Source organism: Triticum aestivum, chromosome 1B (assembly GCF_018294505.1).
Source record: "Triticum aestivum cultivar Chinese Spring chromosome 1B, IWGSC CS RefSeq v2.1, whole genome shotgun sequence".
Taxonomy (NCBI): Eukaryota; Viridiplantae; Streptophyta; class Magnoliopsida; order Poales; family Poaceae; genus Triticum; species Triticum aestivum.
Window position 1 is genome coordinate 148,439,440 of NC_057795.1, and position 72,089 is coordinate 148,511,528.

At 45.9% G+C, this 72,089-nt stretch overlaps 1 protein-coding gene and 1 pseudogene across 2 annotated transcripts; both read right to left on the minus strand.

Moving 5' to 3' along the window:
- Positions 1-17,490: 17,490 nt before the first annotated feature.
- Positions 17,491-18,737, minus strand: LOC123088520 (pathogenesis-related thaumatin-like protein 3.5). Of its 2 annotated transcripts, none has more exons than XM_044510733.1 (2): positions 18,604-18,737; positions 17,491-18,481 (listed from the first exon to the last, which is right to left on the minus strand). In XM_044510733.1, exons 1-2 carry the CDS (start codon positions 18,656-18,658, stop codon positions 17,733-17,735), a joined length of 804 nt encoding a protein of 267 aa, XP_044366668.1. In that variant the 5' UTR covers positions 18,659-18,737; the 3' UTR covers positions 17,491-17,732. The 2 variants fall into 2 exon arrangements, with proteins under 2 accessions (XP_044366668.1, XP_044366664.1); XM_044510729.1 differs by having other exon boundaries at positions 17,491-18,499; positions 18,604-18,689.
- Positions 18,738-19,267: 530 nt separating this feature from the next.
- On the minus strand, positions 19,268-20,494 carry LOC123088534 (putative cyclin-dependent kinase F-2; annotated as a pseudogene).
- Between the last annotated feature and the right edge of the window lie 51,595 nt (positions 20,495-72,089).

Below are 72,089 nucleotides of genomic sequence, written 5' to 3' on the forward strand. Positions count from 1 at the left end.
TTGATGAATCCCCCCCTTGTCTCTTCCAGCCCAGTTAGCCCCCCCGGTCTGGTTCCTGCTCCCCAACCCTCTTCGGCCCATCTTACGCGTCCGGCCCAGGTGGGCACGGCTCGGTCGGGCTATATATGGATACCCCGCGGTCCGTTTCCCCCTTTGCTAGGGTTTCCGGCTTCCTCTTCCGATCTGCGCCGTCACCGTCTCCCCATTCGTCGCCTCGTCAGATCTAGCCCTCATCCTCCACTTCTCCTCCCTTTCGTTGCGGTGCTCGCCATGGACAAGTCTTGGGGATCTTCCTGCGAGGCGGTCTCGGGCAGTAAGCGCCGCCGCGAGGACTCCCCTGCTTCTACGGCGGATCTGGAGCTCGAGGCTTCGCTCCGCGCCAAGTTGGAGGCGGAGCAGGCGGTGCGCGAGCAGGTGGCTCGTGACCGTGCGGCCTGGGCTGCGGGTCCGGATTGGCTGCAGCGCTCGGAGCGGGAGCGCGCGCCTGGGTCTTGTCCGCAGGGATCTAGATCTGGCCCCTCCCTCTCTCCGGCGCTGGATCCGTGGGAGGCGGCGACGACCTCCGGCGGTGGGGTTTCTTCTTCGTCTGGCTCCCTGCCTGCCCTCGGCGTGGGGCGTGGCTCGTCTGCTCCGACGCGTTTCCCCCCTCCTCCTCGCCCGGCTTGTGCCGGTGTTGGATCTCGTCGGCCGCCCCGGTCCTTCGCAGGGTCGTTGCGTCGCCCCCCCGGCCCGCCCTCCGGGGCGCCTCCCTCTTCGGGGGTGGGAGACGGGCTGCTTCCTCCTCCCTTGTCGCTTCCGCAACCCCGCCCCTCCTCTGCTCCCCAAAGCAGCCCCTCTGCGCTCACCTGCTTTGCTTGCCACAAGCCTGGCCATTTCCAATCTCGATGCACCAACCCCCCGTTCTGCTTGATCTGTCGCTCCAATGGTCACCTCACGGTCAACTGCATGAATAGGCAGAAACCTCCCTCGGTTCTTCAGTTTGGCTCGGGCCTCCCCGGTTGCGCCTTTTTCGCTTTTGACAGTGATCTGCCTGTCCTGGAGGTGGCGCCCTCTCTCTCCAACGCTGCGATTGTTACTGTGAAGGACCAAAAGATCTCGCCCCAAACTCTTCTTGAAGGGTTTCACATTTGGGATGAGGCGGGGTGGGATTGGCAAGTGGTGCAGATCTCGGACTATGAGTTTTCGGTGGTGTTTCCCTCCAAGGAGTGCTTGCGGATGACTGCTTCGTGTACGAGTTTCACTTTGCCCCTCAACCAACTGGTGGTCTCTGTCAAATCGGCGTGCAATGGTACGGCAGTTGGGCCTCTCTCCCCGATCTGGGTCCTGATTGATGACTTGCCTGCTGGTCTTCGTTCATCTGGCTTTCTCATGGCGTTTGGGGTTTTGATTGGGAAGCCCGTGGAGGTGGATGAGGAATCCCTGAACAAGGTTGGCCCTGCTAGGATGAAGGTTTGGTGTGTGGATCCAGAGCGTGTGCATGGCATGATTGATATCTTCCCCTCCCCCAATGGTATCTGACTTCGGGTGCGGGTGGAGGGGGCGGCTGCTTTTCAGCCTCCACCTCCCCTCCTCCCCCTTCTAACCCTTCGGACAAGCGTGATAAGGAGGGGGATGGATCTATGGGTGGTACCAATCAGAGCAATGGATCTAACCTCCGCTTCACCCAATCTGAGTGGGATGGTTTGGCTGAGTCTGAACGTGAGTTGTTTCATTCCCAAGCTCCATCTGGTACTGCGTCCCGCGAGGATGTGGCGAATCCTACTGCTGCCCCTATGGTTTCTGCTGCTGGTGATGATATGCCGAAGCACCCTCCTCTGTCGGCTACCCCCTTGTCTGGTGCCTGCTCCAACCTTCCGGTCCGGCCGCTCTCCCCCACTCGCTCGGGAATTGAGGATCTTCCTGCCTCTCCTGTCCACGACATGGTGGGAGTCCAGTCTCTGCGGAAGAAGAAATCTTCAGTGCGCAAATTCTCGGCTAAGAGCAGAAATTCATCGGGCTCGAAGCAATCCATGGCTGGGGTATGCCGCCGTCTCGACAAGGACATGGGGTCTATGTCTCTCTCGGGCCCTTCTCCGGCTTCTCCCGCTGCTTGGTCGCCTGCAATTCGGTCTCCTGCGTCCACGACTCGCAAAGGCAGGAGGGTGGCTAACTCGGGCGGCTCTATCATGGAGTGGGCGGAGAAGCGGGCTGCGGCGAAGGATCTCCCCCCCAGGTACTCCTCCCATCCCCTCTTCTGTTTCTTCTCCAGTTCGGCTGGTTTTACCTTCTCTTTCGGATGATCTTCTTTTAAATATTATGTCCGATGTGGGAGTGGTGGTAGATACTTCTGTTGGCTCTCCTAGTTCTCTTCTTGCAATCATTCGGGCTAACGAGGTGGCTCAGGCGGCCATTTCTAAAGCCAAAGAGGTCGTTGCCTCTTTGGCTGTTGAATCTAGTAGTACTCAGGGTGCGGACGCGGGTGTGGAAGCTGGTAGTGGCCAGCCCCCACCCAACTTATCCAGGAGGGGAACGATTAAACGAGCTAAATCATGCGCGGCTCCTAGCAGGTTGAGTCTCCACATTAAAAACCTATCTTACAAATGAGGGCTTTATTTTGGAATATTAGAGGGTTCGGTGCTAGGGGGCGCCGCGACCAACTTAAAGATCTGGTCCGCTCTACTCTATTGATTTCGTGGGGTTGGTTGAAACCTCTAAGGAAGCTTTTTCCCCTAATGATCTTTCTGCTATCGTGGGCATGGACAGATTCGACTGGCACATGTTACCTGCCTCGGGTCACTCGGGTGGGATCTTGATAGGCTCTAATAAAGATATTTTTAATTTTGTTGCATTTGATCATGGGATCTTTTGGGCTAGTTCTGTAGTTTGTCATAAAGCTATGAATACCCTCTATGAGTTTATTGTGGTATATGGGCCTGCTGATCATTCTTTGTCCCCTTTATTTCTCAATGAGCTTTCTGTGAAGATCGAGTCCTGCAATCTCCCGATGGTTATCGGGGGTGACTTTAATCTCCTTCGTCGTCCTTCTGATAAAAGCAACGATATCTTCTCCTGGCCTCCAGCGAATGCCTTTAATGATTTTATCAGTGTCGATGCTATTCGTGAGCTTCCCCGGGGCGGAGCTTGCTTTACTTGGTACAACCACCAGGCTAATCCTATTAGATCAGTGCTTGATAGAGTCTTCATATGTCCCAGATGGGATTCCATGTTTCCTAGGGTCTCCCTCGGCGCCAAATGCATAGTTGGTTCTGATCATACCCCCTTAATCCTTGAAGACGGTTCTATAAATCTTAGACCTCCGGCTAGATTCCAATTTGACGCCTATTGGCTAATTGTTGATGGTTTTATCGAGATGGTGGCCTCGAAGATATCCCTCCTTCTCTCCTCCAATGCTCGCTCCTTTGGGCCTCTGGATGACTGGCACTCGTGCTCTTACAACCTGCGTAAATTTCTTAGAGGTTGGTCTCGCAATCGTGCGGCGGAGGATCGGCGATGCAAAATCTTCCTTGAGGCACAGATCGCGTCTCTTGATCTCGCGACCGACTCCACTGGGCTCTCTGATGATGGCTGGGCGGTTCGATATAACCTTGAGGCCGCATTAATGCAGTTGCACTACCAGGCTGAGGTTTATTGGCACCAGCGGGGCACTCTCAATTGGACTCTAAAAGGTGACTCCCCTATGGCTTATTTCTTTGCGATCGCGAACGGTAGGAGAAGGCGCTGTGGTATCAATAGCCTGATTATTAATGGTGCGCGATCTTCGGATCAGTCTGCTATTATGGCTCACGTGGTGGACTTCTTTTCTATGATGCTGGGGGCTAAGCCTTCTTCGGGCTTCTCTATTTCCCCATCCCTCTGGAACATAGGCCTAAAAATTTCACCTGAGGAAAATGCCTCATTGATGATTCCCCTTTTTGATCGGGAAATATGGGATGTAGTTAATTCTGCTAATCCTAATGCTGCCTCTGGGCCAGACGGCTTCTCTATCCCTTTCTTTCGGAAATTCTGGCCTCAGTTGAAACAGCTGGTCTGCAATGTCATCCAGGGCTTTTGTCTTGGTACTATCGATATCTCCCACCTGAACTACGCAGTTATTTCCCTGATCCCCAAGGTTAAGGGTGTTGAATTAATCTCTCAATTCCGACCTATTGCTTTGATCAATAACTTTGCCAAATTTCCTGCTAAGGGCTTTGCGAATCGACTGTCCCCGGTTGCTCATAGAGTTATCAGCCCCTTCCAATCTACTTCCATCAAAGGTCGTTTCATTCTAGATGGTATCTTATCTTTGCACGAGATTGTGCACGACCTTCACTCTCGGAGAGCTAAAGTGATTATCCTTAAGTTAGATTTTGAGAAAGCTTATGACTCGGTTAGTTGGTCTTTCCTCAAGCACGTCTTGCTTGCGAAAGGCTTCAATGGAGCTTATGTGCATCGTATCATGCAGTTAGTCTCGGGTGGCCATACTGCCGTTTCAGTGAATGGGTTCATTAGTAATTTCTTCGCCAATGGCAGAGGCCTCCGTCAAGGGGATCCTGCCTCCCCTATTCTTTTTAATTTTGTGGCCGATGCCTTTTCTTGCATGCTCACTAGGGCGGCCCAATATGGTCACATCATTCCAGTGGTCTCCCATCTACTCCCGGATGGGGTATCTCATTTACAATATGCTGATGACACAATTATCATGGTGGAACTGGACGACTCATGTATTGCCAACCTTAAATTCATCTTGCTATGTTTTGAAGCTGTATCAGGCCTTAAGATTAATTTCTCGAAAAGTGAGGTCTTAGTGACGGGTGTTGATGATGCGGAAGCCTTGCGGGTGGTCAGGCTTCTTAATTGTTCCTTGGGCTCCTTCCCTTTTAAGTATTTAGGCCTTCCAATCTCTCCTGTCTTGCTTCACGCTAAGGACTTTGCTCCGACATTCGCTAAGGTGGGAAACAGGGTGCTCCCTTGGAGGGGGAGATATAATACCAACGCTGGCAAAGTTGCTCTAATTAATTCCTGCTTATCTTCTCTTCCTATGTTCCTTATGGGCTTCTATCTTCTTTCGGCTGGCGTTCATGCTGGCTTTGACAAACATAGGGGAGCCTTTTACTGGAACTCCGCGGACAACAAACGGAAATATAGGCTGGTCAAGTGGCAATATATGTGTAAGCCTAAAAACCTCAGGGGGTTAGGCATTATTAATACGCAGGTGATGAACAAATGTTTGCTTATTAAGTGGTGGTGGAAAATTATGACTAGCGGGACCGATTCCCTTTGGTTTTCGATTCTCAAGGCTAAATACTTCCCACTCTCTAGCTCGCTTTTTGCCACCGCTCGTCGCGGATCTCAATTCTGGAAGAACCTTGTCAAAGTCAGGCCTATTTTCCTGGAGCATGTTAAATTTATCGTGGGTAACGGGACTGCGGTCCGCTTCTGGCTGGACTGGTGGTCTGGGGATGCCCCTCTAGCTGTTAGTTTTCCGGTTTTGTTTTCGTACTGTCCTAAACCGGACATCTCCATCGCGGAGGTGGCGGTAAATAATTGGGATCTGGCTTTTCGTCGTTCCCTGTCTCCTGAAGAGTTGGAAGACTGGCAAAGTCTCTCTGCCCTCTTCCCTGTGCTCTCGGAGTCGTCTGATACTGTGGTTTGGCCTCATTTGGCCTCTGGCAGGTTTTCGGTTAAGTCGTTGTACTCTAGGCTTATCGGTGGTACCCCTTCGAGTAGGTTTTCTTGTGTCTGGAAATCCAAAGTGCCACCTAAGATTAAAATTTTCCTTTGGCAAGCTTTTCGGGGCCGCCTCCCGGCGGTTGACCAGATTCACAAGCGCAATGGGCGAGGCTCGGAGTTCTGTCATCTGTGCAGTGCCTTGGAAAACTCGGAACACATCTTTTTCCATTGCATGTTGGCCAAGTTGGTTTGGAGTTGTGTCAGATCTTGGCTTCAGGTTTCTTGGAACCCTTCCTCATTCTCTGAGCTTAGAAACCTAGCCAAAGTTTTGGTTGGGGTTACCAAGAGGGTGTTCTGGGTCGGCCTGGGTGCCTTATGCTGGTCTTTATGGACTATTAGGAACAAATTTACTATTGAGAATATATTCCCATCTAAGCATGCTGACGTTCTTTTCAAATCATGTATACTATTGCAGCAGTGGAGATCATTGACTAAGGATGAAGATCGGGATGCCCTGGACTTGCTCATCGCCAAATTTCGAGCTTCGGCATCCCACATCTCCGGGCTGGACCCCGCCGTCTAATCATGGTGTCGCTGTTCTCGTCATTTGGTTCTAGTCTTCTCCCTTCCGGCCTGCGCGCCGAGTATGGCAGGGTGCCTGTACCCCTTACTTTCGTTCGCCGGTCCCAAACTTTCTGTTCGGTGAATTCGCGATATTTTGCTTGTTGGTTATGTTTATGTTCAGGTCTGTGACGCTGTCGTGTGGCTTTATTTATAAAGTCAGGCTATGGCCTTTTCTCTAAGAAAATAGGCCATACGACCTTCTCCAACGGCCCACAACAAGCTGCTAGGCTGGCTTCTTGGCAACGACAAACAATGTTTAATCAGACAGCTACAAACTTAGATGTTCTTCAAAAAAGAAACTTAGATGTGAGATATTATCACATGTAGATGTGAAATAGCAAACCCGTTTCACTAATTATGGAGAGGGGTTCGGAACAAGGAACCCAATGAAGGGTTCAATTGAATCGGTTCAAAAAAAGGTTTAATTGAAAGGTCATCACTCCTACATCATTATATTACTCATTGCTTAGCACCTGAAGCACCCAAAAGCTCACTTCCTTCTTGGTAATATGCACAATGACCGTTGTGGGAGTTGGGGTGTTGCAAAAGACTCTACCATTACACTCCTTCAATAATTTCCAAGAGACAAGCATAAACATGGAGGTCATGGCTTTCTTCAAGTGAGAACAAGATTGGGCGATCCCAATCCTCCAAACTTTAACGCTTGTTGCCGTCCTCTAGTCACGAGGCTTGACATCATGGAGGCCAAGACAATCAACAATGTTACACCACACCCTAACAGAGAAGCGGCAGTGGCATAGGAGATGTGCTAACAGTTCTTGATTTTGCTTACATAGAGGGCCAAACCACAGTTGGTCCAACCACGATGCTCAAGCCTATCGGGAATCAAAAATTTATTTTGCATCACTAGCCATATAAAAAGCTTAAACTTCTTGGGCGACCAAAGATATCCAAATAACCGTGTGCATGGTCGAGTATCCAAATAACCATGTGCATGGTCGAGCTGTTGTGATCCTTGACTGGGCCTTCTCGGCCAAGGACGTGAGTGAGTCGTATGGAACTAAGCTTCTCCCATATGAAGTTGTTGTACTGATTTGTTAATATGAACTATTATAATTAAGGCGGTGAATTTTTTTGGGCCGATCGATCGGCAGTATAGTAGTAATTGGGACGCCGATTTGACCTCTCAAACATAGGAAGGTTACACACAGCATCCGTAATCAACCGTCCAGTAGTAGACCTTTTGCCCCCGCTCCTAGCGCCGCTGGTGGCCACTCCGTCCGCGGCGTCCACCTCTCATCACCTATGTTCTCATTTCCCAGGTGATCTTCTCCTTGCTCGCCATGTCTCTTGCGGATTTGAACTTCGACAGAGGGCAGGACTTCGCGGCTGAAGTATGGAGAAATGGGGTGTCACGATCAACTACGAGGAAGGCAAGGATATGGAGGAATTCATCCTTGTTGCCGAGTTCACTAGATCTCGTATCAGCCTCACCGAGGAATCTGTAAGCACTATCCTCCTCTCTTGTTTCGGTGGGCGTAAGTCTCTCTATAAGGTATCTCGCCTTCAGAACTGGTCATTCAAGTTTTCCGTCTCATCTAAAGAAGTTGGTTTCTCCATTATCAAAGAGGGTAATGTATCTCTCCTGCTGATCAATATCAGTTTCCTTCTTTGGGGCAATGGGGATCCTAATTCTAGCTGGGAACTAGATCAATATCTGCAAGAGAAAGAAGACGAGTGGACTCATATTTTCAAAAACCATCCTAGAAAATCATATCTTCAAGCCCTTCGATCTCCCGCTACCTTCAGGGATCCTGGCTATGCGGATCGTCCGGTTGATCGTCAGAATCCTGCGCGTTCAGTGCCTTCCTCGCATGCAGCTCATCAACAAGGAGTAAATTCTCATAATGTGTCAGTTGCTACGCAGGAGGCGGGATCATCTCATTTTCAAAAAAGCCCACACTGGGATTACTGCGTCCGGTGCCTTCTTCCGGGCCATAGCAGGCCCAGCTACACGAATCGTATCAAGTGCCACAAGTGCAAGGGATGGGGCCACATTGGACGGGATTGCTACTCCCAAGCCCACCAAGACCCAGTCAACAAGCTCAATCCACAGAGTCGCCCGACGGTCGAGTTTCCGAGGCAACTGGTCACTGTTCCCGCGACGATGACTAATCAGGCAGTCACACCGCCGACCACCCTGTCTAATCGCATTAATGCCCTTCCTCTCCGACGGGTTGGTAGCCCTCTGAACATCTCCTTCCAAACTTCAATTGCTCAGCGTCTCCTCGCAGCCACAATCGCACCCAATCCAAACTCCATAGCCTCCTCATCCGCATTTCAGCAAACGAACAGAGCAGGTTCGATGGCCACCTTCCTATTCGATCCCACGCCATTTCTTTCGCCAAATCACCAGAGCATCGAGGTGGAGGGGAGGCCTGCGCGCATCAAGATCATCAATGGAGCGGCACCGACAACCCATGAGGAGTGGGCCATTGCGACGATTGTTCCTATGCCTAATTTACCGGGGGCGTTCAATACGATCAGAGAGGTACTCACTGACTTTCTGAATGATAAGCGCATAGAATTTTCTGAGATTGAGCCGTGTCCGTTTGGCCAAGCATACATTAAGATGGCGAGTGTTTTTGATAGGGATTCATTGGTTTCTGATAGCCCCCATCCTTTCACTAATGTTCATGTGGTTTTTCAACCACATAACAAGGGCCTGAATTGGAGGCGGCTGGTTATGAACAGAGACGTTTGGATCCTTCTCTGTAGTTACCCGTTTGACAGAAGAGATTTTCAAGAACTTAATAATGCAGTTAGCAAGTTTGGTAAGTTTCTAAGCCGGGACAAGAATAGAAGCACTCGTGCAAATCTGCTGGTTAAAGTGAGAGTTGAGCAGTTGAGTGACATCCCCTCTAGCTTGGTTTCCGGAGAAGGATATGATTTTTAAACAGATTCCCTCACTGTCCCAATAGTCATCTTGTAGCATCAGATTCTGGGAGTTGAGGCACCTGATGAAGATCCAATTGAACCATTTGGAAATCCACACCCGGCTCCAGCTCAACTCAACTTCCATCCTAATCAGCATAACCATTTTGTTGGGCCACTCCAGCAGCATGAACATGATGATGTTCATATTCCAGTTCAGCAGAATGAGCCACAACTTGATCTTCAGCTTGCTCTTGAACCAGTAGAGGGGCAAGTTGCTGAACAATTACATGAGGATGAAGAGGATGAAGGAGAGGATTTACCAGGCTGGGGACATTGGGCTTTGCCACAAAATGCAGATATTGAACTCCATGCAGGTGAATTTCTGGCTCTCAATGATCTGATTGCACCAATGGAAGAGGAAGTTAATGTTGCTCAAGAAGCCAACAGTATTCTTACTGTTTCTTAGATTCCACCTGACAATAGTGCTAGCTCAGATGCTTCTGCTAATGGCCCTTTGGCGCCAATGCTAGTGTTGCTTCCAGATTTGAATGAATTGCAGCCCAATGACCTGAACATGAGACGATGCTAGCCCAGCAAGAGCTACTTTTGCCTGCTTTAGCCCTATAGGACATACCTACAGCCCAACCAATTGAGCCCATGCTTGTGAACCCACATGTTCCTCCTGTCTTTCCCTTGATGCAACTGATGGATCCCATGATTGAAGCATTCAACACAGGTTCTGATTTGGACAATAGAGATTCACATGATGACCCTATGCTCTCTGAAGTGTTGGCCAATGTTAGAAGACTGAACTCAACTTCTCAGACTAATAATATGCAGACACTTAAGGTCTCAATGGATAATGTTGTGGTTGAGGAAACAATGAATGGAGACAATAACTCTCTGCCCCTGGCTGCTCAGGTTACTGATAAAGAGATGGAGATAGCTCATGATAACACAGGTACAGGAAACTTCTCAGACTTATCTGCTCCCCCTGGCTTCCCTGTCCCAGCCTATGCTAATTAGACTCACACCCTTTGCCCAGAATCTTCCACTGTTAGAAAAGATCATGAGGTTCTGCAAGTGGTCAATGAAGAAGCCCTTCTTGGTAAAGAGGGAGCCAAGATATGGAAACAACATTTTGCCCCAAAACCTGACAGTGTCAACATCATTCAGGTACCATCAGATTGGGTTAACTTTCTATCAGTTAATTTCCTCAATCTAGATAAATTTCCTTGGGAAAAAAAATCATTTCATCCTCAGTTTGGGAAATCATCAAGCAAGCATCTTCTTGTAATTCTACTCTACCTTTCTCTGTCCCTGAGATTTGTCATAGTAGTGATGTTTTGGCCTGCCTTGTTTCCACTCCATCACAGGAATCACAGGAACAAGGTGTGGAGGCCTCAGAGGACAAGTGTCTCTCTGAATCTATGTCAGCCTCTTCCACATCTGCTCTACATAAAAGCAAAAAGAGGAAGGATACCATCCCCATGGTGAAAACTGAGGTAAGAAGAAGCTGCAGATTACAAAAACTGTCTAAAGGATTCAAGCAAGCAGTATGTAGAGATAAGAATTGTTTGGCTTGTCATGCTGCACCACCTGCTCTATCTGCTAAAATAGTTAAATCTCCGAATACCTCTTTCTGTAAGGTGCCTGACAAGGAGACATCCGCAGAATTGCTTACTAAGAGATCCAAGAAATGCAAAGGAGAAGGCCTGGTGATGGAAGGTAACAAGGGCACCAAGGAGAAGAGCAAGAAATGGCTCTAAAGCCATTCTTGAGATCATGTGATAGCCAGTTTCTTTATCAGAACCACTATGTATGCAATGTGTCTGATGTATCTGCGGTCCATGTTAAGTATGACTAGTACTTGGAACACTTTTTCATATAAGCATCCTGGGGCAGACTTTGTGGTACTTCCACTGCAAGATCTATCTTTCCTTCTCGTTGTGGGTTTTGGCTGCCCTTCTTCTTTTCTTTCATGTGTTCTGGTTGCTTGCACTGCTCAATATTCTCCTTATGAACAGAAATTGGAATATTCTGAATTGGAACATTCGTGGACTTAATGATCCAAAAAAGTGGACTGCCATATCTAACAAAGTGCAGGAATCCAAATGTGCTATCCTCTGTCTTCAGGAAACCAAGAGAGAGCAGATTGATTCGGCTTATCTAAAAAACTTCTGCCCTAGAACAATCTCCAAATTCTCCTATCTTCCTTCTATGGGTGCCTCTGGAGGTTTTTTGATTGCTTGGAATGAGAACATCTTCTTTGGCCAACTTCATCACATCAATAAGTTCTCCTTGACTATGCAATTCTCTTCAAAGTTGGATGGTGATTCCTGGTTTCTCACAAATGTTTATGGACCATGTCAACTCAATGAAAGGGCATACTTCATCAACTGGTTTCAGAACTTTCACATGGATGATGATGCAAACTGGATCATTATGGGGGATTTCAATTATATCAGGTACCCACACAACAGATGCAGAGAAGGGGGGTGCATTAATGATATGATCTCTTTCAATGAAGCCATTAACAGACAAGCATTGATTGAAATCCCACTAAAAGGTAGAAACTTTACTTGGAGTAATATGCAAGATGCCCCTCTTTTGGAAAACAGGATTGGTGCTTTACCTCTGAAGTATGGACACTTAAATACCCTAACACCATGGCTCATCCACTTGCAAAAACAACATCTGATCATATACCAATTATGATTTCAATTGGTACTAACATTCCAAAATCCAAGGTCTTCAGATTTGAGAACTACGGGTTAGAGCACACACAGTTCAGAGAGGTTGTGCAAGGTATTTGGGCACAGCCAGTGGATGTACAAGATAGTGCTAAAGTGATTGCTACCAAGTTTAAAAGATTGAGGAAAGAATTAAAGAACTGGGCGAGGGATCTATCTAATTTGAAGAAGATCATTGATAACTCCAATTTCCTTATTCTTTGTTATGATTACTTTGAGGAATGCAGAAGTTTGACCAATGATGTAAAAGAGGGCAGAACTGCTATAAAGGAACACTTGCAAGTCATTTTAGAGCATCAAAGAGTCTATTGGAAACAAAGAGCTACTATTAGACAGATCAAAGTGGGTGAAGCCAACACTAAATACTCCCAAGCAAAGGCTACTATCAAAATGAGAAATAATTGTATTGCTGTGTTAAAGGATGAAAATGGATTTGAACATCATGAGCACCATGCCAATGCTGCCATCCTTCTCAGGGCTTTTAAAGCAAGAATGGGCACTAAAGCATCCACTAGTAACCCACTCCAAATCTAGCAGCTGTTAAACCCATTGGAGGATCTTTCTGCACTGGAAACTCCTTTTTCTAAAGAAGAGATTGACAAGGTGGTTCATAATATGCCTGCAGACAAATCTCCAGGGCCTGATGGATTTAATGTTGCCTTTTTGAAACACTGCTGGGACTTTATTGCTGCTGATTTCTACAAGTTGATTGAAGACTTACACTTTGGAATAGTTAATCTTCAAAGCATTAACTATTCTTTCATCACTCTCATCCCTAAAAAGGATTCTGCTGTTTGCCCATCTGATTTCAGGCCAATCTCACTACTGAACTGTACTCTTTATCACAAAGCTTCTGGCAAATAGGTTGCAAGGATACATTTTGAATATGGTGCATAAGAATCAATATGGCTTCCTTAATAAGAGGTGTATACATGACTGTCTAGCATGGGCATATGAATTTATTCATCAGTGTTATCAGAGCAAGCAAGAGCTCATTATGTTGAAATTGGATTTTGAAAAAGCCTTTGACATGCTTAGTCATGACACAATTATTCAGACTCTTCAAGCCAAAGGATTTGGGTAAAAGTGGATTAATTGGATCAAGATGATTTATGGCACTGGTTATTCCTCAATCCTACTTAATGGTGTCCTTGGCAAACAATTTCTATGCTTGAAAGGGGTCGGACAAGGAGATCCCCTATCCCCACTCATCTTTGTGCTTGCAACTGATATTCTGCAATGCATGATTAATGAAGCAATGAGAAACAACTTGGTGCAACCACCACTGCAACATAACTCTTCTGTTGATTTCCCAATTGTACAGTATGCTGATGACACTGTACTTGTGGCTTAGGCTGATCACAGACAAGTACAACATATCAAGAATCTACTTTTGCACTATGCTGAATTTTCTGGCCTGCACATTAATTATTCCAAGTCCACTCTCATCTCAATTAATACTCCTCATGAGAAAATTTGGGAACTGTCAGCACTGCTTGGCTGTAATATTGGCTCTTGGCCTCACACTTACCTGGGCCTCCCTTTGAGCTCTGCAAACCTAAAGTTCAAGATTTCATGCCTATGTTGAAAAGAATTGAGAACAGATTGCTTAGTTGCTCAACTATGTTATCTACTGGAGATAAGCTTACACTACTCAAATCTGTCCTCACAAGCATGCCAACTTTCTTCATGTGTACTATCATGATCCCAAAGACTGTTCTTAAGCAAATTAACTCCTACCTGATGAATTGCTTCTGGAGGAAATATGGGTCACAGGACAGAGGCATGGTTTTGATTGCTTGGGAAAAAGTCTGTCTTCCTAAATCCCAAGGTGGTTTGGGTGTATTAGATCTGCAGTCACATAATCAAGCCCTTCTCATGAAATTTCTGCATAAATTCCTCAACAGAGAGGACATCCCATGGGTCAATATTGTATGGGAAACATATTATCAAGACAGTCTACTAGGAGATAGATTGATTGGATCCTTTTGGTAGAGATCAATACTGAAACTTCTACCTACCTTCAAAGCCCATACAAAGTGCAACGCTGGCAGAGGAGACACCACTCTATTCTGGTCAGACAAGTGGATGAACATGCCTCTGAACTTCACTCATTTGCTATCAATGCAGACATTACCCTGGCTCAGGTGCAGCAGAATGAAGACTTAAGCTCTATTTTCCATAGACCTCTATAACTCCAGGCCTACAACCAGTTCAATACATTACAGAACTTTATGACTACCAGGGAAGAAACATCAAACAGAGACTTTTGGATCATGGCAGACAACACTCACAAATTTTCATCTATGACCATGTATAAAGCCATCACTGGCCCTAGCAGTGCACATGAGATCTTTTAGAAGGTTTGGAGTACGGCATGTAGGCTTAGGCACAAGATTTTCTTTTGGCCATTGCTTCATGATAGGCTGAGCACAAGGAATATGATTCATCGAAGAAGCATGCACTTAGAGGATTATAACTGTGCCCTCTGTGCAGATTCTATAGAGGAAACCAGCACACATCTTTTCTGGGACTGCCGATTTGTTGGCTACTGCTGGAGTAGAGTTGCACCTGATAAGCATAGAGGTACTTCTACCTATGATGAAGTTATCTTCACTCTCAGTGTGCTCCCCAAGGATATTGCAATGGAAGTGGTGATTATGTGCTGTTGGAGCACCTGGATGATCAGAAATGATTAAATCTTCAGAAAGGCGCCGGTGAGTTATGGATCCTGGAAGCATTATCTCCGAGAAGGCATGGAAATGACTAGGCTTAGAGCAAAGCAAAAGAAAGCAGATTTGATTACCAGTTGGATTGAGCATAACCTCTAATTTCCACATGTTAGATATGTTTCCAAAAACTGGCGTGGGTTGATTTTCTGTATGTTGGCTTTCTAGCCTTTTGTATTTGTACTTTTACTTTTTATTAATATAGAAATATCGTAGAACGATTGTTCTACGGTTTCGGCTCAAAAAAAAGTATAGTAGTAATTCAAAGCAAGATGATGTTTGACTTGATGGCTCAACTCAGGCAAGCAAGTGGCCTTTATTTCCAGAGTCTTGTGCTGGATGGATTATCAACATTTCTGTCTTTCTTTCTTGTGTAGAACAGAATATTCAACATTCACCAAATTGTGTCAAATAAATGAATAAAGTAGTTGTAATGGCAGCTTCCCTCCTCGTTTCCATGTGAAATACAAAATACATGAAGATATGTGATTCTTCCCAACATGTTACGCTGCCCAAATTTCTCGCAAAAAATTCTGACTTTGTCAAAATTTTGGCCTTGTTTGTAGGAAAATAAAAACCTCAGGGTATTAGCTGCAAAATGTTTGGCCTTGTTTGTAAGAAATTGAAAACTTTAGGGCGTCTGCTAAAAAACGTTAGAGTCTTGGTGCTACTACTGGTGTTCCGGCTCGCGCTGTCAGCGCTCGTCCTCTTCCCGGCGTTGATTCCGCTCGAGCGACCATTGGGATTGAGCCATGCTCGAGGTCGCAAGTGTAGATGATGTCGATGAAGTGGATTTCGAGCCTTAGCCCCCTACCTGGATAGTACATGCATGTATTGTTAACCAACGAACAGGTTTAGTAAAAAGAACTGAAACTGCAATTGAACTACCTTTCACTTGAAATTCAACCAAAAATTTCCAAGGAATAAAATACCCAAAAAAGTTCAATCTCAGCCAACTAAACAAGTTCTTCACAAAACTAGCCAAGGCTGGGGGGCAATGGCACCTGCAGCGTTGTACATAGCTCTGCCAGTGATTTCAACAAGAAAAATGGCTATTATACTACAATAATCTGTAAATCTTTAACATTTGCACTATAAGAAAAGCTTAGATTTCACTATAAAAACTACTACTACAATCTGCAAGTCTTTAGTGGTTCATCTAGATTGAATTGAACGTCACCCCAAAGAAAGTGAAACGTTCAAAGAACTCATAGAGGAAATATTGTAAAATTGTCTATCATAGGTTACCACATAACTTGTTAAAGCTCGTTTGATTTTTAATGGTTTTATAGTTATCAAAAATAGGAAATAAATAGTGGAATATCACTCCAATGTTATAACATGATCCAACCGGGTGATTGTGAAAATATGCATTTACACGCCCTCGGCAAAAAAATCAATCATTTCAGCTCAGTGCTACATAAATATATACTCAACTATTTGTTTTTTTCATCCCAGGCATATACACTCATATTTTTCCTATCAGTCCGTTAGACCATCTTATATTATGTGTATGTGTTGTTCCAATATTATTTTCACGATTTTTGGAAACTTTTACACCATTGAAACATTAACTAGTTATGTGAAACCCGTTGGGTATGGGGCTTTTTGCTTATGTTCTAGCCTTTTTAGGCAACCTTGGTTCTTGTCCGTGCTTAGACACGTGTTTCTTCCGCTGCAAGAATGTTGTAATGTTGGGTCGTGTGACCTCTGATTGGTGTACAACTATGCTATCATATTGACACATGTTTGCCCAATTGTTCACTCATATTAAGCTCTTCTATCTTATTTAGTAGTACTTGTTGTGATATTACATCTTTGTTCATCGGCATATGAAAGTGCATGTATGTTATGAAGTCATATGATGGGGCGATCAATATGCGCTTCTAGCCTTGACAAGGATTCCAAAGTCTTTGTTGAGGCTAGGACCGCAGGTTTGGCGTTATAAGTTGGTATCAGAGTAGTACCGATCCTAGGATCCCTTTGTTGGTCGATGTCAATTCTAGAAATAAAAATCTATTTTGATAGTTACTTATTAGGTAGTTTTTGAAGAGTAGGAATTCTTTTTTACTTCTTTCCCCACCCGTGCTCAAGGAAGTTTGATGTAAGTGTTTTATCTATCATCTTACCTCTTTCAAAAATTATTTAAGTTCTCACAGGTTTCAGAGTTACGATATCGATTGGAATGCCGGTATTTCTTTTAGTGCCCCTATCCGTTGTGGTAATAGTCTCAGGTAATTGCCGCACGAAGAGATTCTTATGATTTAGGTGCATGTGCAACATTTGCTATCGTTTCAGTTTCATCGATTGAGGACATGGGTTTTCAAAATTGTTTCAATACTATTTGCTAGCAGTAGCCTGGAGCTATACACATTATGGCAATTAACATTGAGCATAACTTGACTAGGGACACTAAAATGAACGGAACTTGTTTAACTGAATCCTCCATTGATTTGGTCAAGTCAAGATTTAGATTAGTTAGAACTCCACTCTGCTCTCGGAACAAATATCATCTCCAACAACATCATAACACATATATGAATGAAAAACATCATCGAAACTTCTTAGATTCATCTTGAATATGTGAGGAACATGCTATGTACTTAGGCATGGTTGCTGGCGCCATGCCACCTTTTATTTTACTGATCGCGTATGTGTTTGTTTGATTTCTACCTTTTACAACAATGAAAATAAGCGCCTAGCTGTTTTTTTGTCAAAGAAGACAACTCAAGGCAAAGCAGATAAAATCAAACCCGAAATCATCAACTGCAATGACAACCTGTCAAAGAAAACAAGAGTTAATCCTACAAATAGAGAACAGCGCGGCCAAGCGCACCTTAGCCTCTAAATAGTACATGCATTTTTCCCGCCAAATAGTACATGTATTATTTTTTTGCGGGAAAATAGTACATGTATTATTTACTTTTTTGCAGGATAAATAGTACATGTATTTTTTTGCATGGAAATAGTACATGTGTTATGTCAACACAAAATATTACACACCTCATGTATAAAATACATACGGTGTCTAAAAGTACATATAAATACATACGTAGCACAGTCCTGGGCTGCCCACTGCTCAACCCTGGGCCACACGATCTCCCCATCTGGACGGGCAGAAGGTGACCACGTACTCCTGCGCGTAGCAGCGCGCCGTGGCGGCGGCCACGTCGTAGGCGTAGCTGTAGTAGGCCGGGCAGGCGTCCCTGAAGAGCCGCGAGTAGACGCTGCCCCGGCACGTCTCCGCGGTGCCGTACGCGCCGCGGCAGCAGAAGGCGTCCAGGCCGAAGGCCAGGCACGCGCTCCTGCACGCCACCACCGTCGCCTTCTTGCCCGCGCCGCCGCTCGTCGTGACCTGCAGCTCCGGCGGGCACACCGCGTTCACGTTCTTGGCGCACCCGGCGATGAAGCAGTCGCCGCTGCGGTTCGCCGGCCTGGTCCACACGGCCACCGGGAGGTTGTACCCGTCCACCACGCTCACGTCGTAGGAGCTCCCCTTGCTCTGGTCCGCGTGCAGGTTCACCTCGACGAGGGTGGCGGGAGGGGCGCCGACGGACCCGTTGCAGGTGAGGCGTCCGTCGCAGTCGCCGGTGAGGCAGCTGGCGGCGTTGGCGTCGGTGCCCGCGAAGGTGCAGCCGGTGCGGCCCCAGAGGCGGCCGTTCCAGGTGGCCGGTGCCCCGACGCGCTTCGACTGTCCCGGAGGGAGGAAGAAGCCGCCCGCGGCGAGCACGGGGTGGCCGGCGTTTGGCGCGACCGCCGGCCACACCGGGAACGGGCACTTGTTAGTTACGTGGAACGTGACGCCCCCTACCGTCACCACCGCCGGCCCTGCAGCAAAATGAAACGCTGCACATGTTCAGTCCAAAGTCCAAACGCAGCAGTCGAGTAGCTAGCTAGGCCTTCATCACATTTCACAAGCACACACACTGATGAGTGATGAGTGGAGTCACCTGGGAGAGCCAGCACCAAGATGCAGGACAGAAGCAGAGGAGGAAGAAGAGCCATCTCTCAGCTCAGATCTCTTGAGTTGAGGAGGAGACCTGAAATGAAGATGAACTGATATGAAACGAGCTTTATATAGACCTGCAACTGCAGAGAAGAGGTGAGGATTGATCGAGCCTAATCTAGGACTAGGAAGACGAACTTTCGGTTTGTGTGACTTGCATTGCAATGGAAGTAAAGCTGAGGCATGATGAGAGCCGAGACACCTGTGCAGAGACCTGCTGGGCCAAGAAAGCGTAGGATTTTTATGCGGATGTTCCCTTTCTCACTGTATTATCTGTTAGTGCCATCTTTTTTTCAGTGGAATCTATTACCGCACATCAAAGAATTTCAGTCTTTGTTGTTTCTAGAAAAACTTGATTGCCTGTTTACTTTTGTGCAGATTTCATGTGCGTTGCTCTGAACCGATGAAATCCAAGTTGCTAGTGAGACAATCAGCATTTGTTTTTCGTTGTTGGACTTCACATCTGTATTTAGCCCGACAGATTCAGAAGCTTAGCAGATTCACACCGATCATAGAAAGCTCAACCAGATTCAGAAATTTGGCCTTTAGCAGATTCAGACATTGTTCGTTCAAACTTGGCCTTTAGTTCCATCATGTAATTTCCATGCTACAGTAACTGAATCATTGATTGCTGAGAGGATTACATGGCGAGGAACCCATAAACTAAGTTTGGGCCCTGCAACTAATTACAGACATACTACTACTAACACAGTAATTAAGCTAACTCAGTGTCAGCGGCACTGCAATGAAATAATTAACCAGTGGCACTGCATCTATCAGATGCTACATCAAGCTAATTAACTCATCAGCGACACAAAGCCAGGGTGCTCCGCTCCTTTGGGCTTGTTGAACCACCGGTGCTGGAGCGCTTCCGTGGCCGTGATCCTCTCGTCGGGGTTGAAGGCAAGCAGGCCGGTCAGGACCTCACGCCCGGCTTCCGAAAGCTCCTCCAAGAACTCCAAATCCAGCTTCCCCGTAGAAGCGATCTGGTCTCGGCGAGCAGCTCCTCCTCTGTCTCCGCCACGAACAGGGTCCCGCCGGTCAACATCTCCGCCATGATGCACCCAAGCGCCCACATGTCCACGGCCTGGCCGTAGTACCGGTTGCCTTCCAGCTGCTCCGGCGAGGTGTAGATCAGGGTGCCGACGCAGCACTCCTCATAGGGCACTCCGGCCGGCTTCGCCCGCATCGCCGACCCAAAGTCACCAACTTTGAGCCCGCCGAAGAAGCCGACCATGACGTTCTCCGGCTTAAAGTCCCGATGGATGACGCCAGCTCCATGTATCTTCCTGGCCGCGTCCAGGAGCTGCTCCATCATCACGCGGGTCCCCTTCTCGGATACAGGCCTCCAGAGTGACTCGCGCAGGGTGCGGCCGTCGGCGACGAGCTCCATGACGAGGAACACATCCCCTGTCTTGGCGTCCGTCGCCACATCCAAGATCTCGATAATCGACTCGTGACCCCGGCACGCGGCGAGGCAGCCAGCCTCGCGGGTGATCACGCGGATGTCGGGCGGGCCGTGCCCGCCGGCCCCGTTGCCGCGGACCCACTTCACGGCGACTTTCTTGCCTGTGCGGCGGTCGCGCGCCTTGAACACCTCGCCGTAGGTGCCTTCTCCAAGAACCTCAAGCTTCTTGTAGTCGGAGATGCTTCCAAACGCGTATCGGGGCTTCTTGCCGCCATGGACGCGCGGTTCTTGTCCCTCCGCCGGGCGCTTGCGGATGGCCGTCGACATGACCCGGGCTTAGAACGCGCGCCGAGAGCAGATCAGAGCAAGAGGGGCGGGGATTCGTGTGCGTCGGGAGCAGAGGAGATCGAGGTGGATGAGAGGAAGGATCGAGGATGAGGATTGAGGAGGATGAGGATCGAGGCTGTTTTATGGGCTGGCACTGACAGCGCGCGTCTCCGAATTAGCGCGGGATTCAGACAGATTGCGTACGCGTCGCGTTTACGCGGGTGACGCTCGCAGTCGCAGGGACAGCTCACTTTGAAATCGCTTCGTCACCCGCAAGCCATCTCGCACGGATTTTTCTTTCCGATCCATCCGGCCGTTCATCATGTAATTAGCCTCCTCTTTTTCTCATTTTTATTCCTTCTTCTATTGCAAAAATACAAGTTTTTTTTTAATGTTCAAACACTTCTTAAAAATTTAAGAATTCTTTTAACTGTGTGAACAATTCTTGAAATTACAGGAATATATCTATAATATAGATGAACACGTATTTCCCACCAAATCGAGGTTTTGTAAATATGTGAACACTTCTTTTTCCCTTTTCTATATGAAAATGTATGAATATTTTTAAAATGTATAACACTTTTTATAATACATGAAAAATTATTAGGCATGAACACTTTTTAAAATTACATAAAGATTTTTAAAATATGTGTACATTTCTTTTAGTTATACAAACATTTTTTAAATACATAAACATTTTTAAATTATACTATGAACATTTTTTAAATGTGATGAATATTTTTGGAATGCACGCGTGAATGTTCTTAACACACTATAAAACATTTTCTTGAAATACACGGCAAACATTTTCATAGTACTAGTTGAACAATTTTTCATATATTTTTTAAAAATAAAAACATTTAACAAATATATACAGTCTGTAGAACATTTTCGAATATCTCTACTATTAAAGGAGAGTTCATAGTCTTTTCGTTTGTTTCGCACGCATCCACTAAATTTAGAAATTGTCCGAGTTATTGTCTGCCCAGTCTCTGCCTCGCCCACTGATGGTGTCCCAGCTAGGGGGTCTCTCACCATGTCGTATCTCGGCCAGGCGGACTGGCCGTTGACCCCTTTGTTGGTTTCGGCATGGGGCACATCGGGTGGCCAATGACGTGTAAATGAAAGGATGCAGAAAATTTAACGTATACTCCAAGAAGCTTCATTCGTGGAGGACTCAGTTTCCTTGTAAGTAGCCGACTAAGATGCTGTGACGCTAGGACCACCGGTATCTATATAAATCAAAGGGCTAGGCTCGTAGAAGACACACAACAACCTCTTGATAGACATCTATACTCTGTATTTACTCCAACACAATAAACACAAACAAGACCTAGGGTACTATCTCAGAGAGCCCGAACCTGGGTAAAACCTTGTGCCCCTGTTACCATTGTACCTAGTAGCTTAGCTTGAGATCCCCTACCTCGAGATCTGGCGGATTTACCTTCGTCAGTGGTGGCTGATGTCGCTTGAAGCTACGTCGATATTTCTCCAAAGAGGAAGGGATGATGCAGCACAGTGGCGGTAGGTATTTCCCTCAGATATGAAACCAAGGTTATCGAACTAGTAGGAGAACCAAGCAACATAACGGAAACAGCCCCTGCACACAAATAACAACCACTCGCAACGTGACGTGTTAAAGGGGTTATCAATCCCTTTCGGGTAACGGCGCCAGAAATTGGCTAACGGACGGGAGAAAGTTGTAAATATTGATAGATCGAAAGCCAAATAAAATAAATTGCAGCAAGGTATTTTTGTATTTTTAGTTTAATAGATCTAAAAATAAAAGGTAAATAAAATAGATCGCAAAGGCAAATAATATGAGAAAGAGACCTGGGGGCCGTAGGTTTCACTAGTGGCTTCTCTCGAGAAAAATAGCAAACGGTGGGTAAACAAATTACTGTTGGGCAATTGATAGAACTTCAAATACTCATGATGATATCCAGGCAATGATCATTATGTAGGCATCACGTCCAAGATTAGTAGACCGACTCCTGCCTGCATCTACTACTATTACTCCACACATCGGCCGCTATCCAGCATGCATCTAGTGTATTAAGTTCATGGAGAAACAGAGTAATGCAATAAGAACGATGACATGATGTAGACAAGATCTATCTACACTAGATAAATAGCAACGATACATACGTGTCGGTTTCCCTTCTGTCACTGGGATCAAGCACCGTAAGATCGAACCCACTACAAAGCACCTCTTCCCATTGCAAGATAAATAGATCAAGTTGGCCAAACAAAACCCAAATATCGGAGAAGAAATACGAGCCTATAACAAATCATGCATATAAGAGATCAAAGAAACTCAAATAACTTTCATGGATATAAAAAGATAGATCTGATCATAAACTCAAAGTTCATCCGATCCCAACAAACACATCACAAAAAGAATTACATCATATGGATCTCCAAGAGACCATTGTATTGAGAATTCAGCGAGAGAGAGGAAGCCATCTAGCTACTAATTACGGACCCCGAAGGTCTACAAAGAACTACTCACGCATCATCAGAGAGACACCAATGGAAGTGGTGAACCCCTCCGTGATGGTGTCTAGATTGGATCTAGTGGTTCTGGACTCTGCGGCAGCTGGAATTGATTTTCTTCGACTCCCCTAGGGTTTCTGGAATATTGGGGTATTTATAGAGCAAAGAGGCGGTCCGGGGGGCACCCAAGGTGGGCGCGCCTGGGCCTCCTGGCGCGCCCTGGTGGGTTGTGCTCCCCTCAGAGCACCCCCAGGTGCAGCCTTGGCCCATTGGGTGTCTTCTGGTCCATAAAAAATCTCCATAAAGTTTCGTTGCATTTGGACTCCATTTGGTATTGATTTCCTGCGATGTAAAAAACATGCAAAAAACAGCAACTGGCACTTGGCACTATGTCAGTAGGTTAGTACCAAAAAATGATATAAAATAACTATAAAATGATTATAAAATATCCAATATTGATAATATACCAGCATGGAACAATCAAAAATTATAGATACGTTGGAGACGTATCAGTGGCCCATGCAGGTCTTACAAAGTGATTGCTAAGGTACGACGGGAGTCAAGATAAACGAGCGGATCGGCACCAACGTGACCTTAGTGCCGAGGCAAATCTTCACCTTCGGCGGCATCACACTCGTCGCCGACTCGACTGGACACCTCGACTAGGTCGAATCCTTTGCTCCAAGACGGATCGTTAGATTCGCCAGCATGGAGTAAACCACGGATTCCCATAAGGAGATGGACTTCACGAGCTGGGCATCGCGCCAAGCCGAGGACCAGCACGAGCCACTGGCCCATAACCCGATGTTAAAATCGACTTCCTGTGAGAATATTTTGTTGGATTCGATCTCGGATCGGAACCCGATGTCGCCACCTATGGCCCAGATGTCAGATCAAGCCGTGGTGGAAGGCGAAACCCGAGATCCATACCAGAACAGATCTTGATGGAGTTTCCTTCGTTCCTAGTATCAGATCGGGCTCAAGAGGAGCACAAGAAACTTCTTCTGAGCAAGATGTTAATTCGGAAACTCACAACTTCGGACAACCCAATCTCACTGTATGATCGGATTTGGAGGTCCCTGGGAAAAGTCAATTTCTTTAACCCACCCACCACCCACCTCGTAGCTAACGTTGAAGATCTAACCATGGGCAATAACACCGACAAGGCCAAGAGCACATAATATGAGGCCTGCGAGCCATTAGCAGCGGGCCTTGTACCAAGCTTAGAAAAGTGGGTCTAGACCATAACCTAGGTGTGGCACACCCCTTCATGATTAAGGATGGCAATTTTACCCATGGGTACGGGTACCCCCGGATACCGTACCCGTATGGGCAGGGTATGGGCATAATTTTATACCCACAGGTAGTACCTATACCCTACCCGTTAAGCCATTTGTAGGGCACGGGTATAGTATTTTACCCATGGATATACCCATACCCTACCCGTTTATACTCACATATGAACCTTACCCGTGATTAAAAAGTGTTCCTATGTAAAAGTTGTGTCGTGAGCTTGTGAACCCATGTTAAAGTTGTCACCAATCTTCAATTTGAATTGAGATAATTGACATGTACTCACATATATGTTATTGAGTTGAGATCAATGTTCTTTTTGTCAAATGTTTTATACATGAATGTAAAATTCCGAATAACTTGTGTACTATTTGATCTACCCGTTAGGTACCCAATGGGTATGGGTAACCGTCGGGTATGGGTACGGGTAAGGTTTCATACCCGTGGGTATGGGTATGGCTAGAATTATGTACTCATTGACTACACGGATATGGGTATGGTATTGCTCTACCCGCCCCATACCCTACCCATTGCCATCCTTATGATATGCTTAGATTCGAAAATGATGGGGAAAATGGTTCCCATAACACACATCGCCTCAGAGGCATTAGGCCCTTGTTAGACAACTGCCAGGCGAACAAGTGCACAAGTTTTGGACTTGGTTCATGGAAAGAAAGAATGAAATAATCAACTACAGTGATGCGGAAGCCCTCACAATGTTTAGAATCAACATCAATGATGAATGGCTTACACAGGATGCCTCAGCCAAAGACACCGACAAGGACTCTGTCTGGAGGGCTGGCTTTGCCTCTTTGATATAGTAACTGGCATTCGCCTGCAGGTCAAGAATGAGGCCCTACTTAGTATATGGTTGTTCAAACTTCTTGTTAAGGATGGTGTTTGGCAAACCGTGCCGTGCAACAAGTATCTAGGCCAAAAGGCGGTATCTTGGGCATATTGGAAACCTGGAGACTCGCAATTTTGGCCTGGCCTAATGGTGACAAAGAAAGGCTCTTTCGCTTTGGGCCTTTTGCAATAGAGGACGGGTCAGATATTCATTTCTGGGAAGACATCTGTCTAGGCAATGCCAGTGTCAGAGATCAATATCCAGCCTTGTACTGCATTGCTCACGATAAGAATAATACTATTGCGTAGTTGCTTAGTTCATTCCCACCAAATATTTCGTTCAGGAGAGACTTGATTGGGCCCTAGCTTATGTCATGGCAAAATCTCTTCTCCCGACTGTATTCGATCAACCTGACACAAGGCCAGAATGTGTTTCGCTGGAACCTTCCTACGTCAGGGTTTCTCACAATAGACCCTATGTATCATGCGCTCACGAATTCTGAGGTCCCAGTGAATAATAAGAAGAAAATTTGGAAGTCTAAGACTCTACTAAAAGATAAAACCTTTATGTGGTATGTTCGCACGGGAGTTGTGCTAACCAAAGACAACCTCGCACGATGCAACTAGCCTAGAAGTAAGAAGTGTTGTTTTTGTACTCATGATGAGATAATCAAACAAATCTTTTTTCAATGTAAGTTTGGCCGTTCTACGTGAACATGGTCAGACATCCAAATAAAGTCAAACTTGTATCTGCCCATGAGTGCTACCAATATTTTTTGTCATTGGTTGGACGGTATCCCAAATAGGTTCAAAACACAAACAAGGGTAGGAGCATATGCTTTAATGTGGTCACTTAGGCTAATGAAAAAAATGGTTCTGCTCTACATGTTATTATCCAATGTATGCACTCACTTCGCATGTGGTCTACGCTACAGGGAGTGGAGTGCCAACCGCTATTCAAGGCGGTCTGTACGCGGTTGCAGTAGGTGGCTATGAAGGTATTTCCCAACATGGGTGGCGGCATAACCTCCGGATTGATCCATAGGCATAGTGTCGGTCTATAGGACTCTAATATTGTCGTTATGTTGTTGTCGGTGTTAATACCGATAGATCTCGGGGTAGGGGGTCCCAAGCTGTGGATCTCACTATTGGTAACACGAGACAAAGGAGACAATATTTACCCAGGTTCGGGCCCTCTCGAAGAGGTAATACCCTATGTCCTACTTTGATTGTATTGATATGAGGGATAGTACATCGTACATGTATATACCACGAGATTGTTGTGTATGATTTTAATGATCTAGAATATATCCTCTATCGACTAGCCTGACCTCGACTCCAGAGGCCTAGGATAACAAGAATCCTAGTTTGATACGTCGGTGGAGAGGAGTCCTTGTCTTGATCACCAAGTCTTGTGGAATCTTCCTAGTATATGTCATGGGCTGCCCAAAGTGGCCCATTAGAGAACTGCCATGGGGTTCCTCGGCCCAACCCACCAGGTTGGGAGACGACATTGTGAATACCCCCTAGTCCAGGAAACCATCAGTAGCCCCCTGAACCGGTCTTCAAGTTGGGACGATCCTCGGTTCTTCCGAACCGTTCTTCATCTTCGGCCGTTAGTCTTGAAAACTGGTTCAAGAAATTTTCCCATCTCCGATCTTGAGGATCGCCAAGGTGCATCCAAAGAGTTCACATGCCAGGTATCCGACGAGTTCACACGTAGGGTATCTGAGGAGTTCACACATCATGCATTAGAGAAGCCCCTTTAGGTTCTCAACCTTTATCAATGCCTTGTTATTTTTATGCCACACCTCGGGTTCAAAGTTTTTCCCGTGCGATGGTGTACTCATGCTGCTGAGGTCCAATGTCGGACTGCATTGAGGTATCTCTTTGTAACCAAGCTCCAACGCTGGTTTGCATCTGAGGTGTCATAGATTACCTCGGTCTTGAAAGTTTTTGAATAAGTTCAGCCGAGCCTAATGTCAGAAAAGTCCTCTAGGGAGCCATCCACTCGCATCTGAGCTTTATGCCAGATTGCTTCCGAGGTGGTGCACGACCTCGGCATTAATTGCCCGCTATGGATTAGTTGCCCATAGGTGATTAATTGCCCGCTACGGATTACTCAGCAGTCAAAATCCAGAATAGCATCGCAGCTACAAGGAAACCAGAGCAATCACCCTGATTACATGGCTCCCTCTTTCCAAAATGAGAAATCACGGTCACAGCCTTCCAACACCATCAGATGTAAGGTGTGTGGATCATACAACCACGTGACAAAATCCTGCTACACTAAACGATGGCACAAGAGATGGAAGTGGGTCCCTAAGAAAATCTCTACTTCCAAAACTACCCCTCACACTCCAAATTCCACCTCGAGTTTCCAATTGTCGCTAGCCAGTACCATCCTCCCCACCCAGCCACCACATTCACTCCACCTCTCTCCTTCACCGCTGACGCCCTCCCCTCACCCCTCCACCATGGCCAATTACCCACTCAATCCGGTGTCGTTCCTCCCGCCGGGCTTCACCATGGAACCAGAGCTGGCAGATCGCGTGGTGCATAGTGGGATGGTGGTCGGATCAATCCTCCCTCTAAACCACGACTTCCTGGCGATTGCAGAGACCAGCAGCTACATCCCTCTTCATTGTCGCGCGGCCATCTGAGATGCAGTGCAAGGTTTGCTTCATGAAGCTCAAATTTTCACTAGCGAGGCTAGTGATCACCCCTTTAGCATTGGGATCTTTGGATTTGCGGATTCTTTTATCCGTGATACTGTAGTTGCCACACCTTTTGAACTTGAGGAGGAAGATTTCTCACTACCTTTGTTCTGCACAATGAATCACTTAATAGGCTCACCACAACATTTGGTCCAGCAATTTGGTTGATTTTTTTGGATTCCCATATGATTATCAAACTGATTATTACATTACTAAAGCGCTGGGAGGGTATGTGTTGTAGGGTCAAACCCTAGGTTGGATCTTTTCACACTTGGAGGGGGAAAAGGAGGAAAACACTCAGGAACACAAGAACAAAACTCTCAAACAAACCCAAATATCACATCCACTAGAGTAGCATACATGAGATCCACAAGATTACAAGATCAATCCAAGGGGAGTAGCACTAGGGTAAGGTTCTTCTCACTAGGCGAGGTCTTGCATACAAAGAGGATCTTCTCCAAGAGGAGGGCTTGATCTCCAAGAGGAGCTTCTCCAAGTGGAGGTCTAGATCTCCTAAAGGAGGAAGATGAGCAAAGCCCTCTTTTGTGTTCTAATATCTTTGCTAACCCTACAAATGAGCTAGGAAGGGGGTACTTATAGTCTACGGGCGAAATAAGAGGGGGAAAGGGTTACAAGGGCAAAAGCCCCAACTTGCACGCAGGCTCGCGGAGTGGTCCAGGCACCCGGGGCGAAGGGGCCGGGCACCCGGACCGGACAGAGGCACCGGCTCAGGCGGGACCGGGCACCCGGGGCAAAGGGGTCGGGCACCCGGCCTAGTCAGGGGGCCAACTGGGGTTGACCGGGCACCCGGGGATCCAAGTCTGGGCACCCGGGGGGGGGGGGGCTGGGAGCCGGCGCGAGGGGGGCTGGGCACCCGGGGTTGAGGGCCCGGGCACCCGGGGCTGGCAGGGGGCGCGGCCCAGCTCCTGGCCGGGCACCCGGGGCCAAAGGGCCGGGCACCCGGGGCCGGCTGAAGCGCAGCCCAGTTAGGGGCCGGGCTCCCGGGGCCGAGACGGCCGGGCACCCGGGGTGTCCAGGGGTTTTTTCCTCCCCTCCTCCTCCTTCACTCTTCTCGACCTCTCCTTCCTTCTCTCGCTCCATGGAGGCTCGCAGCTCTGTCTTCTCCTTCTCACGGTCAACTTCCTCGTACCTAAGAATGAACAATGTTTCCGTTTGAGGTAGAATCCAATCCTCACACGAATCCAAACGAGACTTGAATAGGAAAGAGTTCACCTCGTTCTCGATGTGGCGCGCACATGCTCTTGTCATTGGCCCTCTTGGTGTTTGCGGTGGTGATGGAGTGTCGGTGCGGGTAGTTGAGGGATGCTCCGCATCATCTCCCCCCCTTGGTAGAGATCCGACCTCGGATCGTGATCCTCATCACCACGAAAACGGTTGTCGTGGATGGACTTGTAGTTGGACGAAGTGGAAGTCATGGCGCAATCCAAGTACTCCAAGGTGTCACAGGAGGAGTATACGTGCAAAAAGAGCAAACACAAATGACACTCGGAAATACAATGGTTAACGCATACAAAGTGTCCATTAAGTACGAATGAGTCCATACGGCAAGATTGCTCGTGGCAAAGCGCATGAAGCTTATCAAGATGAAATAGAATGAGATGCAAAGCGTTCATGGGAGCAAAAGCATTCATTGTGCACACAAATGTGTTGTGAGTATGATCAATGCAACCACGTTGCAAAATGATGTTATAGTGAGACGGTTTATCAATAGCATGAATATGGCAATGAATGCTCAATATGAAAAAGTGATCATGTAATTGATGGTAGGCAATAAGATCATGATGTATGAATATGCCATCAAGAAAGATCACAACAAATTTGCTAAGGAAATGCACAAGCTCAAATATCATGGATGACATGGGAATACAAGATGCAACAAGACAATCATTATGTGTGTCAATCCATGCATAGGGTGCAAACTTATGGTGAGTATGAAATGTCCATCGAGCATGACATGTGGAAGCATAATCAACCAATATGAAGGTGGTGGTACAAAAGTCGAAGGAGTGTTGATGTACCAAAGGTCGATGTTGTCGCATGAGTGGAGTTACGAAGGTGCAACCAATAAGTGTGAGAGCTCCTCAACTTGAAGGTCCAAAGGGTCCATCGCCAATGTCGCTCCTCCATTTGGGAGATGTATCATGTAGACAACAAGAAGGAAACAACAATGAAAGAGTGACCCGTCCAATGTGCGAATTTGAGGATGGCTCAAAGGGAAGGAGTTCACCTTTATGAGGATGCCGCAAAATGTTGGTGTCGCACATCGTGTATGCCTTCACATGACCAAGTTGTCTTGCCATGGTACCGCCTTGTGAATCCTTCAAAACGAAAGAACATGACAAACACTCGGAAAAACAAATGAGTTTAGCAGAAATGCAAAACCTATCATTCGTGTGGTAAGATACCCAACAAGTGTATGTATCATGCTCATCATAAGAAAGAACAAGGGAATTTGGCATGGTATGTAAGCATATGATGCGATAACAACCAAATACAATAGGTTCAAACAAACAAGCATGCATCACAAGTAAATTGTCAAAGTCTCCAAGATCAAGAAGCATAGTATGGTTGCACTCAATACAAATGGATATGAGAGAGGCAACTAATGGAGGCAAGTGATAGTGAGCAATATATATCATGTGAGAGGCATGATCATATATGTCATCAACCCAAGAAAGCGAGTAAGAGTGGAACATGGGTGATGCAACGTAGCAAAAAATCATAGCGATTAAGTCAAGCAAGCTAGTAGTGAGAAGATGCAACATACTAGGAGGAATCTTGGCAAGCATGTCATGGGTGCAAATAGTGTGCATGAATAATTCACATGACATAGCACAAGCATGAAAGCAAGATATGAGCAAAATAGCATCAATGGATTGATGAGAGGCCATATGTGAATAGCAATGAGACATCATGACTCTCCCAACACAAGAATCAACAATAGCATGAAGCACATGGTAAACATGGCAATAGCAACAAGTATCTCCACCAAGCATGCAAATACTCATAGAAGTAGCATAATGGTGAATCATATGTAAGTGCAAGCAAGGGTCACAATTGCATGGCAAAGTCATGGAAGGAGGCATAACATGCAAAGTGAACATGAGAAAATATGCATAACGTAACAAGTGATATATATATATCCTGTCACACCCTGATTTTCATGGCACAACACTTAAAGTCATTAAATCATGCTAAAATGTGGTTTGACAAAAACTTTTGAGTGTTTTGGACTTTGCTTGATTTGATTTTTGTCTGCTGTTTGCAAGTGCTCTAAAAATCAAATAAATCCTCCAACTCCTATACTTAATCTCCTTGCTCCAAACTCTTGAACCAATGATCATACCATGTGTATAGGACATAAAAATAATTTCTTACAAAAATAATTTGGCCAAATAGTATTTTCAAAAAGATAGTTTTCCAAAAACCCCTGAATTGAGGTTTGCATTGCAAGTACTTAATTAAGGGCAGTAAAAATCTTTCCAAAAATATATTTGACTCCTATTAGATATAGGATACCCAGAAACCACAAAAATATAATTTTAAAAGTTATTTTCCTATTTTATTTAAAAGCTTTTTCTTAAGGCCAGAAATGGTCTTTAATAGGGAAAAATTATTTTATTGTTTAAAAAAATATTTGACAAAAATCAGGGAAACTCATTGGACATATATTGTCCATGTATAAGAGTTTCAACACATGGTCATGTTAAAAATATTGGTCAAATCCCTCAAAAACCCTTTCTGGATATTTCAAGCTTTTGAAATATTTACAAAGGAAATATTCTCCAAAAATTCCAAGAAAATTCTAGCATGTCACATATGACATGTTTGATGGTCTTGCCAAGTCTCATGCCATGGAGAATAGTATAACCCCATGAAATCCTCTCAAAACCATTTCTGTCCATTTTGAAGTTTGAGCAACTTTACATTGCCAAACATTCCCAAATGTTCTCAAACCTTGTGAACATTCTCAAACATTCTAATTATTCATCTAGACCAAATGGCACATGTTGGAGAACAAGTTAACTTGATCAAAGTGCCCCAAAACCCTTCCTGTCCAGAACCAAATTTGGACAACTCTACATTGCCAAGTGTGTCCTTTTGATCTGAATTTTTGTGGACATGTCCAAATCCTCAAATGATGACACTACACCAAGTGGTGCATCAAGGAGAATGGATTTGCATGACTAAATCTTGGTAAAGCCATTTCTGCTAATTTCTAGGGTTTACCAAAGTCACATTGGCAACTTTTCCCAAATGAGCTCAAATTTAGTGTCACACACTATTTCTAAGTGTCATTCCATCCTGTTAAGTATCATAGCAATTGGAGTTCATTTTCTTGCCCAAACCAACAACAAACACCTTCTGCCATTTTTCCAAAAGCACCATTTTGACCCCTTCCACTAAAATCTCCATGGGCTCAACTTTGTACCACAGCTAATCCTAGCCCCCTTATACCTCCAGTAACTATGGCAAGTGTTCATATCAATTATTGGGGGGGGGGTCAAACCCTCACTTTCTCTTTCTGGACAGCCCATTCCCCTCTCTCCCTCAACCTCTCTCCTCTCCTACTGGCTGTCCAGGGCATCCAAGGCCCTCTCCCCTTTCTTTACTACTCCCTAGCACTACTGGACACAAGTGGCCGCGCCCACTTCCCCCCTTTTATGCCATGGCATGCCAAAGGCGTGCTCCAGAGCGCGCTACAGTGCGCCCTAGCACTGTAGCCGCTCTCTGCCCGAGCCACCAGACCACCTAGGGCCTCCCCCTCGTGTCCCCCGAGGTCACCTCGACATCCGCAAATACGCTACGCTGTCGTCCCCCTCCTCTTTCTCCCTCTCCGGCTCTCCTCGCGTGCGGACAGAGCGCCGCCTGAGCGCGCCAGTCGCTGGCCACGGCGGGGACCCGCTTTGCCGCGTTTCCCGCTCCCTCTCTTCTCCCCCTGGGCGTAGTCCACGCCCACAAACACCCCAGACACGCCCACGTGAGCCCCCGTGGCTTGCAACGACGGCAATAGCCTCGCCGGCACACCGTCCACGGTGCACCTCGCCCCCTTCTACTTAAGGCCACCCCGAGCCCCCTCTCTACTCCTTTGGCCTTCTCTCCCTCCCGTGCATCCCCTGGACCAACCCACTCCCCTCCTCGCGCTCTCCATCCGCCACCATGGCCGGAGCCTTGCCGTCGGCCTCCGCCTAAATTCGCGCCACTTAGTGCCCCTCCTCCCGACCTCTTTGTTCCAGAGCAGCACCAGCACCACCGCCAACTCTCCCCACACCTCATTCCTTCCTCCCCGTGCCGCCTCACCGTGCCCAAATCTCACCGCCGGTCTCATCCGCCGCGGCCAGCACCCTGCTCCACCCGGTGCCCCTGGGCGACCGTGCCACCCACGGCCGGATGCGTCTCGTCTCCCCGAGCACGCCGGTGGCCGGATCACCAGAAATGGTGGCCGATAGCGCCGACAGTCGCCGTCGACGTCCCTCTACCTCGCCTCCTCTGCTTCGGGCGGGAGGTTGAGGACGACGCCGCGTCAGCTCGCAGGCCCCACCTGTCGGTGGCAGCGGCAACCGAGACGGCCCCGCAGGTCAGGTTAAGTGGAGGCAGGACCAGGGAACCCGCTTGCCCCGCAGGAAAGCGTACTACGCTAGTACGCCTCCGACGTGGCCCCTGCGCGCGTGCGGCCGAGCTGCTGGGCCGGCCCAGTGCGCTGTGGTGCTAAACTACACCCTATGCACAGTTTAGGTAAAGCCCAAATGCTTTTCTTTTTCTTTTCCAGTGAGTTTCTGAAATCCATAGTTCATTCAGTTCATACCCAAATTCGATGATTCAAATTTCTACTAGTTTATAAATTCATTCTCTATCACAGGGTGCAATTTGCACATTTTTCCAGAAACCTTTTCTTCATAAAGATTTATCAAATCCTTTTTTTCCTATTTCTATGATGAACTTTAGAAAATCACAGAGAGCCCATTTTTGATCCAAATTCCATGATTCAAAATCCTACATGTCTATAAGTTCAAAACTTAGTTTTTGAACATTTTTTCTAATACTTTCTGTATCACCTCAAATAATGGTCTATTTCTTTATATATAGCCAACTTTGCAAATTCATAGGAAAATCATCTCAACTCCAAATCCAGTGAAACCAATTCCTAGATGCTTCTAAAATCATCCTTTGTTAAATGGGTGCCTTTGCTCATTTTTCAAAAATATATTTCTGTACACTTCTTGCAAACCCATTAATCCCTTGATTCCATCATATTGAAATGTTCAGAGATGTCCATTAATCAAATCCTAATGAAACCACTTTGGTCATCCCTCATATGACCAGAGGTATCCCAGAAAAGTCCAACTCATATGTTTAGAGCACTTTTATTTCCTGCCTTGTTGTGTTGCTTATTATGGTTGCTTTTGACGATAGTGGACGAAGTAGACGAAATGCTCGGAGTTGGACCAGAGATATTTGAAGACCTCAAAGACTTTGTTAAAACAGGCAAGCATCCCTTTGACCATGTCTATGAAACCCTTTTTATGCATCTCATATAGCACCATATTGTTGTTGCAACGGAATCATGATGAGGTGATAACCACTTTGATGGTTGCCACCATACTTCCTCGTTGATACTTGCATTGTGCATGACCCTACCTTCCTATGAGGGTTATGCCGGTGGGAGTAGATAGGATGCTAAGGTAGTGCTACGCAAAAAGGGACGGGTATATGCATGGTGATGGAGACAAAGTATTTTCAAAAGACTTTTCGAAAACCCCACCGGGTGCCACTTATGCCCGGGGGAGATGATGAGATGGGTAGCCACTTGATGACGAAGTGGTGTACCGAGGCAAGTGTGTGTTGTTTTCAAAACGGATTGGTTCAAGTTGCGACCGTTATTCCAACCTTACATGCGCAACCACTCTACCCTTATATGGGAAAGGGCATTATTGATTACCTAGGTCGATACTAGCTTGGAGCCCGCATTACTAGTGACGGGGGAGAGTTGGTGCTCTCTCTCGAGACGGGGTCGTGCCAGGTAGGGCGGCCATGACTGTCTTTACAGGGCACCAGATACACCGTTGCGTCCCCTCTCGGATGTTACGATCTCGAGTGAGTCTCGTATGATGTACATCGTGAGGATACGGAACAACGAGTGGACTCCTTGTTAGTGTCGTCTAGGGAAAGGTAGTGATCAGGTGCTTACCCCGGGTACTTGAGGTATCGTGGGTCGTGGATGACACGGAAGTTCCTCGGATCTTGTGGGTACGGTGTGCAACCTCTGCAGAGTGTAAAACTATTTGAATAGCCGTGTCCACGGTCAAGGACAGTTGGGTAACCGCTCTTGGGCTACATCCACATGTTTGCAAATCAGGGTGTGTGTGTTTGGATAAGTGGGAAGATATACGTGGGTCAAGTCAAGGGACTTGACATGATTGAGTTGGGTTGGTGCCCGCTCTATTTATGTTGATATCTGTAACCTGTCCTCATGGTTACTTGAATTTTCTTGATGCATGTCTTACAAGTTGTTGAACATGTCATTGCACTCAAAACTAGCTTTCTGCAAAAACTTACCTATATCATGCATTGTTACATCTTGAACCAAAACATGGGTTGCTTGCGAGTACATTCAAAGTACTCATTGGCTTGCCACTAGTTATTTTATTGGCGAGGCATGAAAGATCATGATATGAAGAAGAATACTTCGGTGACGAACGTGCGAGCTAGGACGCTTCCCAGTCAGAATGGCTGTAGGGTTAAGGCAGATGGCATGGGCCCAAGTTATCGACGAAGATTTCCGCTACGATGATATACTCAAGACTTGACCATAAGGGTCCTACTTGTGTGAAACGGTATGTATGGATGTAAGACTCTTGTTATTCAGCTTCTGTGTGTTCAGTGAGCATTGATCTCTGGGATCACTGTACACGTGCATTCGGTGATCACGACTTATGAGTCGGGGTCCCCACAGAGCTGGTATCAGAGCCATCCTGACTGTAGGAAGCCTTAGTTAGCATGGACGTTAGTTAGCTTGAGACCCTCTAAACTTCTCTTCTTTTCTAAAGCTTACCCGACCCAAAATATATTTCCCTTATTTGACCTCTCCCATTCAACCTTTGTAGATGGCCGTCGCCCCCTTGAGACTCCTTACGACAGGATTTCCATCCCTCCTAAGAGATTGCCTCCAACAATGCCACTATCCCTTGCTGCCCATATACACCCTGCACGAACTGGAAAATGATGTGTTCGAGAAGGAGTTCTACGCCAAGGTTTTTGTGCCTGCCAAGACCTCACCCCAGGGGTGGTTCTTCGTTGGACCACCTATGCCAACAAGAGACCTAGCCATTCAGCAAGTGGCATACGAAGCACTCCTCCGTCTTTGAAATCTCCTTCCAGAAATGAAAGAAGAACATGCCACCCGCTACCTACCTGGCAAGAGCGTATTTGGAGCTCCGACTCAAGTGATGATTTCTCCAGAAGACGAGGATCCAACCCTCGAGTACCAGATCCGTTTCGTCAACGCAGGAGACTACCTTCTACGCCACCTTACCGAAGCATTTCTCAAGGCTCGCCAAGATCTCCCTTCACTTCTGCACCTCCACTGCCTCGAGAAGAAGAAGGTGGTCGAGCAAGAACAACACATCACTGCCCTAGAAGCCTGCATTTTTAACCAGGAGAAGCAAATCAAGGAACTTCACAAAGCTCGCAACCAAACCCCACACAAAAGGCATAGGAATGGATTTCCATACCCACCTCATAGAGGATCACCGTCAGGCCCCCGACGACAATACCCAAGACTGAATAGCAACCCTTTTGCCTCCATCACATGTCACGGGTGTGGTGAACTCGGGCATATTAATAGGATGTGTCCCAGCAAGCAGCCGACTGTTGCATGTCCATTGGCACCCAGGAGAACCTAGAAGCTGAAGACCGAACGCCCTTCTCCCTAAGTGATGAAGCAAGCACGACTACTGAATCCGAGGACCCCTAGGGTAGGATGAGTCGTGTACCCCCTATGCGCAGTCGATTCCATATGATGGTTCAAATGAAACCATGTTGAGTGTTGCTTGTTCTTATCTATTTGTGTTTTGATATAAGTTGCACTTTTGCCTTAGGCAGCATGTATGCAACTATATCACCTATCTTATCTTAATGAAATTGTGTGTGGTCTTTTGGCACTTGTTTGTTTGCACTTGCACTATAGAACCCCCTTTAGGCATCCCCCTCCTCTATGCTACTTTTCCCTCTCATCTCTCTCCTCAACCAAAGACAAGCAAGACAATATGCACCAAGGATTCCACCTCGGCGACCAACAAGCACTGAAGACTTTTGCTACAACCTCCTCGACCAAGTACAACCCCGTATGTTTACACCTCAAGACTAGAACCCTATCCCTAAACCTACAGGACTTCACGAGATACCCCAGCTCGAAACCTTAACCCTGAGCTTAACCTACGGAATCACAAGAGAACAAGTTAAGCTACAGTAAGCCTTGCTTATCACTGGGTTCATTATGGAACTAGTGTACGTAGCGAATGAGCACATTATCTTCCTAAGATAGCACCAGAACTGACGATGCCATAGGGAGGACAAATCTGAGGATATAGGAGCAGAGGACAAATGACTTGATGAGTTTATATCAATGACTTGAGGAATTATATGAGACTACTTGGTGGATTATGAGGCTTTGATGTTGGTAGATGAACTTGGTGGGATCATGAGTATAGATTAGCATAGCTTTCATTGCCCCTGAGTAAATTGGATTTAGTAGGATAATTGTAAGTATTTGGATTTAACTTAGCCATGGGATATTGGTAGGAGAGAGTTGATATTACGTAAATGACTTGGGGGAACATGTAGGAATTCTCGTTGGACAAGAGATTTGGATTTAAGTAGGTGATTCTAGTTGAACATAGATGCCGAGTATGTCTACATGGTTCGGAGTAAATTGTATTTGGACTAATGATCTCGATCATGATACCATGTTTCTCGGTGGACGATAAACTAGGAGATTGGACTAATTGTCGGAGTTTATTTAGGGTTCTATATAAGCTTGACCTTGGAGTTTACTAGATCACAATAATGGAAATTGGTGGACTTACTATAGTAGAGATAGCCTTTTCAAGTATTCGGGGATTATAAAGACTTTAGAAGATCATGTGGAACACCAGCATAGGCGTTGGATTTGTAGAATTAATGGATTATGCAGTGATTAATGGAAGTTAACAGGTTGTTGGAGTTGATTCATAGGAAGGAAACAAGATCTTGGAGTGGCTTACGACGTGTTTCCTTAGGATAGAGATGCACTACCTTGGACCTTGGAAGAATGGGCTGAGCACTTGGATTATCATGTTTAATTGAGGCTTAGTAGCTTGTATGTTCTACCCATGGGTTTTTAGGGGTAGACATACATATGAGTTTGGGGATTGTAGACATATATGATTCTGTTAGACCTCCTCTCAGGAGCCATGAGGATATGAATCACATGAGTGATGATTGGAGTTGACCTATACAAAGTGATGCTATCGGTGATATGATGTGATTTGTTTAAAGGATTAGATAGACTATTGGCATCTCAGAAACCATGCTTAAAGATAAGATGATAAGTGTTCACTCGCACACTAGAATCCTTGAAACCCTTAAGCCCTACCAAGCTACAACATGGTCGGATCAGGACCTTAGGGCCTTGACACTAGATCTAGAACCCCCTTGGCCCACACTCAACAAGACCACCACTAATTCCCCAGCCTACTTTATGTACCCCGTGAACAAGTCTTCATGGAGTGCTTAGACAAGATAGTTGTCATCATCATTTGGTGACCTACTTGTCCACCGGAGACGGAAGAAGAGCCGTTCAGCTAGTCCAGGAACACCTGAAGATCGCCATGTCCAGGAGGAAGGACTACACCAACCACCGTCGTCAAGAAGTAAACCTCCGCGTTGAAGACCGTGCGTATCTACAAACCACTTCTCTCTAAGAAACCAAGGATTTCCATTACAAGGAGACCCACACCAAGATTCATCGGCCCCCTTTGAGATCACTCCAAGATTTAACAACCCCCCTCCGAGATCACTTCAGACGAAGAGTAGATGGCTACCAGCTAGAGTTACCACCTGAGTTACCCATTGTGCACAACGTTTTCCATGCATCACAATCCAGAAGTGTTTCCAACTTCCCAACTTGCCGATCTCTACGAGGGCATTGACCATCGAGCCATCGACCCCTAGCCCAATCTAACCTACCGCGAGCTACCCATTAGCAACATGGATCAAGAAGAGCGTCATACACGAAGCCACACCATCAAGTACTTCAAGCTCAATGGAGCACTACACGGAAGCAAAAGCAACATGAGGACTTGAAGACTACCCCAGATACAAGTTTCTGTATCCCTTTCCACGCCTAGTTTGGGAATCTCGGGGACGAGATTCTTGTAAGGGGGGTAGGTCTATCACACCCTGATTTTCATGGCACAACACTTAAAGTCATTAAATCATGCTAAAATGTGGTTTGACAAAAACTTTTGAGTGTTTTGGACTTTGCTTGATTTGATTTTTGTCTGCTGTTTGCAAGTGCTCTAAAAATCAAATAAATCCTCCAACTCCTATACTTCATCTCCTTGCTCCAAACTCTTGAACCAATGATCATGCCATGTGTATAGGATATAAAAATAATTTCTTACAAAAATAATTTGGCCAGATAGTATTTTCAGAAAGTAGTTTTCCAAAAACCCCTGAATTGAGGTTTGCACTGCAAGTACTTAATTAAGGGCAGTAAAAATCTTTCCAAAAATATATTTGACTCCTATTAGATATAGGATACCCAGAAACCACAAAAATATAATTTTAAAAGTTATTTTCCTATTTTATTTAAAAGCTTTTTCTTAAGGGCAGAAATGGTCTTTAATAGGAAAAAATTATTTTATTGTTTTAAAAAAATATTTGACAAAAATCAGGGAAACTCAGGGGACATATATTGTCCATGTATAAGAGTTTCAACACATGGTCATGTTCAAAATATTGGTCAAATCCCTCAAAAACCCTTTCTGGATATTTCAAGCTTTTGAAATATTTACAAAGGAAATATTCTCCAAAAATTCCAAGAAAATTCTAGCATGTCACATATGACATGTTTGATGGTCTTGCCAAGTCTCATGCCATGGAGAACAGTATAACCCCATGAAATCCTCTCAAAACCATTTCTGTCCATTTTGAAGTTTGAGCAACTTTACATTGCCAAACATTCCCAAATGTTCTCAAACCTTGTGAACATTCTCAAACATTCTAATTATTCATCTAGACCAAATGGCACATGTTGGAGAACAAGTTAACTTGATCAAAGTGCCCCAAAACCCTTCCTGTCCAGAACCAAATTTGGACAACTCTACATTGCCAAGTGTGTCCTTTTGATCTGAATTTTTGTGGACATGTCCAAATCCTCAAATGATGACACTACACCAAGTGGTGCATCAAGGAGAATGGATTTGCATGACTAAATCTTGGTAAAGCCATTTCTGCTAATTTCTAGGGTTTACCAAAGTCACATTGGCAACTTTTCCCAAATGAGCTCAAATTTAGTGTGACACACTATTTCTAAGTGTCATTCCATCCTGTTAAGTATCATAGCAATTGGAGTTCATTTTCTTGCCAAAACCAACAACAAACACCTTCTGCCATTTTTCCAAAAGCACCATTTTGACCCCTTCCACTAATCTCCATGGGCTCAACTTTGTACCACAGCTAATCCTAGCCCCCTTATACCTCCAGTAACTATGGCAAGTGTTCATATCAATTATTGGGGGGGTCAAACCCTCACTTTCTCTCTCTGGACAGGCCATTCCCCTCTCTCCCTCAACCTCTATCCTCTCCTACTGGCTGTCCAGGGCATCCAAGGCCCTATCCCCTTTCTTTACTACTCCCTAGCACTACTGGACACAAGTGGCCGCGCCCACTTCCCCCCTTTTATGCCATGGCATGCCAAAGGCATGCTCCAGAGCGTGCTACAGTGCGCCCTAGCACTGTAGCCGCTCTTTGCCCGAGCCACCGGACCACCTAGGGCCTCCCCCTCGTGTCCCCCGAGGTCACCTCGACGTCCGCAACACGCTAAGCTGTCGTCCCCCTCCTCTCTCTCTCTCTCTCTCCGGCTCTCCTCGCGTGCGGACAGAGCGCCGCCCGAGCGCGCTAGTCGCTGGCCACGGCGGGGACCCGCTTTGCCGCGTTTCCCGCTCCCTCTCTTCTCCCCCTGGGCGTAGTCCACGCCCACAAACACCCCAGACACGCCCACGTGAGCCCTCGTGGCTTGCAACGACGGCAATAGCCTCGCCGGCACACCGTCCACGGTGCACCTCGCCCCCTTCTACTTAAGGCCACCCCCGAGCCCCCTCTCTACTCCTTTGGCCTTCTCTCCCTCCCGTGCATCCCCTGGACCAACCCACTCCCCTCCTCGCGCTCTCCATCCGCCACCATGGCCGGAGCCTTGCCGTCGGCATCCGCCTAAATTCGCGCCACTTAGTGCCCCTCCTCCCGACCTCTTTGTTCCAGAGCAGCACCAGCACCACCGCCAACTCTCCCCGCACCTCATTCTTTCCTCCCCGTGCCTGCCTCACCGTGCCCAAATCTCACCGCCGGTCTCGTCCGCTGCGGCCCGCACCCTGCTCCACCCGGTGCCCCTGGGCAACCGTGCCACCCACGGCCAGATGCGTCTCGTCTCCCCGAGCACACCGGTGGCCGGATCACCAGAAATGGTGGCCGGTAGCGCCGGCAGTCGCCGTCGACGTCCCTCTACCTCGCCTCCTCTGCTTCGGGCGGGAGGTTGAGGACGATGCCGCGTCAGCTCGCAGGTCCCACCGGTCGGCGGCAGCGGCAACCGAGTCGGCCCCACAGGTCAGGTTAAGTGGAGGCGGGACCAGGGAACCCGCTTGCCCCGCAGGAAAGCGTACTACGCTAGTACGCCTCCGACGTGGCCCCTGCGCGCGTGCGGCCGAGCTGCTGGGCCGGCCCAATGCGCTGTGGTGCTAAACTATGCCCTGTGCACAGTTTAGGTAAAGCCCAAATGCTCTTCTTTTTCTTTTCCAGTGAGTTTCTAAAATCCATAGTTCATTCATTTCATACCCAAATTCGATGATTCAAATTTCTACTAGTTTATAAATTCATTCTCTATCACAGGGTGCAATTTGCACATTTTTCCAGAAACCTTTTCTTCACAAAGATTTATCAAATCCTAATTTTCCTATTTCTGTGATGAACATTAGAAAATCACAGAGAGCCCATTTTTGATCCAAATTCCATGATTCAAAATCCTAGATGTCTATAAGTTCAAAACTTAGTTTTTGAACATTTTTTCTAATACTTTCTGTATCACCTCAAATAATGGTATATTTCTTTATATATAGCCAACTTTGCAAATTCATAGGAAAATCATCTCAACTCCAAATCCAGTGAAACCAATTCCTAGATGCTTCTAAAATCATCCTTTGTTAAATGGGTGCCTTTGCTCATTTTTCAAAAATATATTTCTGTACACTTCTTGCAAACCCATTAATCCCTTGATTCCATCATATTGAAATGTTCAGAGATGTCCATTGATCAAATCCTAATGAAACCACTTTGGTCATCCCTCATATGACCAGAGGTATCCTAGAAAAGTCCAACTCATATGTTTAGAGCACTTTTATTTCCTGCCTTGTTGTGTTGCTTATTATGGTTGCTTTTGACGATAGTGGACGAAGTAGACGAAATGCTCGGAGTTGGACCAGAGATATTTGAAGACCTCGAAGACTTTGTTAAAACAGGCAAGCAACCCTTTGACCATGTCTATGAAACCCTTTTTATGCATGTCATATAGCACCATATTGTTATTGCAACGGAATCATGATGAGGTGATAACCACTTTGATGGTTGCCACCATACTTCCTCGTTGATACTTGCATTGTGCATGACCCTACCTTCCTATGAGGGTTATGCCGGTGGGAGTAGATAGGATGCTAAGGTAGTGCTACGCAAAATGGGACGGGTATATGCATGGTGATGGAGACAAAGTATTTTCAAAAGACTTTTCGAAAACCCCACCGGGTGCCACTTATGCCCGGGGAGATGATGAGATGGGTAGCCACTTGATTACGAAGTGGTGTACCGAGGCAAGTGTGTGTTGTTTTCAAAACGGATTGGTTCAAGTTGCGACCGTTATTCCAACCTTACATGCGCAACCACTCTACCCTTATATGGGAAAGGGCATTATTGATTACCTAGGTCGATACTAGCTTGGAGCCCGCATTACTAGTGACGGGGGAGAGTTGGTGCTCTCTCTCGGGACGAGGTCGTGCCAGGTAGGGCGGCCATGACTGTCTTTACAGGGCACCGGATACACCGTTGCGTCCCCTCTCGGATGTTACGATCTCGAGTGAGTCTCGTATGATGTACATCATGAGGATACGGAACAATGAGTGGACTCCTTGTTAGTGTCGTCTAGGGAAAGGTAGTGATCGGGTGCTTACCCCGGGTACTTGAGGTATCGCGGGTCGTGGATGACACGGAAGTTCCCCGGATCTTGTGGGTACAGTGTGCAACCTCTGCAGAGTGTAAAACTATTCGAATAACCGTGTCCACGGTCAAGGACAGTTGGGTAACCGCTCTTGGGCTACGTCCACATGTTTGCAAATCAGGGTGTGTGTGTTTGGATAAGTGGGAAGATATACTTGGGTCAAGTCAAGGGACTTGACATGATTGAGTTGGGTTGGTGCCCGCTCTATTTATGTTGATATCTGTAACCTGTCCTCATGGTTACTTGAATTCTCTTGATGCATGTCTTACAAGTTGTTGAACATGTCATTGCACTCAAAACTAGCTTTCTGCAAAAACTTACCTATATCATGCATTGTTACATCTTGAACCAAAACATGGGTTGCTTGCGAGTACATTCAAAGTACTCATTGGCTTGCCACTGGTTATTTTATTGGCGAGGCATGAAAGATCATGATATGAAGAAGAATACTTCGGTGACGAACGTGCGAGCTAGGATGCTTCCTAGTCAGAATGCCTGTAGGGTTAAGGCAGATGGCATGGGTCCAAGTTATCGACGAAGATTTCCGCTGCGATGATATACTCAAGACTTGACCATAAGGGTCCTACTTGTGTGAAACGGTATGTATGGATGTAAGACTCTTGTTATTCAGCTTCTGTGTGTTCAGTGAGCATTGATCTCTGGGATCACTGTACACGTGCATTCGGTGATCATGACTTATGAGTCGGGGTCCCCACATATCCCAAAGCCGTGTGAGAGCCAAGTAAAAGAGATGCACGTAGTCCTTGCGCGAAGGGAACGTTGGTAAGGATAATCCATGGAATCCCAAATCGCCGTTGCTCTCAAGAGCTCGTTTCGTCAACTCTTGGGATTGAGAGGTTGACGAGTATACGTGAGTACCTACACACAACAAAGACAAAGGGAAAATTGTGTGTGCATGGTATATGTACACATCATCCCTTATGATGCGCACGTGCGTGTGTTGGTTTGCACAAAATAGCCAATGCTCAAATAAATGAGATGCGTGATATAGAAACATGTCATCCATCATGAGAGGTTTGTTATTATGTATAGCATAATGGAGACTCAAATTGTGGAAAGCATCACTAGTGATATCTAGAGCATTGTCATGAATGGTATGCATATGATGCAAACAATTATGGGAAATCTCACCCATAGCATATGACAAGTTTAATGGATTGTCAAACATGACATAACCTCTAGAATTTTCACAAGATATCCTATGGAGCATGGTATCACAACTCGGCAAATCAACATGCTCATCATCATATTCATCATAAATAGGTGGCATATCTAAGCATGTAGAAGACATAGTATGTGGTGACTCCATAAGGTGATCATCATCATGGGAGCAATCAATGTCCAGAGAGTCCACTAGTGGGACAAGAGAAGCACCATCACCTATGTTACCTTTGGAGCGTCGCTCATGTGTTGTAGGTGAGGTGTCCAAGATCCACTCATTGTCATCTTCATTGTGATGGAACCATGTGGGGGGTGCATCATCGTCCACCATGGTCATCGTCGTCTCCATGTGAGGTGTGGACTCGTCGAGGATAGGCATGTCGTCATGTAGGAGACCTAGCACCAAAGAAGAAAACACACTCGGAGTAGAGGTTAAGTCGTGAGAAATCATAGTGGCCTCACATACCGTGTCAACTACCTCACTCACTAAGTGTTGTGGCTCACTCACTCCCTTAAGGATGCACTCACTCATATGGTTAGTGGAGTCACTCAAATGGCTCTCAACCTCACATAGGATGTGTGGCATGCTCTCAAATGTGGGGCTAGTGGTGGTCACACTCATCCTCTCATAGGAAATGCACTCAAAGTCACATATGGCGGAGTCACTCATGTCACTCATGTGGTAGTGGCTCTCCTCACATGGGATTTTGGGCATCTCTTCATATGTGGGTGTCGGAGAGATGTTGGTGCAAATGTCTCCATGCTCAACGCCTATCTCCGCCTTGGTTGAAGGGATAATCTCATGCTCAACCGTCTCGCCGTCGTCAACGTGGATGAAGGCCAAAGATGGCACATCATCACTCTTGCCTCCAAAGATGGAAGCATTATCCTTGCTCGCCACCGTGTCGCTCACCTTGAAAGCTTTCTCCTTGAGGGTCTCCATAGTTGTACTCGTCGCCACACCGTCTTGAAAAAGAGTCGAAGTAGAATCGGCGTCATCAATGCCACAAAGAGGGATGGCGGTGGAGTCAAACTTGCGAGCGTAGTCTTGGAGCTTGTCGGGCTTGGAGAACATGGTGGTACTAGCCTCATGCTCGCCATCCTTGAGGTTGGTCTTCGAGAAGTGTGCTTGGGGTGGAGAAGTCTTGGCCTTCATGAGTTCTTGTTCCGCCTTGAGAGCACCAATGTAGTTATCGTCGAGGGACTTGTAGTTCTCGAGGAAGATAATCTTGGAGATGTCATTGTTCAATCCCATCATGAAGTAGAACTTCACCCAAATGGGGTCGTCCACACCGGCTCGTCGCAAGGCTTTCTTCATCTCGAGGAAGTACTCATTGAGGGACTTGGATCCTTGGATGGTGTTCTCCAATTGGCGTTGAAGATGTTCCGTGTAGGTGGAAGGCAAAAACGCTCGCCGCATAGCTTTCTTCATCTTGGGCCAACTCGTGACGCAGGTCATCGAAGGTGTATGAAGCCACCATGTCGATGCGCAATCATGGAAGTTACTTGAGGCGCGCTTCACTTGGTCTTCGGAAGGGACTTGATGTAGCTTGAGGTAGTCGTCCATCTTGTACTCCCACTCGAGATACTCCTCGGGGTCTTGAGTTCCATAGAAAGGAAGCTCATGGTCGGTGTCGAGGTCGTAGTAGCTCGTGGAAGTCACGGACTTGAGCTTGGGGAGCTTCTCTTCATGTAGCGCTCGTTGTGCGATGAAGAAGTGGTTCTTGGTGACGAAGCCGGAATCATCACCTTGCTCCTCGAAAAGTGGGTTCGACGACGAGTTTGGTCTATCCATCATAACCAAGTGGGGTGAGTAGGAAAATGAGAGAACAATACCAAAGTTACCTTCTCCGAGGATTGAATATGTAACAAGTATCACTCAATGTAATGCCACAATAGGAGAATTGGAACCGGGTTTGTTTCTCACACCTACAAGTAAGAGGCTTATGGAGTAGCTCAGTTAGGATGGTGGAAAAAAATTCAAGCAAATGTTAGTCAAGATATCGATAAGGTTGAGAAGGTTCACAAAAATGCAAGTAAAGCAAATAGATCAAACCCAAAGGTATCACTAGGTACACACGCATGGAAGATAGATGGGATCCGCACAACCAAGGAGTGAGCTCAAAATGTGCAACCACGGAAAATGCTCTTGTTGTGCGAATGCTCGAGAGACACTAGCTCGATTGCTCAAATGGGCAAGATACGCTTGTGCACCTACCTATGAGAGAACCGTGCCGTCTTCAATCCCAACTATGGTATATATGCGATGACCAAGATGATATAGGTATGCAAATGGCTCAACTCTATTGCTTGCAAGCTCTTTGTTTCTCCTCTTTTGCTTAAAAGCTTTTCTCCTCTTTTTTTTCTCTATGCTTGATGCTCGAGCCGAGTATGATATGAGATAAGTATATATTATATGCACAGGAGAGACTTATGGCACAAGGATGATAACACGATCACTACGGTGCACAATAGCGTGGCCCGGCAATACTCAACTTGCTAGTCTCAATGGGTAAGTGACGCAATGTGGCTCAGGCTATCAATGCAAAAGCAAGGTAAGGAGTAAGTGTCGTCGAGGTTACCGTCCTTTCTCACGAATAGTGGTGAAGATGGCTCCAAGTCGAAGATGGTGATGACGATGTCACACGCTCCTAAGTAGCCGAAACACCTTAGGAAACGGAAATGGCAACACAAAATCGGTCCAATGCGGAAGGTGGGTGTTTTTGTGATGATTTTTTTGGATGAGGGCTAATGGTGGTGGTATTGATATATGTGGATGGGGGATGTCAAGAGCTTCCAAATGAGCTAAAGAACACGAAAAACAGACTTGGGAGGTGGAAATTATGGCCAAAACGGTGTTGGAAGTGGGCTGATTTGGGGGGTGCGGGCACCCGGGGGTGGGTGGTGCGGGTGCCCGGGGGTGGCTGGGCGAGGTGCGGGTGCCCGGGGGTTTGAGGTGCGGGCACCCGGTGGTCTTCGGGATGGGCGGAAAATTTGGGGGAAAAGCAAAATTCCGCGAATTTTGTGGTGGGAAGGGTGGGGATTGTTGGGGAGGGGCTAGATCCACTTGCCAAACATCAAATCCATGGACCAAAACAACCAAATCTCACAAGATCCAACAAATTGCAAGAAAAAAAAATTGGGCTATTTTTGTGGGGATTTTCGAATTTGGATGAAAAACAACAAAATCAAGCTAGCAAATGGGGGGATGGGACTCCAAGATGTGAATAAACCTTGCTCATGATACCAAGATGTTGTAGGGTCAAACCCTAGGTTGGATCTTTTCACACTTGGAGGGGGAAAAGGAGGAAAACACTCAAGAACACAAGAATAAACTCTCAAACAAACCCAAATATCACATCCACTAGAGTAGCATACATGAGATCCACAAGATTACAAGATCAATCCAAGGGGAATAGCACTAGGGTAAGGTTCTTCTCACTAGGTGAGGTCTTGCATCCAAAGAGGATCTTCTCCAAGAGGAGGGCTTGATCTCCAAGAGGAGCTTCTCCAAGTGGAGGTCTAGATCTCCTAAAGGAAGAAGATGAACAAAGCCCTCTTTTGTGTTCTAATATCTTTGCTAACCCTGCAAATGAGCTAGGAAGGGGTACTTATAGTCTAGGGGCGAAATAAGAGGGGAGAGGGTTACAAGGGCAAAAGCCCCAACTTGCACGCAGGCTCGCGGAGTGGTCCGGGCACCCGGGGCGAAGGGGCCGGGCACCCGGACCGGACAGAGGCACCGACTCAGGCGGGACTGGGCACCCGGGGCAAAGGGGCCGGGCACCCGGCCTAGTCAGGGGGCCGGCTAGGGCTGACCAGGCACCCGGGGCTCCAAGTCCGGGCACCCAGGGGGGCGGCTGGGAGCCGGCGTGAGGGGGGCCGGGCACCCGGGGTTGAGGGCCCGGGCACCCGAGGCTGGCTGGAGGCGTGGCCCAGGGCCGGGCACCCGGGGCCGGCTGTGGCGCAGCCCAGGCAGGAGCCGGGCACCCGGGGCCGAGATGGCCGGGCACCCGGGGTATCCAGGGGTTTTTCCTCCCCTCCTCCTCCTTCACTCTTCTCGACCTCTCCTTCCTTCTCTCGCTCCATGGAGGCTCGCAGCTCCGTCTTCTCCTTCTCATGGTCAACTTCCTCGTACCTAAGAATGAACAATGTTTCTGTTTGAGGTAGAATCCAATCCTCACACGAATCCAAACAGACTTGAATAAGAAAGAGTTCACCTCATTCTCGATGTGGCGCGCACATGCTCTTGTCATTGGCCCTCTTGGTGTTTGCGGTGGTGATGGAGTGTCGGTGCGGGTAGTTGAGGGATGCTCCGCATAAGTATGGATCTCTGATATCATGGTACAACCCGAGGCAGGACAGGAGGTTTATGCTTGTCAAAGCCCAAATCATACATCTTCTCTTGGTGCCCAAGAGCTTTGTGGTTTGGCAACTAGGAGGGGCTCGGGATTGTTGGACGGTGCAGGTAACAATCCTGCACAACAATGATTGGAATGCTATGCTACCTGAAGTTCCTCCTATCGGCGAGGAACTGCCACCTCCAAACGGCAACACCCACCCTCAGTTCAGCCCAAGCTTCACTGCGGAGCAACTGTATCAACGGAAAGTCCATAACTGACTGGTTCAAAACGCAGCACCTCCCAATGGCGTGCCTGTAGAACAGGGTAATGCTCCAAATTAGAACAATGCTGGGTGGGGTACATGACCAGTGACCCGCCCCCCATTGAACAACCTCTGATGATGCCCCCACACCAGATGAACTTCCAAGCTTGGCTGTCTGTCTAAGGCCTCACTGTGCAAGATGGCATTACTCCGGAAAACAACATCACTACTAATGTTGCTGATGCCTGGAATGACTCTCTGATGAGACGATCTCCGTCAACTCTGGTCAGGCTCCTGCTTATTGTTGATACAGCCGGCCTGATGAGACGAGCTCCGTCAACTCTGGTCAGGCTCTGCTTATTGTTGATACAGCTGCCCAGCACACCACAGGCCACATTGGTTTGAATGAGCAGCTCTCTGTTACAGTGGATCTCCATAGCCAAGGTCTGCGTTTTGTTCTGTCCTCTCAAGGCAATCAATTGTTAGCTCTTCTGCTCTCTGATCCTATCCCTCAATAGCAACTCAACAATTCCATCTACCAGGCGCTTCTTCCCCTTCTGGCCAACATGGGACCATGGAGCAATGGATACGGTTTGAGGTCAGATAATCTACACATTGAAATTCAGGTCTCGGCTAATGAGAGAGGATTATAGTTCACCCAAGTTTCCCAGCTTTAGACACCATCCACCATTGACATTCAAGAGCTTGCTGATGATGATGCTGACAATGCCTCACATAATCCCTTGGTGATTACTGGGCAGAATATGAGTGTGGATACATTTGACACTCCAATGCAGGGTCTTGATCAAGTGATATCTCTCCTTGCTCTTGTCCCTATGCCGCAACAGTTGGTATTTCCTATTTCTCAAACCCAAACTGAGCTTTCTAAGCCCCTCCTGCAAATGTCTAAAACTGCTATAGAGGCCCCAGCAACAGGTTCTGATAGAAATGAGATGGTCCCTAACACTGCCACATGTCTTCATGGACCCCCAATACTTGCTCCTTCCTCTCCGGTCTTGCAGGTTTTACCACAAGATGAGGGGATTCTAAACTTACCACCTACTTTTGTTAAAGGTAATATAAGCTCAGACAGGTTGCCCTCTGATAATTGATACGGGGCTAACCCAGTGTAGGCCGATCTTTCACGTTTGGAGTGGGATCCCTCGAAGAGCACGAAGAACATGGGGAAGAACGGGGAGAAATCACAAGGGGAAACACTCAAGAACAAGTCCAATCACACATCCACTAGACAATCAAACACACAAGATCCACAAGGTACATGAACAATCAAAGGGAAACAAGATAGATGGTAAAGTTCATCTCCAAGAGGATGTCTTGATGATATCCTAGATGGATCTTCCCACAAGGGGGTCTTGATGATATCCCGCAGGATCTTCTCACATGGAGGTCTTGAACTCCATGGGAGTGGTAGTCTCTCTCTCTCAAGAGTAGAGGTAGGAGCAAAGCTCACCTAAGAATAAGCAATCATATTTGCTAACCCTAGAAAGGAGGTGGAGGAGGTCTATTTATAGCCCAAGGGGCGAAGGGGTAAGTGAGGGGCGAATGGGTACACGGGCCTCGGCCCGGAGGCATGCACGCAGGCAAAGCCCGGATGATCCGGATGGGGGTCCGGATGATCCGGCCATTGTCCGGATGATCTGGGAGGGGACCCGGATGATCCGGCTTCACACGAGGCCTTTGGGTGTCTTTGTACGCAATTATCCGGATGATCCGGAGGAGGACCCGGATGATCCTGCTGAGCCCGGATGATCCGGACGGCGGTCCGGATGTCCGGCCTGGCTCCAGCAGCCACTCCGTCTTCTTCTTCTCCTTTCTTCCGTCTTATCTTCCATGCCTCCCTCGCGGATGGTGTAGTCGTTCCTTGGCGCTTGCACTCCTCCTTGACATCCGTGAAGCTCCGATAATACCTATGAATGCACACGGGAGAAGTGTCAAGTAGTACACCATCCTCGAAGGGGTCAAGTGAGCACGTGTAAAGGAGAAGATTCACCTTTGTGTATGTGAAGTAGAGGTCGCACATGTCACTTGCCAAACGGACTCTTGACATGGTGATGACCGTAGGATGCTCCGCATCATCCCCTCCCCCTTGGAAAAGATCCAACCTTGGATCGAAAACCAAATCACCATGGGAAAGAGATGGCGGTGCCGTGTCGAAGTGGTCGATCACCAAGCACTCATCGTCTAGTAGCTCGAAAGTGGCACTCTCCAATGTCGCACCGTCTTGTGATTCCTTCAAAAGGAGCAAATAGAACAAACACTTGGAAAAACAAATGTGGTTAGCGTTAGTGCAAAACCAAGCATTGAAGAGGTGATTCACCAAACAAGTGTTGTCATCAAGCATAGCATATGGTTTGACAAAGGATTGTGACATGGCATGTAAGCATATCAATCGAGCACAAGCAAAGATATCATGGGGACAAGTATGCAAATGTGAGATAGAGATGCAAACATGTGTGGCAAGAGAATAAGCATCTACCTCGAGGTCATAGCAAGCATTGACAAATTGCTCAATGAAAGGTCTATGGTAGGCATAGGAAGTATTCACAACACCAAATAAAATGAAGTGTCTAAACACATGGGTCAAGTGCAAGACAATCCAAGCATAATGTGCATAGGGTGTAGTGAATATAGTGTGGCACTCAACACAACAGAAAGAGCAATTGTTCATCATGTGTGAGGCAATCAAGTCAAGCATGTGACAAGCAAAGGGACATGGCATATGTGAAGAAATGATATTGGTGCAAACAACCATATGATAGTAGCAAGTAGTCCAAGAATTGGATGCGACACACAAGGTATATATGTCATGAAGCATGGAAATGTGGCAATCATGGTAGAAAGCAATATCTCAAACATGCGTGCAAATGGTGCAAGCAACACATGAAGTATGATCCACAATATCCAAGCTCAAGAAGGATGTCACCTTGAAAGTGTGTCCTTGTGCATTCTTCACAATGCCGAAGTGGAAGCAAATATGGTGTAGAAGCGAGTCGTGGTAGAATGTATGAGGCTCGCTCTCAAGAGCTCGAATGGTCAACTCACGTGAAGTGGAAGTTGACACAAAGTCCAAGTATCCTACACATGCACAAAACAAAACAAAGAACGTATGCACATGGTAGAGAAACACATCATCCATCATGATGGTTCTCATCTTTTGCACATAACCATTAGAAGCACAAGTGCATGAATAATATGATGCAACAATGGCAATATTCATGGCACTAGGTATATGGTGCAAAGAAGTAAGACAAGCATGCTTCACAAGAATTATGTCAAAATCTCCAAATATATGCGAGAATGCTATGGGGGCAATCTCATGAGCAAGAAGAGAATCATTGTTGCACTCAATACATGGCAAATCATCTAGCATGAGAGAGGCAACACATGGAGATATATGACAAGAAGCAATATGAATCATGTGCAAAGCATATGGATGGTTGTCATCAACCGCATGAAATGAGCAAGTATGAGTCATTGGTGATGCAACATAAGCAAGCATAGTTATCAAGTCATGCAAACTAGTGGAGCGAAGATGCAACACACTAGGAGAAATCATGGCAATCATGTCATGTGAGCAAATAATAGGCATAGGGAATGCACATGACATATCACAAGCACGAACACAAAGCAAGATGAAAGTATCATCATAGGGATGGTGCACAAAAGGAGCATGGCAAGAACAAGCAATATCTCCACCAAGCTTGCAAATACACATACAAGTACTATAATCAATCATCATGTGTAATGAAAAGCATGGGTCACAATTGCATGTCAAAGCCATAGGAATGAGCATATCATGCAAAGTGAACATGGCAAGATGGGCATATGATATGTAATGAACAATAACCCATAGCCAAGTGAGGGCCATGTAGAATGAATGCGCGACGTCTTTGCGCGAAGAGAGCGGTGGGAAAGACAATCCATGGGATCCCAAATCATCGTTGCTCTCTAGAGCTCGTTTTGTCAACTCGTGGGATTGCGAGGTTGACAAGTATTCATGGGTACCTACACAAAATAGACACAAACCAAAGAAATTGTGCGCGTGGTAAATGTACACATCATCCATCATGATGTGTATGTGCACGTGTGAGTTAGCACAAGATAAGCATCGCTCAAAGAAATTTGATGCATGGTATAAGAACATGTCATCCAGCATGAAAGAATAGTTATTGTGTATGACACAATGGGGACACAAATTGAGAATGCAAGTATATGGCATATCAATAGCGTATTTATTCATGGGGAGCATATGGTGCACACAAGTATCGGGATCATGCAATGAATGGGATGGATCATAATCTCCTAAAATGCATGAGGAAACTATGGGGGCCTCCTCATGAGCAATAGCGGAAATATCATATGGAGAAAATGGACAACATCCAAAACAATGCATATCCGAAGCTAGGTGGTCATGGCATGGCATATGAGATAAATGATGCAAAGGGAGCATATCAGTATCATCACAAGAAAAACAAATGCCAATAACCATGGGCTTGTCATCTATGCCATATGTGCAAATTGGGTTTATTTTAATGGCATATGCATAGTCACTATGAAGAGATTGCAAATAAGAAATATGATGGATCTCATGCATAGCATATGACAAGTCAAGCGGATTATCAAACATGATGTGACCTAAAGAATTGTCACAAGAAATCATATGTAACATGGCATCACAACTAATAGACTCCACAAGAGAATCATCATACTCATCATAAATGGGAAAATCATCGCATGGGGAAATCATACTAGCATGAAGCATGGTACTAGGTGGATCAACATCATGCAAGCAATCAATGTCAAGAATGTCCACTAGTGGGACTAGAGCATCACCGTCACCTTTGTTACCTTTGTCATTCCACTCAAGTGGTGTAGGTGAGGTGGGAAAGACCAAATGGTGGTCAATATCATCATCTTGATGGAACCATGTGGGGGGTGCATCATATTCCACCATGGCCATTGTCTTGTCCAAAGGGAGGATGAAGTCGTCGAGGATCGGCACGTCATCATAAATGGGACCTAGCACCAAATGAGAAGACACAATAGAGGTAGAGGTCAAGTTGTTAGAAATGCAAATGGACTCACGAGCCCTATCAACTATCTCGCTCTCTCTATGTGGTGGTTCACTCACTCCCTCAAAGTAGGTGCACTCAATCTCACATATGGTGGAGTCACTCATCTCACTCAAGTGGTGGGGGTTGTGGCTCTCCTTACATGGGAATTGGGGCAACTCATCATATATGGGACTAGTGGTGAAGTCACTCTCACTCTCAATATGGTGGCGCAAGTCACTCAAGTCATCATACGTCGCCGTGGTCGAAGGGAGAATCCCATGCTCAACCATCTCGTCGTTGTCGCCGTGGATGAAGGCCGAAGATGGCACATCATCACTCTCCTCCATGACCGAAGGGAAAATCCCATGCTCGATCATCTCGTCACCGTCGCCATGGATGAAGGCCGAAGATGGCACATCATCACTCTCGCCTCCAAAGATGGAAGCATCATCCTTGCTCGCCACCTTGTCGCTCGCCTCGAAAGCTTGGTCCTTGAGGGTCTCCGTAGTCGTACTCGTCGCCGCACCATCTTGAAAAAGAGTCGAAGTAGACTCGGCACCATCAATGCCACAAAGAGGAATGGCGGTGAAGTCAAACTTGGGAGCATCGTCTTGGAGCTCGTCGGGCTTGGACATCTTGGTGGTACAATCCTCATGCTCGTTCTCATGGAGCTTGGTCGCCGCGAAGTTTTCTTGGGGTGGAGAAGCCTTGGCCTTCATGAGTTCTTGTTCTGCCTTGAGAGCACGAATGTAGTAGTCGTCGATGGACTTGTAGTTCTCGAGGAAGATAGTCTTGGAGATGTCGTTGTTCAATCCCATCATGAAGTGGAACTTCATCGAAATGGGGTTGTCCACGCCGGCTCGTCGCAAGGCAATCTTCATGTCCTTGAAGTACTTGTTGATGGACTTGGATCCTTGGATGGTGTTCTCCAATTGGCGTCGAAGTTGTTCCATGTAGGTTGGAGGCACGAACTCTCACCGCAAAGCTCTCTTCCTCTTGGGCCAACTCATGTCGTAGTACTCCGAAGGTGTGAGCCACCATGCCGATGTGTAGTCGTGGAAGTTTCTTGTGGCGCACTTCACTTGATCTTCGGAAGGGATTTGATGTAGCTTGAGGTAGTCGTCCATCAAAGCTCCCACTCAAGGTACTCCTCGGGTTCTTGAGTCCCATAGAAAGGAATCACATGGTCGATGTCGAGGTCGTAGTAGCTCGTGGAAGTCGCGGACTTGAGCTTGGGGAGCTTCTCTTGAGCATAGTCTTGAGGTGCTTGTTGGCGAAGATGTCGTATGTCCGTAGGCGAAGATGCCTTGAAGTCGCTTGGCGAAGATGCCAATGGAGATGGTGAAGTCGTTGAACGGTTGTTGTTGTTGGGCTCTTGACCTTCACGTTCTTGTTGGTGATGGTGTTGATGCCGATGTGATCTTGTCGGAGATGGTAGCTTGGAATCATGTGCTCTTGAGCATCTTCTCGAAGATGAGGAAGATCGCTTGTAGGACTTGATGAGGGCTTTAATCTCCTCCATTTGAGCTTGCATCTTGGCATCGAAGTTGTTGTTCGTGGCATCGAACTCGTCGTTGTTGTTGTAGACCGAAGGTGAAATGCCTTGCCTATCCATCACAAGACTCGAGCAAAGGTGAGTAGGAAATGAGATAAACAATACCAAGTTACCTTTTCCCAATGTTGAGGATGTATCCCGTTTCACTCAATGTGAAATGAAAGAATAGTGGAATTGGTACCGGACTTGTTCACTTACACCTATCAAGTAAAGCTTAGGGTGGATCTCGGTGAGGATAGTGGCACAAAAATTTGATGCAAAATGTTAGCAAGAGTCAATAATGTTGAAAGAGATTCACAAATTCGCAAGAGAAACAAGTATACCAATAGCAATATGTGGCACACGGAAACACACACACGGATAGATAAATGAGGTCGTGCAACCAAGGAATGAGCACAAAATGTGGAATCCACGGAAAACACTCGTGTTGCACAAATCAAGAGAGACGCTAGCACGATTGCTCAATAGGCAGATACGACACTTGTGCACAACCTATAAGAAGCAAAATGGATAAACTTTCTATCCCAAGTATGCTATGTATGTATGGTTTCCGGTGTTTCTCTCAAGATGATCCAAGATGATCGGATATGACAATCTTATGTGCAATGTGGTATGATGCTATGGCACTTGCTTACAAGCTCTTTGCTCTTTCTCTTTTGCTTAAAAGCTTTATTTTTTTATGGCCACTTTTTGCACAATGCACAAACCAGGATAGCAATTATGTATATGCGGGAACAAACTTGTGACACAAGATATGATAGCAATATATGCACCATGATGATATGGTATGTATGCTATGGGAAGTATGATCACTAATGTGCACAAGTAACATTGCCGGCAATACTCAAATGGCTAGTCTCGATAGGCAAGTAACGCAAAATGGGCTAGGGGTTAACAATGCAATGGCAAGGGGAATATACAATGGAGGGATACCACGATACCAAGATGATATGGAGGTTACCGTCCTTGGCGATGATGAGTGGCGGTGTTCTTGATGTAGAAACCAAGATGATGGAGTCTCGTCCCTAAGTAGCCGAAACACCTTTGGAAACGGAAAAACCGCGAACTCAAAATCTCAAACGTCAAATGTCAAAATGGTGGTAGCGGAGAGCGGTGGTGGTTTGCACTTGGCAATGCAGAACTGGATGATGGGCTATACACGGGTCGGAGTTGAAGTTTCCGTCCCTAAGTAGCCGAAACACCTTAGGAGACACAAGCCACAACTCAAACAAAATTGGGTTAAGTTGGGGTGGAAATGTATGGTGGGCACATCTATGCGGAAGTGGTGGTGGTGGTTGATGAAGAAGCAATTGTCCCTAAGTAGCCTAAACACCTTAGGAGACTCTAATCACAACTCAAACAACCACATATGCAATGGGGAACAAAATGGGTTAGGTTGCGGAAGTCGGTGGTGGCTATGCAGATGATATGGTGGTTGCCCTAGGCAAAGATGTCAAAGTTCCAAAAATTTGATGGAGTCAAATGATGTTGGTGGTATTTTTGTGGGATGGGGGATGTCAATAGCTTCAAAACGAGCTAAAGAACGTCAAAAATGGACTCCGAATGAATTAGTTATGACCGAAACAAATATCTGTCCGTGTCAGTTTCAGGGTTAGCCGGACATCCGGGAGGAGGTCCGGATGATCCGGGAGTACTTCCGGATGATCCGGGTTCGTCAGCTCCGGTTCGGGAATTCGGGTGCGTGGGTTATCCGGACGTCCGGGAGAGGGTCCAGCTGATCCGGGAGGTGTCCGGATGATCCGGGAGAAGGTCCGGATGATCCGGGCAGGTCAAACTGCTCGGGATTTCCTCTCGGGGACGAATTTTTTTGGCGGAAATGGATGATTTTCGGGGCAAAATTGAGGAGATTTTGTGGATGGAAGGTGGGGAAACTTGGGGAGATGCTAGATCCACTTGAAACCAAGCAAATCCACGGATCAAAATCAACAAAACATCATCAAACGAACAAATCACAAAAAAAAAATTGGTGCTATTTTTGGTGGGGATTTTCGGATTTAGGACGAAAACAAAAAAATCAAGCTAGAAAACACGGGGTAGGGGCTCCAAAAACGTGATCAACGTGGCTCATGATACCATATGATACGGGGCTAACCCGGTGTAGGCCGATCTTTCACGTTTGGAGTGGGATCCCTCGAAGAGCACGAAGAACACGGGGAAGAACGGGGAGAAATCACAAGGGGAAACACTCAAGAACAAGTCCAATCATACATCCACTAGACAATCAAACACACAAGATCCACAAGGTACATGAACAATCAAAGGGAAACAAGATAGATGGTAAATTTCATCTCCAAGAGGATGTCTTGATGATATCCTAGATGGATCTTCCCACAAGGGGGTCTTGATGATATCCCGCAGGATCTTCTCACATGGAGGTCTTGAACTCCATGAGAGTGGTAGTCTCTCTCTCTCTCAAGAGTAGAGGTAGGAGCAAAGCTCACCTAAGAATGAGCTATCATATTTGCTAACCCTAGCAAGGAGGTGGAGGGGGTCTATTTATAGCCCAAGGGGCGAAGGGGTAAGTGAGGGGCGAATGGGTACACGGGCCTCGGCCCGGAGGCATGCACGGAGGCAAAGCCCGGATGATCCGGATGGGGGTCGGATGATCCGGCCATTGTCCGGATGATTTGGGAGGGGACCCGAATGATCCGGCTTCACACGAGGCCTTCGGGTGTCTTCGTACACAGTTATCCGGATGATCCGGAGGAGGACCCGGATGATCCCGCTGAGCCCGTATAATCCGGACGGCGGTCCAGATGTCCGGCCTGGCTCCAGCAGCCGCTCCGTCTTCTTCTTCTCCTTTCTTCCGTCTTCTCTTCCATGCCTCCCTCGCGGATGGTGTAGTCGTTCCTTGGCACTTGCACTCCTCCTTGACATCCGTGAAGCTCCGATAATACCTATGCATGCACATGGGAGAAGTGTCAAGTAGTACACCATCCTCGAAGGGGTCAAGTGAGCACGTGTAAAGGAGAAGATTCACCTTTGTGTATGTGAAGTAGAGGTTGCACGTGTCACTTGCGAAACGGACTCTTGACATGGTGATGACCGTAGTATGCTCCGCATCAATAATGTTCTGCTGAAGACTTGCAAAGGGAAAGGTGTAGCCTCCATTCACACTGCTCCACTTTGTCGTAGCACCAGAAACAACAAGTACAACAGTTTTCGCATCAACCTAAACCAAGATTCTCGCCCCACCAAGTCCAAAGTGAAGCCACGGATGTTGCCTCTGGCTGTGTCTCATGAGAACATTCCTGAAGATCAAGATATCGGGAGACAAGACAATGGAATCCCACCTCCTACTGCCGTCACCACCATGCAGAATATTGGCACGCAGCTTTGTGCCATCCCTGCAAAGGAGCTCACCATGGAGGCACTCCCTAAGGAAGACGAAGGCCCAACCACTTCTACTTAATTTTATTTCCCTTATTTCTATCATGGTACTTTTGCACAACTGGAATGTGCTCTGCTAGAATATTCGCGAACTTAATTCCCCTAAGAAAATATTAGTGCTCTACGATGCAATTAGCTCTTCATGCTGCTCGATTATCTGTCTTCAAGAATCTAAGATGCAAGACTTTAATGCCAGCACTCTTAAGGCTATTTGCCCTCCACATTTTGACTCTTTTGCTTTTATCCCTTCGGTTGGAGTATCAGGAGGAATAGTGACGATTTGGTGCAGTAGTGCCTTCACGGGGCAAGTTTTTATAACTGAGCAGTTTGCATTGGGTGTTGAACTTATGTCCATGATTTCCTCTCACAAATGGAAACTAGTTAATATATACGGCCTCTGTCAAGGTGATCAACGTGAGCAATTCACTAAATGGCTGTTTGAAATCGACATCCCACATGATGAAGACTAGTTACTCCTCGGTGATTTCAATTATATACGATCGCTAGACAATAGGAACAAACTAGGCGGTAATTTCCAGGACATGTTTACGATTAGTGATTTCATTCAAGAGCAACGCTTAACTGAGCTCCCCATCAAAGGCAGAAATTTTACCTGGTCGAACTTTGATACGTCTCCGTTGTATCTATAATTTTGATTATTTCATGCCAATATTATACAACTTTCACATACTTTTGGCAACATTTTATATGACTTATTGGAAAAACCTATTGATCCAGTGTCCAGTGCCAGTTCCTGTTTGTTGCATGTTTTATGTTTCACAGTATATCCATATCAAACAAAATCCAAACGCGATAAAAATTTATGGAGAATTATTTTGGAATGTATGTGATTTTTGGGAGGTGGAATCAACACCAACAGAGGCCCACGGCCTCCACAACCCACCAGGGTGTGCTAGGCACCCCCTGGAGCACCCAGGTGTCTTGTGCCCTCCCCGTAAGTCAGTTGGGGCCCTTCTTCGGGCGCAAGAAAGATAATTTATGGAAAAAATCGTGTAAAACTTTCAGCGCAATCGGAGTTATGGATCTCCAGGAAGTTAAGAAACGGTGAAGGGCCAGAAAACAGGAACATGAAACACAAGGGAACAGAGAGGGAGATCCAATCTCGGAGGGGCTCCCACCCCTCCGCCACCATGGAGGCCACGGACCAGAGGGGGAATGATACGTCTCCAACGTATCTATAATTTTTGATTGTTACATGCTATTATATTACCTGTTTTGGATGTTTATGGGCTTTACTATACACTTTTATATCATTTTTGGGACTAACCTACTAACCGGAGGCCCAGCCCAAATTGTTGTTTTCTTACCTATTTCAGTGTTTCGAAGAAAAGGAATACCAAACGGAGTCCAAACGGAATGAAACCTTCGGGAGAGTTATTTTTGGAACGAAAGCAATCCAGGAGACTTGGAGTATACGTCAGGGAAGCAACGAGGAAGCCACGAGGCAGGGAGGCATGCCCTACCCCCCTAGGCACGCCCCCACCCTTGTGGGCCCCTCGTGGCTCCCCTGGCCGACTTCTTTCACCTATATATGTCCATATACCCTAAAAACATCCAGGAACATGCTACGTATTGAGCTTGCATTGGTTTTCCTTGAAGAGGAAAGGATGATGCAGCAAAGTAGCATAAGTATTTCCCTCAGTTTTTGAGAACCAAGGTATCAATCCTGTAGGAGGCTCCTCAAAAGTCCCACGCACCTACACAAACAAACAAGAACGTCGTAACCAATGCAATAAAGGGGTTGTCAATCCCTTCACGGCCACTTGCGAAAGTGAGATTTGATAGAGATAATATGATAAGATAAATATTTTTGGTATTTTTATGATATAGATAGGAAAGTAAAGTATGCAAATAAAAGTAGATGGAAAACTTATATGATAAAAGATAGACCCGGGGGCCATAGGTTTCACTAGTGGCTTCTCTCAAGATAGCATAAGCATTACGGTGGGTGAACACATTACTGTCGAGCAATTGATAGAAAAGCGCATAGTTATGAGATTATCTAGGCATGATCATGTACATAGGCATCACGTCCGTGACAAGTAGATCAAAACGATTCTGCATCTACTACTGTTACTCCACACATCGACCGACTCCTGCCTGCATCTAGAGTATTAAGTTCATAAGAACAGAGTAACGCATTAATAAAGATGACATGATGTAGAGGGATAAACTCATGCAATATGGTATAAACCCCATCTTTTTATCCTCGATGGCAACAATACAATACGCGCCTTGCTGCCCCTGCTGTCATTGGGAAAGGACACCGCAAGATTGAACCCAAAGCTAAGCACTTCTCCCATTGCAAGAAAGTTCAATCTAGTAGGCCAAACCAAACAAATCATACATAAAAGAATTCAGAGGAGATTCAAATATTTCTCATAGATAAACTTGATCATAAACCCACAACTCATGGATCTCGACAAACACACCGCAAAAAGAGTTACATCGAATAGATGTCCAAGAAGATCAACGAGAACTTTGTATTGAGATTCAAAGAGACAGAGAAGAAGCCATCTAGCTAATAACTATGGACCCGAAGGTCTGTGGTAAACTACTCACAACTCATCGGAGAGTCCTTGGAGATGATGTAGAGGCCGTCCGTGGTAGACTCCCCCCCCCCGGCGGAGCGCCGACGAAGGCTCCAAGATGGGATCTCGCGGATACAGAAGGTTGCGGCGGTGGAAATAGTTTTTCGTGGTGCTCTTGGATGTTTTCGGGGTCCGTGGATATATAAAGGAGGAAGAAGTAGGTTGGTTGACGCTCGAGGGGCCCACGAGGGTGGGGGGCGCGCCCACCCACAGGGGGCGCGTCGGGAACCCTCGTGGCCGCCTCCTATGTTGCTTGACGTCCACTCCAAGTCCCCTGGATCAAGTTTGTTCCAAAAAGATAGCTCCCGAAGGTTTCATTCCGTTTGGACTCCATTTGATATTCCTTTCCTTCGAAACACTGAAATAGGCAAAAAACAACAATTTGGGTTGGGCCTTCGGTTAGTAGGTTAGTCCCAAAAATGATATAAAAGTGTAGAGTAAAGCCCATAAACATCCAAAACGGATAATATAATAGGATGGAACAATCAAAAAATATAGATATGTTGGAGACGTATCAGAACACAATAGATCGGGAGTTCCGCTGCCGCAAGCCTCTATAGCCACCAAAAACCAATAGGGACCCTGTTCCGGCACCCTGCCGGAAGGGGGATCCCGCACCGGTGGCCATCTTTATCATCCCGGCGCTCTCCATGACGAGGAGGGGGTAGTTCACCCTCAGGGCTGAGGGTATGTGCCAGTAGATATGTGTTTGATCTCTCTCTCTCTCTCTCATGTTCTTGAGGTGATATGATCTTGATGTATCGCGAGCTTTGCTATTATAGTTGGATCTTATGATGTTTCTCCCCCTCTACTCTCTTGTGATGAATTGAGTTTTCCCCTTGAAGTTGTCTTGTCGGATTGAGTCTTTAAGGATTTGAGAACACTTGATGTGTGTCTTGCATGTGCTTATCTGTGGTGACAATGGGATATTCACGTGATCTACTTGATGTACGTCTTGGTGATCAACTTGCGGGTTCAGTGACCTTGTGAATGCATAGGGGTTGGCACACGTTTTCGTCTTGACTTTTTGGTAGAAACTTTGGGCACTCTTTGAAATGTGTTGGTTGAATAGATGAATCTGAGATTGTGTGATGCATATCGTATAATCATACCCACGGATACTTGAGGTGACATTGGAGTATCTAGGTGACATTAGGGTTTTGGTTGATTTGTGCCTTAAGGTGTTATTCTAGTACGAACTCTATGATAGATCGAACGGAAAGAATAGCTTCGTGTTATTTTACTATGGACTCTTGAATAAATCGATCAGAAAGAATAACTTTGAGGTGGTTTCGTACCCTACAATAATCTCTTCGTTTGTTCTCCGCTATTAGTGACTTTGGAGTGACTCTTTGTTGCACGTTGAGGGAATGTTATATGATCCAATTATGTTATTATTGTTGAGAGAACTTGCACTAGTGAAATTATGAACCCTAGGCCTTGTTTCCTAGCATTGCAATACCGTTTACGCTCACTTTTATCATTAGTTACCTTGCTGTTTTTATAATTTCAGATTAAAAAAACCTATATCTACCATCCGTATTGCACTTGTATCACCATCTCTTCGCCGAACTAGTGCACCTATACAATTTACCATTGTATTGGGTGTTTTGGGGACACAAGAGACTCTTTGTTATTTGGTTGCAGGGTTGTTTGAGAGAGACCATCTTCATCCTACACCTTCCACGGATTGATAAACCTTAGGTCATCCACTTGAGGGACATTTGCTACTGTCCTAGAAACCTCTGCACTTGGAGGCCCAACAACGTCTACAAGAAGAAGGTTGTGTAGTAGACATCAAGCTCTTTTCTGGCGCCGTTGCCGGGGAGGTGAGTGCTTGAAGGTATATCCTTAGATCTTGCAATCGAATCTTTTTGTTTCTTGTTTTATCACTAGTTTAGTCTATAAAAGAAAACTACAAAAAAACGAAATTGAGTTTGCCTCATATGCTTCATATTTTTAATATCTTTCGTGAGAATGATGGAAAGGAAAATTGTGCTCAATTGCTAGAAGAAGAATGCATTAAAATGTTTGGTACTAGATCTTTGTATGATGAGCATGATTGCAATATTGTTAGTATGACTTCCTTGAATATCCATGATGCTAATGATATGCAAAGCCACAAGCTTGTGGAAGCTATGTTTGATGAAGATGATATTTTTTGTCCCCTAAGTTTTGATGAGCAAATTTATTATGATGAAGGCATGCCTCCTATTTATGATGATTATTGTGATGATACGTATGCCATAAAGACTGAACTTGCTTATATGGAGAGTAGTAAAATTTCTATGCAAGTAGATCATGAAAAGAATGCTTTATGTGCTGGTTATATTGTTGAATTCACTCATAATGCTACTGAAAATTATTATGAGGGAGGAACATATGCTTTTAGGAATTGCAGTAATATCAAGTTTCCTCTCTATGTGTTGAAAATCTTGAAGTTATGCTTGTTTTGCCTTCCTATGCTAGTTGATTATTGTTCTCAAGTTGTTTGCTCACAAAATCCCTATGCATAGGAAGTGGGTTAGGCTTAAATGTGCTAGTCATATGCTTCATGATGCTCCCGTTATGTTTCAATTCTTATCTTTTATGTGAGCATCATTGAAATCATCATGCCTAGCTAGAAAGGCATTAAAGAAAAGCGCTTGTTGGGAGACAACCCAATATTTACCTTTACTATTTTTGTGTGTTCACATGATTATGCTACTGTAGTAATCATGTTTTATAGATTTTGTTTCAATAAAGTGCCAAGTAAGACCTTTAGGATAGCTTACGGTGATAGTTGTGTTGATCCTGCTGAAAATCAGAAACTTTTGCGCCCAGTAAATTAGTTTTGATAATTCACAGAAACGTTATTTTGATATGATTCTTTCTGATATGGATTGGTACACAAATTTATCAGGCTTTCCTAATTTCGTAGGATTTTTGGGATTCCAGAAGTATACGTTTGATACAGCTTACTACAGACTGTTCTGTTTTTGACAGATTCTGTTTTTATTGTGTTGCTTGCTTATTTTGATGAATATATGAGTAGTATCAGAGGGTATGGACCATAGAGAAGTTGGAATACAGTAGATATTACACCAATATGAATTTAGAATGAGTTCACAACAGTACCTAAGTGGTGGTTTTATTTTCTTATACTAACGGAGCTTACGAGTTTTCTGTTGAGTTTTGTGTTGTGAACTTTTCAAGTTTTGGGTAAAGATTCGATGGACTATGGAATAAGGAGTGGCAGGAGCCTAAGCTTGGGGATGACCAAGGCACCCCCAAGGTAATATTCAAGGACAAGCAAGAGCCTAAGCTTGGGGATGCCCCGGATGGCATCCCCTCTTTCGTCTTCATTCATCGGTAACTTTACTTGGAGCTATATTTTTATTCACCACATGATATGTGTTTTGCTTGGAGCGTCATTTTATTTTCTTTTGTTTTGCTTGATGTTTGAATAAAATACCAAGATCTGAAATTCTTAAATGTTAGAGAGTCTTCACATAGTTGCACAATTATTTGACTACTCATTGATCTTCACTAATATCTTTCGGAGTAGTTTGTCATTTGCTCTAGTGCTTCAGTTATATCTTTTTAGAGCACGACGGTGGTTTTATTCTATAGAAATTATTGACCTCTCATGCTTCACTTATAATATTTTGAGAGTCTTTTAGAACAGCATGGTATTTGCTATGGTTATAAAATTGGTCCAAGAATGATGGGCATCCATGTTGGGTATAATAAAAACTATCATAGAAAGTGAATTGGATGCTATGATCAATTTGATGCTTGACAATTGTTTTGAGATATGAGGATGGTAATATTAGAGTCATGCTAGTTGGGTAATTGTGAATTTGAGGAATATTTGTGTTAAAGTTTGTGATTCTTGTAGCATGCACGCATGGTGAACCGCTTTGTGATGAAGTTGGACCATGATTTACTTATTGATTGTCTTCCTTATGAGTGGCGGTCGGGGACGAGCGATGGTTTTTTCCTACCAATCTATCCCTCTAGGAGCATGCGCGTAGTACTTTGTTTTCAAAGACTTGTAGATTTTTGCAATAAGTATATGAGTTCTTTATGACTAATGTTGAGTCCATGGATTATACGCACTCTCACCCTTCCACCATTGCTAGCCTCTCTTGTGTCGCGCAACTTTCGCCGGTACCATACACCCACCATATACCTTCCTCAAAACAGCCACCATACCTACCTATTATGGCATTCCATAGCCATTCCGAGATATATTGCCATGCAACTTTCCACTGTTCCGTTTATTATGACACGCATCATCATTGTCATATTGCTTTTGCATGATCATGTAGTTGACATCGTATTTGTGGCAAAGCCGCCTTCATAATTCTTCCATACATGTCACTCTTGGTTCATTGCATATCCCGGTACACCGCCGGAGGCATTCATATAGAGTCATACTTTGTTCTAAGTATCGAGTTGTAATCTTGAGTTGTAAGTAAATAAAAGTGTGATGATCTTCATTATTAGAGCGTTGTCCCAAGTGAGGAAAGGATGGTGGAGACTATGATTTCCCCACAAATCGGGATGAGACTACGGACTTTTAAAAAAAGAAACGCCATAAAAAAGAGAAAGGCCACAAAAAAAAGAAAGGCCATTAAAAAAAGAAAGGCCCAAAAAACAAAAAAAATGAGAGAAAAAGAGAGAAGGGGCAATGCTACTATCCTTTTACCACACTTGTGCTTCAAAGTAGAACCATGATCTTCATGATAGAGAGTCTCCTATGTTGTCACTTTCATATACTAGTGGGAATTTTTCATTATAGAACTTGGCTTGTATATTCCAATGATGGGCTTCCTCAAAACACCCTAGGTCTTCGTGAGCAAGCAAGTTGGATGCACACCCACTTAGTTTCTTTTGTTGAGCTTTCATACATTTATAGCTCTAGTGAATCCGTTGCATGGCAATCCCTACTCACTCACATTGATATCTATTAATGGGCATCTCCATAGCCCGTTGATACGCCTAGTTGATGTGAGACTATCTTCTCCTTTTTTTTTTCTCCACAACCACCATTCTATTCCACATAGAGTGCTATGTCCATGGATCACGCTCATGTATTGTGTGAAACTTGAAAAACTTTGAGAATACTAAAGTATGAAACAATTGCTTGGCTTGTCATCGGGGTTGTGCATGATTAAATACTTTGCGTGATGAAGATAGAGCATAGCCATACTATATGATTTTGTAGGGATAGCTTTCTTTAGCCTTGTTATTTTGAGAAGACATGATTGCTTTAATAGTATGCTTGAAGTATTATTGTTTTCATGTCAATATGAACTTTTGTCTTAAATCATTTGGATCTGAACATTCATGCCACAATAAAGAAGATTACATTGAGAAATATGCTAGGTAGCATTCCACATCACAAATTCTGTTTTTATCATTTACCTACTCGAGGACGAGCAGGAATTAAGCTTGGGGAAGCTTGATACATCTCCAATGTATCTATAATTTTTTATGTTCCATGCTATTATATTACCGGTTTTGGATGTTTATGGGCTTTACTATACACTTTTATATCATTTTTGGGACTAACCTACTAACCGGAGGCCCAACCCAAATTGTTGTTTTCTTGCCTATTTCAGTGTTTCGAAGAAAAGGAATACCAAACGGAGTCCAAACGGAATGAAACATTTGGGAGAGTTATTTTTGGAATGCAAGCAATCCAGGAGACTTGGAGTATACGTCAGGGAAGCAACGAGGAAGCCATGAGGCAGGGAGAGACGCCCTACCCCCCTGGGCGCGCTCCCCACCCTCATTGGCCCCTCGTGGCTCCCTTGACCTACTTCTTTCGCCTATATATGTCCATATACCCTAAAAACATCCAGGAACACAATAGATCGGGAGTTCCGCCGCAGCAAGCCTCTGTAGCCACCAAAAACCAATCGGGACCCTGTTCCGGCACCCTGCCGGAAGGGGAATCCCTCACCGGTGGCCATCTTCATCATCCCGGCGCTCTCCAGGACGAGGGGGGAGTAGTTCACCCTCGGGGCTGAGGGTATGTACCAGTAGCTATGTGTTTGATCTCTCTCTTTCTCATGTTCTTGAGGTGATACGATCTGGATGTATCGCGAGCTTTGCTATTATAGTTGGATCTTATGATGTTTCTCCCCCTCTACTCTCTTGTGATGAATTGAGTTTTACCCTTGAAGTTGTCTTGTCAGATTGAGTCTTTAAGGATTTGAGAACACTTGATGTATGTCTTGCATGTGCTTATCTGTGGTGACAATGGGATATTCACGTTATCTACTTGATGTACGTTTTGGTGATCAACTTGCGGGTTCAGTGACCTTGTGAACTTATGCATAGGGGTTGGCACACGTTTTTGTCTTGACTTTTTGGTAGAAACTTTGGGCACTCTTTGAAGTTCTATGTGTTGGCTAAATAGATGAATCTGAGATGTGTGATGCATATCGTATAATCATACCCACAGATACTTGAGGTGACATTGGAGTATCTAGGTGACATTAGGGTTTTGGTTGATTTGTGTCTTAAGGTGTTATTCTAGTACGAACTCTATGATAGATCGAACGGAAAGAATAGCTTCATGTTATTTTACTACGGACTCTTGAATAGATCGATCAGAAAAAATAACTTTGAGGTGGTTTCGTACCCTACAATAATCTCTTCGTTTTTTCTCCGCTATTAGGGACTTTGGAGACTCTTTGTTGCATGTTGAGGCATTGTTATATGATCCAATTATGTTATTATTGTTGAGAGAACTTGCACTAGTGAAAGTATGAACCCTAGGCCTTGTTTCCTAGCATTGCAATACCATTTACGCTCACTTTTATCATTAGTTACCTTGCTGTTTTTATAATTTCAGATTACAAAAACCTATATCTACCATCCATATTGCACTCGTATCACCATCTCTTCGCCGAACTAGTGCACCTATACAATTTACCATTGTATTGGGTATGTTGGGGACACAAGAGACTCTTTGTTATTTGGTTGCAGGGTTGTTTCAGAGAGACCATCTTCATCCTACACCCTCCATGGATTGATAAACCTTAGGTCATTCACTTGAGGGAAATTTGCTACTGTCGTACAAACCTCTGCACTTGGAGGCCCAACAAAGTCTACAAGAAGAAGGTTGTGTAGTAGACATCAGGGAACTCTCCTCCCATCTAGGGGGAGGCCAAAGGAAGAATAAGAAGGAGGGGGGCTCTCTCCCCTCTCTCCCGATGGCGCCGGAGCGCTGCCGGGGCAAGGACCGTGACGGCGATCTACATCAATAATGTTGAAGGGTGGAACCCTAAGATGGATCTTTCACGAATTGGAGGGGAAATCCCGAAGAACAAGAAGAACACAAGAGAGGGGAAACACTCAAATCAACTAATCCAATCACACATGTGCTAAATCCACATACACAAAGGGGATACAAAGGTCCAAATCCAACACAAGAAGATACAAGAGGTAAGTAGTTCATCCCAATCCTATGAGGAAAGAGGTCTTGAATCCATGGAGGATCTTCCCTAGATGGGGTCTTGAATCCACTAGGGATCTTCCCACATGAAGGCCTTGGACTCCATGGCAGTAGAGGTAAGTGGATGAGCAAAGCTCTATCTGAAATAAGCTAATCCTTTGCTAACCCTAAATAATGACCTAGGCACGAGTTATATAGGTGGCTAGAGGTGAGGGACGAGTGGAGGGGCAAAAGGGCCATTCCCCAGCCAACTAGCAGGCAGGCCCGTGTGCACGGGCTAAGTCAGCCCCGTGGGCGCGGGGGTCCCGTGTGCACGGGGTCTTTTGGGGCCCGTGCGCACGAGGTATCCAGGAACTCTCTGGATAGGCCGTGCGCACGGGGTCTTCTAAACCGTTCTTCTTCTTCCTTCTGCACGCCTCCCTCTTCCTTGCATTCTTCCTGTCCTTCTCCTTGGACTTGGCGAGATTCCTTCTTTTGTGCGTTCTCTGATAACCCACAAGTAGAGGGGATCGCAACAGTTTTCGAGAGTAGAGTATTCAACCCAAATTTATTGATTCGACACAAGGGGAGCCAAAGAAAATTCTCAAGTATTAGCAGTTGAGTTGTCAATTCAACCACACCTGGATAACTTAATATCTACAACAAAAAATTTAGTAGCAAAGTAATATGGAAGTAATAGTAACAGTAGCAATAGTAACAGTAGCACTTTTGTAGTAATTGTAACAGCAACAACGATAAAGTAACTAAGCAAAGAGCAATATGTGAAAAGCTCGTAGGCATTGCATCAGTGATGGATAATTATGTCGGATGTAATGTAGGCATGTATTCCGAATATAAATGGTGCTTATGGAAAAGAACTTGCAAGACATCTTTTGTCCTACCCTCCCGTGGCAGAAGGGTCCTATTAGAAACTAACAGATATTAAGGCCTCCTTTCAATAGAGTACCGGACCAAAGCATTAACACTCAGTGAATGCATGAACTTCTCAAACTACGGTCATCACTGGTAAGTATCCTGATTATTGTCACTTCGGGGTTAATGGGTCATAACAAATAATAGGTGACTATAGACTTGCAAGATAGGATCAAGAACTCACATATATTTATGAAAACATAATAGGTTCAGATCTGAGATCATGGCACTCGGGCCCTAGTGACAAGCATTAAGCATAGCAAAGTCATAGCAACATCAATCTCAGAACATAGTGGATACGTACTAGGGATCAAACCCTACCAAAACTAACTCGATTGCATGGTAAATCTCATCCAGCCCATCACCGTCCAGCAAGCCTATGATGGAATTACTCACGCATGGCGGTGAGCTCATGAAATTGGTGATGGAGGATGGTTGATGATGACAACGGCGTCGAATTCCCCTCTCCGGAGCCCCGAACGGACTCCAGATCAGCCCTCCCGAGAGAGTTTAGGGCTTGGTGGCGGCTCCATATCGTAAAACGCGATGAATCTTTCTCTTTGATTTTTTTCTCCGTGAATGTGAATATATGGAGTTGGAGTTGAGGTCGGTGGAGCTTCAGGGGGCCCACGAGGCAGGGGGGCGCCCCCACCCTCGTGGACAGGGCGTGGGTGTTGGGGAACATAGTAATTTCAAAAAAATTCCTACGCACAGGCAAGATCATGGTGATGCATAGCAATGAGAGGGGAGAGTGTGTCCACGTACCCTCATAGACCGAACGCGGAAGCGTTAGCACAACGCAGTTGATGTAGTCGTACGTCTTCACGATCTGATCAATCAAATACCAAACGCATGGCACCTCCGAGTTCTGCACACGTTCAACTCGATGACGTCCCTTGAACTCCGATCCAGCCGAGCTTTGAGGGAGAGTTTCATCAGCACAACAGTGTGGTGACGATGATGATGTTCTACCAATGCAGGGCTTCGCCTAAGCGCCGCTACGATATTATCGAGGTGGATTATCATGGAGGGGGCACCGCACACGGCTAAGAGATCCAAGGGATCAATTGTTGTGTCTATGGGGTGCCCCCTGCCCCCGTATATAAAGGAGCAAGGGGGGAGGCCGGCCAGCCTTGGAGTCCTCCTCCTAGTAGGAGTAGGACTCCCCTCTTTCATAGTCCAACTAGGAGGAGGAAGGGGGAAGGAAGGAGAGGGAAAGGAGAAGGAAGGGGGGGCGCCCCCCTCCCTTGTCCAATTCGGACCCCCTATAGGGAGGGGGCGCAGCTGCCCCTTGTGGCTGCCTTCCCTCTTCCCTATGGCCAATGTAGGCCCAATAGTCCCCCCGGGGGTTTCGATAACCCCCCGGCACTTCGATAAATACCCGAATCACTCGGAACCTTTCCGATGTCTGAATATAGTCGTCCAATATATCGATCTTTACATCTCGACCATTTCGAGACTCCTCGTCATGTCCCCGATCTCATCCGGGACTCCGAACTACCTTCGGTACATCAAAACACGTAAACTCATAATATAACCGTCATCGAACTTTAGGCGTGCGGACCCTACGGGTTCGAGAACTATGTAGACATGACCGAGACACGTCTCGTGTGAATAACCAATAGCGGAACCTGGATGCTCATATTGGCTCCCACATATTCTACGAAGATCTTTATCGGTCAAACCGCATAACAACATACGTTGTTCCCTTTGTCATCGGTATGTTACTTGCCCAAGATTTGATCGTCGGCATCTCAATACCTAGTTCAATCTCATTACCGGCAAGTCTCTTTACTCGTTCCATAATACATCATCCCGCAACTAACTCATTAGTTGCAATGCTTGCAAGGCTTAAGTGATGTGCATTACCGAGTGGGCCCAGAGATACCTCTCCGAAAATCGGAGTGACAAACCCTAATCTCGAAATACGCCAACCCAACAAGTACCTTTGGAGACACCTATAGAGCACCTTTATAATCACCCAGTTACGTTGTGACATT

Excerpts from the sequence above, each read along its gene's own strand:
- LOC123088520 (XM_044510729.1), bottom strand. The coding sequence starts at position 18,658 with ATGGCTCTTCTTCCTCCTCTGCTTCTGTCCTGCATCTTGGTGCTGGCT. Across the intron at positions 18,500-18,603 it reads CTTGGTGCTGGCTCTCCCAG|CGTTTCATTTTGCTGCAGGG; the intron begins GTGACTCCACTC and ends GAACATGTGCAG.